Source organism: Papaver somniferum, chromosome 9 (assembly GCF_003573695.1).
Source record: "Papaver somniferum cultivar HN1 chromosome 9, ASM357369v1, whole genome shotgun sequence".
NCBI lineage: Eukaryota > Viridiplantae > Streptophyta > Magnoliopsida > Ranunculales > Papaveraceae > Papaver > Papaver somniferum.
Genome location: NC_039366.1, coordinates 439,312 through 511,400, shown reverse-complemented (window position 1 = coordinate 511,400; position 72,089 = coordinate 439,312). Strand labels below are relative to the sequence as shown.

Sequence of the window (72,089 nt, the reverse complement as noted above, 5' to 3'; positions counted from 1 at the left end):
TCGTTACCATTTTTGAATTTGCACCTTCTTCCTGCGAGATTTCGTCCCAAACCTTGCTGTCACATTCGCTCTCCTCTCATTCCGCCGTCCCTGCTTTCCTTTCTGACCGGCACCTTATCCGCCTTTTACTTTGACAAAGTGTTTTACTCGGCCTTTTCAGTATCCCATTCTTATCACCACTGCTTTCCTGCACTTCTCCTTGGTTCGTTTCCTCTTCCGTAATAGCCCCGGCTTTCACGATTCGAACAGGTTCTACCATAGATCCATCTGCTACGCTCAACTTTCCTTTACGTTGCCTTACGATTTCTCGTCTTTTATCTGTGACATCCTCCTCTCTCTTCTCTCCTTATTTCTGGGCTTCTAATCGTTTGCTCCTCCTTACTGCTGCTAGAGATTCCGCTCGTCTCGCCTTCCCTGCTATCATTTAATTCTTGTTTAATCTGGTTCTTCGTCAGTCACTTCACCAAGGTTTTCTTCCAGATTCTAAATCTCCGAACACGAATAAGTCACTAGATCTACAAGACTTTCTGTACACAACAACTCGCCTTTTAGCAACCTCTTAGATGAGGAAGAATCCCCGATCTAAGTTCCATGTTTCTGGACGCCAAAATATAACTACTGGAAACCCAGTAGTACACCTAAAAGGAAAGTAACAAGATCTACGACATGTATTGTAATATGAACTCCCAAGTCTTTATTGATAAATTATACGAAGTAATGAAAGTACAAGTTTTGAGCACAAGGAAACCCTAATCTCACCCTCTAATCTAATCTCTCTCCTTTTCTCAAAATTCGATCCCCTATACATTGCCCAAGCACCTCTATTTATAGGCCACCTAACCCTAATGGAGGACATCTCATTTTATCTCTTCACAATCTCGCGGAGGCGCTTTATACTTCGCCCATACCGTTTTCCATAAAGTTATCTCCTTCTTTAACTATCTTCACATGGGTTTGTCGGGACACCTGTCTCTTTACTTGTTCCCTAATTCACTTACTTCGCGCTTTGCCTTTTCATCCAAGTAAACGTACTTCTCCCTTTATGACTTCGTCCTTGATATCTTGTTTGACACTCCATCTTGGTTTGTCGCATCTTAGATTCTTCTTGTGAGTATCCCTGACTTCGGCGAGATAATGCTGACATCTGATTTGACAAGTCTCTGACTGGGATCTTGGAGTGAGATTTTTTACCTTTTTACTTCCGACACGTGGAGAACCTATTTCGTGTACCTTCATTTGGTCCTTTGTAAAACTCATTCCCCTAGGATATTACCTCGTGATAGGGTTCTATCTCACACAAAGATGATACTTCGTCAAATAGCCAATAATGGTGATTCTGACCTGATTTGACAAGTCATAGACGAGGATTTTCGTGGCACGATAAAGGATCTTTTGACCGGATTTTCGTGTCTTCCCTATGTCCACGTGGATATCGTATGTCCTAAATACAATATCTTGACTTTTTTATTTTTGCCCAACAATAAAACCCCCCTACAACTAAACAAAAAAAAACAAACCTAGGCAGCAAATCAAGTTTCCATCTCCATTTCCACCACCGTCGACCATTACCTCTCGCGACAATCAAAATTGTAAGAGACTTGAAGTCATCAACAGATGTTATATCAGTGACTATAGAGGAGAATGTTTGGTGGGCGTGTGTGAATTAAAAATGTGAGGAGGGGAACTAGGCCATCATATGACTTAAAATTAGTTGGACTTGTGATTATGATTAGATCACACACTAATCTTTTGTTAGGTAGAAATTCGGAAGCATGTACGTCCAGTCATACAGTACACACGTATGATGAGTTGGATAGTGGAACTGACGATTCTTCACTTTGGTTTACTGGTGATCTTGATTGCTATTCACTTGGAGAAATTTTTGGTTGTTGTTGTTCAAGCCGATGAAATTATAGAAGATCATAGTCAAGTTGAGATACGAAAAAATTCGACTATGGTCGTGGTGGCCTTGAATCTTCCAGATTTATTCGAGATCACCTCCACAATTGAATCTTCTAGTATAATGGTTCACCCACTAATCGCGGATTAATTCATCAAACAACAAATTAAATGACAAAAGTTAAAAAAAAAATGGTATATTATGATTATTAATTAGAATCTAACTTAGGATTTCTAACTTGATAGTTTCTTTTTGGTTTAACAAAAAAGAGGATCAACCAAGAAGAAGAAAAAAGAGGGATCAACCAAGAAGAAGATGACTAATAAAAGTGGTCGTAGTCAATTTGACCTTTATAGGTGGTACATACGGAAAACCAAAATTGAAAAGTAAGTTGATTTTAAATATTGTGAAGCTGATAAGAAATAGAAAAAATGGGGATACGAAATAGGGAAAACCAAAATTAATTTCATGGAATGCATGTTTAAAAGAGATACCAACATATATATACATAGTCTTCAATCTTCTGCATCTTCCCATAACGCGCCTCCGTAGCTTACAACTCATAAAAGCACTAACATCACTCTTAGAGTCAGACGCTACCACAATGCTATCTAACAACCATAAAACAGTTCATCCTAATCCTATGGCTATCGCTTCAATTTCAGCATCTCTTAGTTTGTCGCAATATCCAAATCTCCCAAACAAGCACTTTGTGTTGGAGTTCAGAGCCATCTACATGCTAATACTGCGGAAACAAAATAGTTAATAAGAAACACTTGATCTATCAGATTGATCCATGAACCTCACTATGATCTAGGATAAGAAGATGAGAAAGAGAACCACACATATGCAAGCCATAAACAAAGCAACAAGAAATAAAGTACTCACGGATTTAACGTGGTTCAACAATATACACAATGTGTGTAATATTGTCTACATCCACCAAACGTCTACGACCTCTTTATTCATTATAGAATCACCACTGAGAATCACACAAATGATTGATTAAATCAATCCATCGACTCACCACAACGTGACCGAACACAAGAACTCTCACAAGCACCCTATAAGATCCAAAGTAGTGTCTTCACCCATATGAGATAATATTTACCGTATTATCTACCACAACGAGATGATCTTCTCTGCACACCCTGACATAGATTACCATGGATGTGTTTAGCTCAACACCAATAATCTAATGCAGCACCACCAAGATGATCTTCTCCTCAACAAGATGTCTTACCAACATCTCCATATGAATACTCCATAATGACATATCTTCCAACATCGATAAGTATCCCATAAGCAACATAATGGTGTACTCGTTCCACCATTAGGTCTCTCACATAACCACCTCAATAGGTGGGATGAATCCCTCACATCTCTATGAGATTTACATTGAGGATTCCAACCTAAAACACTTAGCCTAGACCTCCTTATATAGGAGTCACAAACTTGGTTCCCAAGGAAACCATGGTCAATTAGGAAACCCATTTTATATATGGAAGTTGTCCTAAACTAGATACGTTTCCCTAATGGAGACTTTCCGGAACCTCCTAGAATTTAGCCATCTTCTTTGACCTAGACTAGGAAACCCACGTTTCCTTTCAATTCTCCACCTCGAATTATGCAATCATGCATGAGACTATCAACTTGTTATCCCTCCATCTTCTGAACATCGATTGCACCATCATTGGTTGCCTACATATCCTCAATAAGAATCAAACCGAAATGTAGTTCACCCAAATTGTTCCTTAGAACCTCCACCAGAAGAGAGCAAACCAAACTTGAACGTCACCAACTCAGACTTAATAATCCAACCTACTGGTGATTGTACAAATCTCCACCACGGTGAGAAATCTGACCATCTCAACAAATCAACATCATATGATCATCTGTGATGCAACATCTTGAGAAACACCTTACTCCTTTATGTTCATAACTCCACATTAATTGGCATAATTCTAGGTGTATTGCATGCCAAATCAATCATACCATACACTATTATTATCCATATGCTTACATCGAACTTAGTTACAATTATTATGCGTCCTTGATCCTTCGCCACCTCCGAACTTGCTCCATACTACGAACACAGATTCGTCTTGGCTTTCCTTGCTCCACCTGAGTCAATGTTCCGCTCTTGTAAGCCACTAACTCCAAGTTACGCACCACATCCGTTAGGATTGACATCCAGAACTACTCGATAAGAAAATGAAACTACCACAGTAGCCTCCATGCGTCTTCCTAAGTATTACCTTAGCAGAACCATAGTCTTCATCTTCGTCTCTAAACTCCAGCCGAGTCAATTTCTTACTTAAACAAGTGATCACATACTTTCTCTTGTCCATGAGCATGTCCTCCAAAGCGAGTTAACGAGAAACCTTGCGTTAGTTTTTCATAAACCAACCTTCATGTTAGCTCCCAAGAAACTAACCATATTGTATGTACCAAAGCATATTGAGCATGACTCTAACTGCGCACCAAATACAACCAATCGATGGATCATTGCCACTGTGTTCCAATCTCGAGCTCATCTCTTATGAATCTTGCTTTACGAGCCTATCTCCGATTAGATCATGATTCTACGATCATATTTCCCCAGTTGAGTTTTACTCCTTTAAAAATCTCATCATATCTTCAACCATTGCATACATAACAAACACACGTGTCCAGCTTCACAGAGACTTTGACAGCTGACACACTAAATTTCTCACTGTTTCAGCAACCTCAGCGGACTTTGACAACAATTTCTGTTTTACAGGCATACTTGTCAAGATAGTCTTTTATCAATTTCTTAAGCAAGCATGTAGTTTCGACTTCGCGATAATTAAACCACAACACAGTAAAACTTGGATAGCACTGTGACTAACGTCGAAGAATTCATTGTTACCGTTGTAACAATACATAATGTCACACATTCTTCCTTGCGCATATCCCTTTCCCAATCTTGCTCCAAAAACGTACACCAATGTTCGAAATCTGATAATCCGTCGTTCGCAAAAAGATCCAATCACACCCAACCATAATCTGAAACCTTTGGTAACTTCCTCAAGCTCCAAGAAATTCAAGACGTTGTTGTGTTTATCTTCTCAAACAATGTAGAGAAAATAATTTGACCGAAACTATATCGTTGTTGAACCAAATTTCTCAATAAAAATTTCTGCCTTTATCTCTACAGGCTCTGTCGTAACTGAAATTAATTCAATAACTGTAGCAGACGAGCAAACCCCCAAATATTATCATTGCTAATGTAGCTCTCTCCGACAGAAAGTGTCAAACTGATCTTCAAGAAATCAAATAGCCAATGGATAATAAAGGTTGTCGGAAAAACACGCCGAAAATTGTAGCCTTCTCAAATTCATGCACCGTGTTTTCTCCAAGTAGTATGTGCTAGCTTCCTTAGCCACACCACCACACACATTGTAGTATTGTATCTTCATTATTTAAGCTCTTGAAGCGTCCAAGCGATGCCCTTTTAATTCCTCATAACGGGTCTTCACCAAAGTAGGAACATATCTGTAACACAAATAGACCAACCTGTTTCTCACAAAGGTCTTGCACTTCAACCAGCTCCGATCGACTTCAAATGGTGTACAACCAAACAACTCTTCGACTGAACTGTCATCGAAAATAATCAAAAGATCACAAACTATCTAGCTTCTCCATCAGAAACAGTACGAAAGAAACTCCAGAAAACATCGTTCCACCCGACACAATGTCATACTCAACACAAACAAACAAACCCTACTAACTGTGTCGACCAACTGCTTCTTATACAATAATAAGAAACCATAGCTCCACCACAACCAATATCACATCTTCATCCAACGATCACTGTCCTTCAACTTATTTGTAGCCACATGCTTCAAATACTAAGACTGAAAGTCAAACTCTTCACTTCTGGAACATATCAAACCCTGGCCAACAAACAATACTTCCAAAACGAAACCTACTACGAGATTTTCCCAAATCCTTATTGCAACAAACAACTAAGGTAGAAAGAGTATGAATCCATCTTCACATTCTTCAACTTCATGTTAAAGACAACTCAGCAACATGATCCAACGAATGACGATTGATAACCAAACTATTGTTTCCCTTGGTTTGGAAAAATATTGATACTTTGACATGCTAATATTCCATCTTTACTTCCACAAACATAAAAACAAATACTTGTATCCCAACTACTATATTCTTGCCTTCTTATGTCTTGCTAAGCAAACACCGATTAATTGAAACCAACCTACGTAGGTCTTTCAAACAGTTCACAAGAATATGGTACGAAGTATAGAGAATAAATAAATTTACTTGAAGCCATGCATAGGGTTTATGCTCCAATAAAAATCAATGCCAAATTTCCAATGTAGAGCACCATAAACATCAAGACCATACATCTTGACCATATCGAATGCAAATCACATGATATAATATCATTCCTTCAAAAGTACGCTTTACTTTGGTTTGTTCTCAAAACTGATGAAATCAAATCCTACATATTCTTGATAACATCAAACTCTGCATCTTCGGAAGCTGTAACATCAAATCCTCACATACTTGATGAAACCAAATCCTTTGTTTTCAAAATTTTCTGCTAATGAAAACCCAAAACTTCTCTCTTCAAATCTTCTATCCAACCTAAAGCTCTGATACCAATTGTTGGGAAAAATGGATCGCTCTGATACCAATTGTTGGGACAATTGGATTGCTCTGATACCAATTTTTGGGGTTCAGAGCCATCTACATGCTAATACTGCGGAAATAAAATACCTAACAAGAAACACTTGATCTCTCAAATTTATCCATGAACCTCACTACGATCTAGGATAAGAAGATGAGAAAGAGAACCACACAGATGCAAGCCATAAACAAAGAAACAAGAAATAAAGTACTCACGGATTTAACGTGGTTCAACAATATACATAATGTGTGTAATATTGTCTACATCCACCAAACGGCTACGACCTCTTTATTCATTATAGAATCACCACTGAGAATTGCACAACAGATTGATTAAATCAATCCATCGACTCACCACAACGTGACCGAACACAAGAACTCTCACAAGCACCGTATAAGATCCAAAGTAGTGTCTTCACCCATATGAGATAATATTTACGGTATTATCTACCACAACGAGATGATCTTCTCTGCACACCCTGACATAGTTACCATGGATGTCGTTATCTCAACACCAATAATCTAATTCAGCACCACCAAGATGAACTTCTGCTCAATAAGATGTCTTACCAACATCTCCATATGAATACTCCATAACGACATATCTTCCAATATCGATAAGTATCCCATAAGCACCATAATGGTGTACTCCTTCCACCATTACGTCTCTCACATAACCACCTCAATAGGTAGGATGAATCCCTCACATCTCTATGAGATTTACATTGAGGACTCCACACCTAAAACACTTAGCCTAGACCTCCTTATATAGGAGTCACAAACTTGGTTCCCAAGGAAACCGTGGTCAATTAGGAACCCATCTTATATATGGAAGTTGTCCTAAACTAGCTATGTTTCCCTAACGGAGCCTTTCCAGAATCTCCTAGAATTTAGCCGTCTTCTTTGACCTAAACTAGGAAACCCACGTTTCCTTACACTTTGTGCATCTCAAAGGATACAACCAGCACCCGCAGGGCCGGGGTTAACATATATACAATAGCATCATAATTACTGGTGCTCTAACTAGTATAGTTCATATGCAAAAAAAAAAAAAGACAGCAAGGAAGAACGAGATAATGCAGCAGCAACTACTGGTGCTCTACCTAATAATATCTAACAAGCATCTGAAAGAGCTTGCTCTATGAGAGCCGTGGTGGAACTAGGATTTCAAGTTGGAGTACGGCCTGATGAATTTCATTTCTTCTCTTTTTAGGCTAAGATTATGACATCGATAATCAAGAGACATAACGAAAAGGGAAACACAAAAAATGTAAATAAATTTTAGGCTGAGGTAAAAATCATTGATTCACATTCATAAAATAAATTCCAAGATAAATCGAATAAAGAATCACATTTATACTCTTATTTGATTAAGGAATTCCTTATTACATCTAATTAATATGTAGTAGAAATGTGTTTAATTTGTACATTTCTTAGTGCAGTAAGAATTAACACAATGTTCAACTTGGTCTCCACGAGGATACTGAGGAGTGCTGTTCTTGATGCAGTTAGCCGTAGCACAACCAAGTTTGCAGTAGTGACCACCAAGAGACTCAATCTTGTTAGAAGGAGCCCCTCCGGATAAACATTTCTTCAAACAAGTAAATGGGCATTCAAGCATATGCAAGTCAGGATGAGTAACAGCACATGTCGTCAAACATCCTACAAAGCAGTCCTTGTTGAATGCAGAACTCCTCCCTACGAACATTCCCAACATCACTATCACCATCAAAGAAGTCATCTTAATATTTCTCCCTTCCATTGCTGCTATAAACTGTAGTTTGAATTCGCTCTTATCTTTTTTCCTCCCACTTTACTTAATTTCCTGAATTTTTGATGGAAGGAGTGTTCGTTTGAGAAGCAATTTATAGGGTATGATATGCCTAACCCATGACACATTATGGCTCATCATGGCTTCACAACGTCACTATACATCTCAAGTTATTATTACTAAAGGAATTTCACAAAGAATGATACCCTTTTGAGAGCCATAAAAATGGAAATAAATCTTTGGAATAAAAAGTGTCATCTTTTTTTTTGTTTTTTTCCTTTTTGGGGGGGAAATAAAAAGTATCATCATAATTTCTATGGATGGCATGCATAACCAATAAACCTGGTTCTTCTGTTCGGTTCTTTGCATATACCCAAATGATAGGCTGCATAAGGAAACATTTTCTAGATCTTATTCTTAATTTTGGCGTATTGAATTTTTCCACCTCATAAAAGAATCCGCAGTTTGCATTAATAATTTTACTTTATCACCAGTAACCCTTAGGTACATATATATTTAGCCAAATTGCTGCATGTGGGAGATGAGGTATAAAAATTATGTCATTCTTTACTGGTTACAGACCTTAAGTAGTTTGTTATGATGTTAATTCGTCTTCGTTCAACAATTCTGTTATTTCTTCTAGTTGTCATCCCTTTTTCAACAACAAATTCAATCCTTACCATTTCTAAATTTTTAAATCTCACTTTTTTCCTTAAAATCTATGATATACTATCAGGAATTATCATCCAGAGCTGTTTCTGACACCAAAAATGTAGTTGTCATAAATCTGACAATTACATTCCACTATCACTCAATGAGAATTCAGGTAATCATCTTCTTATTATGTGAAATGTAGATAGAATTACAAGAATTGATCTAATTATTACAATGATCTATTTGCCCTAGATTTACTTTCTCTCTCTCTCTTTCTTGACCAAGACTTACTCCAGAACCCCACAAGTAATGACCTCTCTCCTTTATATAGGATTTTACATAGTGGATGACAGCTAAGGAACCCATTATTTTCGTGATCACTATGCGACACATTCGCTCATATACAATCGTTCATCTTCGCAGAGTTCTTCACACTTTACTCGTGACTTTGCTAATATCATCTGGTGCGTCATCTCAACTTTGTTGTGTGTGATGCTCTTCGCTTAGGTTGTATTCGTTACTTCGATTCAAGGTTTTTAAATCTTGAATCGGAACGTGAATCGTTTTTTGAAATTTGTGAATCGAATCGTATGTTAAATCGTGAATCGTAAATTCATGGTTCATTTATAAATCGTAAATGTGTGCCTATAAATATCGATGAGAAACGGAAAATAGGTCCCAAAGTTTGAATTTTGATGTTTAATTCTTATAAATATAAAATATAATGAGTCTTAGCACCAACAACCGAGCTGGAATATTGGTTGGAGGCATGCGTGTGATGTTAGAAGTCATGTGTTCGAAACTCCACGCCCTCATTTTTCAAAAAAAATTTACTCGACCAACGAATTTAGTCAAGAATCGTAGTCAAACTGAGTTGACTAACGATTCTCAAGAAAAACGATTCAGACTTACGATTCGCAACGGTTTTGTTGGAAATGGAGCAAATCGTGCGATTCGAATCGTGAATCGCACGATTTTAAAAACCATGCTTCTCTTGATTACTGACATGTGCGATATTTTACTCCTACATTTTGCCTCTTCTAATTTCGCTTATTATTTAGAATGAGCGATATGAGAAACTTCCATCTTATGTCATCGCACATGTTAATCCTTTTATGTTTTATTTTACCGGCAATTTCCCTGATTTCAAGCTCTCTTTATGTACGCGTGTCCTTTTAACCACTCATCTTTCGACACGTCCTTTTAACCGTATATTTCTATTCGTTCAATTCTTCGCATTAATGAGAATAAATCTCGAAAAATGGGTCGCGCTTTCCTATATATTCTCTTCTACCTTTTTCCTTACTCCTTTTATTTATTTTATTCTTCTTCACCTTCTCTGCAAGTTTATACTCTTCATTCTCATTCTTCAATGGCTCCCGCTGGTAAAAAGATGGAGATTGAATTTAACAGATTGAAAATTGAATTCAATCAAAGGGGTTATGAACTTTCTCTTCCTCCATCATCTAATTTCGTATCAAAACTTAACATTGATCTAATCAACTTCAATTTCTACCAATTCCTCTATATAACCCTGAGATTCCTCTCTTCTATAGAATTCTTGCCGATGAAAGATTCGCACGAGGAATATTTCAGTTGAGAGGTGATGCTATTAGGATACCTTTAGAGTATGCTCATCGCGCAGATGGTCTTGGAAATTCTTACCCTGATGAAGTGCGAAAAGAGGATCATCGTGATAAACTTATAGATCCCGCTGAGTATACTCTCAATAATTTCTTTAATAACTATTACGTTGTTATTATGAAAAGTAACGTAACTAAATGGGTTGTTCGCATAAGAAGAGTATATGGTATCGCTGAAGACAAGAAAATTATTCGAGATGTTGATTGGAATTTAAATTATAACCGTGTTGCACGTAGATCCAGTGATTCTAGTTGGCTTAATTGCCCTGTCATCTTAGAAGGTTCCTTTGTATCTGGTAAAGCTGAGGATGGTTCTGACAATCTTCTTCCCAAAGATTTCCCTCTTTACAAACCTTGGGAGTTTAAATTACTCGAAAATGAAGAAAAGAAAGTAGCGGTATGTGATCCTCTTGATCCAATTTGTAACCTCTCATAACTTTCCTTTTTATCTCTTATTTCTTTTCCTTCGCAGGTTGCCAAAAAGGTCAGTACTTCGCGCAAGGTATCAACTTCGCAGAATAAGGAAGTAAGAAACACACTTTCTATTTTTAACAATATTGTTGCCTCTGTTTCTTATCTTGATTATTCGCGTAGGTGAATCCTTTGAATGACAAAACTTTAGGCAAGGGAAAGAATGCTCCTAAGAAATCCACATCAAAATTTGTATCCAAGATAACTTCATCAAAAGATGATGTCTCTAGGTAGCGTGCGAGATATGATTCTTCCTCAAGTTCGAAATCTTCATATGATGATACTTTTGTCTCTGAAGAAGAGGTGTCGATCGATTTGTATCGGAAGAAGTTGCCTGATTTTTTTTCTGGAGATGCTTTTGCTACTCTTGAGGATGATGAAATGGATCGTTCCTTCAAGATGGTTTCAAAGATCTGTACTGCTTCTGATTGGGAAGATCGATCTCTTCGTGGAGCTTCCTCTGCGATAAACCCAGATTTTCAATTTGCGATGAATGGCTTGGTAATATTTTGCAACATTTGTCTTTTATCCTTTCCTTAATATTTTTTCTTTTATTTATTATGCTTCTTTTATATTTTCACAGAATGCCCGCATATCTTATGCGATTTCTTTAGATAATGAAAGAAAACTTCACAAGTTGCAAGATAAGACTACCAAGTTGAGACATGAGAAGTCTAATATTTCGGATGCGAATGCGAATCTTACAAATGAGAATACAAAACTTAGAAATTAGAATTTAACTAATTCTCAATTGGTTCTCCAAACTCGGGAAAGAAACAAGGAACTCATTGGTATGTAACTTATATATTCTCACTCTTTTTCTCTTATGCGGTCGTTCGCACCTCTTACTTCGTTATCTTCGCAGACCTGTATGACCTTTCAGATGAAGCGGCTAACCTTCCCGATGCTGAAATTCTTTTAGAGCACCTCAATTCCTCTTTAAAAAATTATCCTACTCGAGGATTTGAAAACCTTAGCTTGGAAGAATTAAGATTAAAATATACTACTCTTAGAGAACGCCATAAAAGTGCATTATCCTCTACCAATAATTTTAAACGACGTTTTTATGAGGGGAGGGAAGCAATTCAAGTATTAGAGGCGAAGAAGAACAAACTTATTATTGAAAAAGATGAAATCGCTCTTAGGGGTGCGAAGGCACTAGAACATTTTCAAGAATCTATTATTGAAGTTAAAATAGAACGTGATTCAGCTTTTCGTGAGAGGGACACACTTATTGAGGAAATAAACTTAATTCGATCTCAACTCCTTATAAAAAGTGAAGCTGAGTTTAATTGGGATGCTAGAGTTTTGAACGATGCTAGAAATAATTTAGGTGTAAATGTTAGCCTTCACACTGAGCATTCCACACTGGTCGCAGACATTATTTCCAATTATGAAGGCCATTTGTTGTTCTTTCATCTTCACCCGTACTCTTAAGAATAATTGTTTGTTATATTAACTCATTTGTTGATACTTCGCAGAGAAAGAGAAGGAGTATCAAAAGAAAATTGCAGAGTTAGAAACTCGCTTAGCTGCTAAAGAAGAAGAATCATCCGCTCGTAATTCCAAGTATCAACAATTGAAGGAAAATTGGTTCAACTTAGTCCAAAATAACAGTAACGATGCTAATCGTTCTCGTGAGGCTGCTGTTAAAAGAGTTTGTCTGGAGAATGGTATTCCTTTGTCAAAGTACAGTTTTCCAGTGATTCCTGAAATGTACCCATTCCTGATATCCAAGTTACTGATGGAGAAGAAGATTCTGAAGAAGAAACTAGTGATTCTGAAACTGAGCGAAATGAGAAAGATGAAAAGTGATCGCTTCTTCTTGTTGTAATTTTTTGTTGTAAATTCTTGTAAATTCAGCTTTTTAATATAAATCTTCTTTTCTTCGTTTCGTATTTATGACCTCTTCATATGCATATAAGACTATCAAAATGAGGCAAATAACACTTCCTTTGCATTCCCATTCTTGCCTCTTGTTATTTGTCATATCTTGATAGACCAAGTATGATTTTTATCCTTTATCATAAACTTCTCTTGGTGCGAGCACATGTTGAACTTCATGAATAATTTCTTTTCTTGTATTATCTATGAGGTCTTATTTTTGCCTTCCTATGTAAAGGTCTTACGCTACCTCTGTTTATGTGCGACGAAATCGTAGGAAGTCTTTACACCATAGTGTATTGACCCATTGATCTCGTCTTATCATTTTCTTGTATTATTTCCTCTTCAAGTTAGTTTGCATAAATATCATAAGTCTTAATACTCGTATGAGTTAAAAGTCTTATGACATTTACGACTTTTGACACAATTCAGCTCCCTAATGGAGGGTGTCGTCCTTATCTTCCCCCTGGTTGCCCCTTCAAGGAAGCTTACCTCTATCGGGTTAAGATTATGGCTCTTCCCATCCAGTTTTTCAACAACTAGTTGATTTCACAGTCTTATAACCTTTCAGCTACAAGACTGCACCCTAAGTGGGGTTTCTTCGGACTGAGAGCATCATAGTCAGGACTTGTCAAGAGTGGCAAGGTACGCTCCAGACGCCTCGGGCACTCTGGACTCAACCGTGTACCTCGGATCCCTGATCGAGTTTCTGCACTCCTTGGGAGAGCCTTTCTCACCTTAGGCTCTCAATCTAAGATTACAATCTTAGACTGAAAATTTAAGGTATATCTCCCGAATGGGCATTATCGTTTTATTCTCACCCCAAATCTCCACAACTCAAGTTCCGGGGTCGGTGTAGCCTTCCCTTGAGTCATTCCTTCTATGTTTCTCCAATTATGACGTGCGATAGGTCTTACTATATTGCTTCTTGCATATAAGCGAACTAGGGTGCACGCCACATTCGGATTCCTAGCCAATCTGATAATAAATATCATTTTCTTTAGCCTTTTATAAAGGTCTTATTTTAAAGATTTCTCTTTTTGTTTTCTTATTATGGATTTACCATATGAAATTAAAATTTCTCATTCCAATATTTTAATTCGTACAACTCTTGTACATAAATGCTTTTATCGAATCATCTTGTTCAAAGAAAATCAGATACACTATCCATTCTACTCATTTGCCTTCTGCATTTTTTAAACCTTCTCTAGTTCGCGTATGTTTTCCAGAATATTCATTTACATAACCATTCAGTTGTATTTGTGCGAAAGTCATTGTACCCTCCAATTTTTGATATTTTTCCTCTACGCTTTTTCTTTCCATAGAAACTGTGTTGCTAATCTTGATTAACATTTTTTATTCGCAGAAGAATCTATTCCAGCACTTCGCATACTTGTTTCCCCTACTTCGTACACCGCATAAACCATTAGTCTCTCTGCTCTTTGACTATCTGCCGCATATTTTCTCCAATTCCTTCGCTTGAATTCTCTTTCTTCGCATTTGTCAACATCAATTTCTTGGCAATTTTTACTTTCAACTGTATCTCCTCTTATAATGCCGACACCCTGAGGTAAAGGAAACTTGATGCATTGATGAAATGTTGATGCAACAGCTAATATACCATGCAGTCATGGTCTTCCAATGAGAGCATTATAAGGCGACTCGACATCCACGACACAAAATGTAATATCTGTTGGTAAGTTTTGTAGAAGAATTCGCATAGTCACTTCTCCTTTTGGTTTATTTGCAGAACCATTAAAGCCATAGATTTTGTATGTTGAAGGGATTAACTCATCATCTCTTCCACCTATTGTTTTATATGTATGGTAAAACAGAATATCTACAGAACTTCCATTATCTATAAGTATCATATTTATCTCCCAAGTGTTTTTCTCATTTTCTTCTTCATCTTCTTCCAATGGCTTCGGATTAATTCCCAATCGCACCACCAGTGGACACTCATGCGATTCTCTTCCTTCTAGTATTTCATATGCATTGAACGAGATTTTCTGCTTTTTCCATTCCTTCAAGGGTGATATTTTTTCCAGGTTGAAAATTTCCCTTCCTTTAGCATCTCTCGCATATACTCGACTTAAGACATTATCATGAAAATCTTCTATATTTTTGAACGAGTGTATGATCGAGTTGAAATATAAATTCTTTCCCTTTTCGCCTACTTCAATAACAAATGTATTCCTGTCCTTCTCCTTTGCATATGTATTTCCTTGAGGTGGTGGTGGTGGTAAATTCCTTGGTTGTTTTAGTAAGAAATGGTCCAACTTTCCTTGCTCAATCATTCGCAATATAATCTTCCTCACATTCCTAGAGTTGCTTGTTGTGTGACCATGGAATCTATGGTTGACGAAAAATTCTTTACTCCTCCTCCCTGGTGGTGGCTCTTCGCCTACATTATGTGGTTCGGGAATATCATCCATTAGGAGAGCGGCTTCCCATACTTTATCCACTGTAGTATTCAACTTTGGTAAATTTATCTGTTCCCATACTATTCTTCCAGTTTTCTTGTTTTAATGTGTTTGTTGTCCTGCAGAATTTCCTGGTTGAACTGTATCAGTACCTCCACGATTTTGAAGTTGCTTGTCTCTGTACTCTTTATCAAACTCTGCTTAATCTGCACTTCCCATAGCCACTAACTTTTGTTCCATCTCTGCATTATTCCTTCCCTGATTTCCATGTGATGTACTCGCAACATCATTTGTCAGCCTTGGAAGTAAACTTGTATTTCCACCTTTCGAATCAGATATTGCGACTGGGTAAGATTCCATATCTCTTTGCTTTTCCTCAAGTGCTATGTATTCTTCTTGAAATTCGCGCAGCTCCGACATTTTTATTGTATCCTTTATTCTGAAGATTTGGATATATAATATATTTGTTGCAAAGAGAGCATTAATGAATGCAAGAATAAGATGTCGTTCATCCACCCGTTTTCCCATTTCACTACACATGGTTCTCCAACGTGTCGTTAGATGACACAAACTCCCATTTGTTCTTCTGCGAAGTCTGAATGTCGTCTCAATCCCTGGTCTGGATAGATTATTACTTATGTATTTCCACAAAAAGACATTTTGTAAATGATGAAACGGACTAATGAACTCCATAGGTAATCCTTCAAACCATTTCAAAGCTTCACCTGCTAAACTTGCAGCAAAATATTTGCACATTACTGCATCATGATTTTCCAACTGCAATAAAGATCTTGCATAAGCTTTCACATGTTGTATCGCACATGCACTCCCATCAAATATACTTGTAAATGACGGTAAACTGCACTTAGATGGTATCGGTTCTCTCTAAATTTCCTTTGTAAATGGATTTTTTCCAGCTTCGTCCACTGCTTCCTCTAGTTGTCTTCTTCCATCATTTCTTTTTGTAGTCATCATTTCTCTTAATTCTTCTATCTCCTTAAGAATTTCTTTGCTTAATGATTGATCCAAATCTTCACGCATGGGTCTTTTTAATCTTGCTTGTCTCAATCTATTCTCATGATTGTTTTGGAGTATTGCTTCTTGTATCTCATGTTGTTCAGTTTCTTCTCTTCTTCGCCTACGCCTTTTAGTATTTGCTTCAATTTGTACTCTATCATGTCTTTCTTCGTTGCCTGTGCGATCATATCGATGTCTTGATATTTCTCTTTCTTGTGGTGTAACTCGACCTTGTTCTGTATCATCCATGCGATGACGATCGCGTCTCCTAACTCGATTATCATAATCAATATGACGCAATCCGCTTTGTAATTCTCTTTCTTCTAATTCTTCCCTTCTACTCTGTCTATCTCTTGCACGTGCAGTCTCTCGTTCACGCTCATATTCGTCTCTTAATATTTCTCTGCCATGTAATATCATTTGTCCTTGCCTTGGATCCTCTTCTTCCCTTTCCAAATTAATATGTGCGCGACGAAGAAGTTCCCGTGGATATTCATACCGATTAGTTGCTAAGTCAACTATACGTCTCATTTCTCTTTGATCTTCCAAATTTTCATTTTCTTGCGAGTTTTCTTCAATGACCTCCATGTGTTGCCTTTGCCTATCATTTACTCGATTAGATTGACTCTGTCAGGAAGAACTTCTACTTGATCTTGACCTTGAACGTGTAGCACTCTTTGACCTTTGTTCTTGTAGTCTAAGATTGTCTTCTCGTAAATCATCATTTTGACGGATTAGATTTGCACGCTCTTCTTCTTCTCTCTTTCTTTCAATTAGTAATCTTTGCCTAAGCTCCAATCGTCACATTTCCTACACTCGCCGTAATTGGTCCTTCGTTCTCAATTCTTTGTACTTCGTCTGTAGAATCCTTCATTGCAGTATGGACACTCACCCTATTATAATCTATATCATTATTTTGTCCTTGTTCTCGCTGAAATCCAATTGGAATTATGTTCTTTGATGTTCGTCCACTCTTTCTTCTTGTTGCTCAAGATTTGTAATTCGTCTTCGTTCAGCAATTCTGTTACTTCTTCTAGTTGTCATCCCTTGTTCAACAACAGATTCAATCCTTACCATTTCTAAATTTTTAGATCTCACTTTTTTCCTTAAAATATATGATATACTATCAGGAATTATCATCTAGAGCTGTTTCTGGCGCCAAAAATGTAGTTGTCATAAATCTGACAATTACATTCCACTATCACTCAATGAGAATTCAAGTAATCATCTTCTTATTATGTGAAATGTAGATAGAATTACAAGAATTGATCTAATTATTACAATGATCTATTTGCCCTAGATTACTTTCTCTCTCTCTTTCTTGACCAAGACTTACTCCAGAATCCCCACAAGTAATGACCTCTCTCCTTCATATAGGATTTTACATAGTGGATGACAGCTAAGGAACCCATTATTTTACATAGTGGGTTTCCTCCTTGCTACGCAAAAGTAATAATTCCTCTTCTGAATTGAATCTGAACCTGAATCTGAATCCGAATACATCACTGGAGTTGGGTCGTTCTCACGATCCCCCTCCTCCTTGCTACGCCAAACAAATAATTCCTCAACTGAATCCATTACTGGAGTTCCAATGTCGTTCTCGCAAGGAGGAACCCAAGCAGCTAGAGATATGGTATTTTCTATACCTAGCATTAGCTCTTCGTGTGAAATTAGTGATCCCGACGATAATAACAGTGAAAACTCCTCTTCGACAAGAGCTAGAGATTTGGTGTCTTTCGTTAATGATTACCTGCACATGATTCCGACATACAACCTTCATGATTCCGAGAAACATATTTCTATGTTTATGTTCTCTGGTACTCCTAAAGCTTTGGTCTCATTAGTGTTAAACTCAGCAAACCAGTGTAATATAGAAGCAGCTGAGGAATCCATTAAGCTATTTCTCTATCCCAACATTCGATTCAAACCTAGACCCATTCGGAAACATTGTGTGCGACTAGTTTTTATGTTCTGCGATTTACTTTATAGTGACGAGAAACACGGTAACCAACATCCTTTATACTATACTTGTCATAAAACTTTGGTATCTTTATTGAAGTTAATGGGTTTTAGAAATACATCAAAATATATTTATGTGACGGAACCATCCGACACAATTCAGGAATTTTACCCTTTAGTCAACGAACTAGCAAATAGTTTGTGTCATGGTTTAGATACATGCAGGATTTCTCCCATGATGGAGCCGCTGCCTACATCTCTTATATTAAGCATTGAGAATGATGCTCGACTACTAGCTTTCTTTTCGCGCTATATGCTTAGGGCAATCGAGGATCATGTTAGATTGAAGGGTCAATCACTTCCACTAAATATAGATGATGATTTTTTCAAACAACCCTGTAATTTACTTGAAATCCACTTTTTGAGTACCTTGTACTTGAATTTGCGTTATGAATTCCTTATGTGCCTTGCAAACATCAGGCTGGACGTTTCGAGTGGCAAACTTTTTAATTATACTCCTCGGTGGCCTAGTTATCTATCTATTTTGAGAGAGTTGAAGAAATTTTCTAAAGTTTATTTAAGTTATGAAGAAGATCTTTTTTTTAAAGTACGAGTTTACCAGTATCAAGTGGATGTACTTGTCAGAATGTCAAAGAGAAGTGATGATCTACGATGGCTTCTTGCACATAAGAACTCGATTAGCTACAATACTAGAGACTATTTGCTTATGAAGATGTTCCCAGAAGTGAAATTTGATTTTGAAAAGCAGCATAAGATGCTCATTGACAGGTCACAGATATTGACCGAATCATTTAAGCACCTTTCTCTTGGAACCTCGTATTCGTTGTGCAGTGGCTTATCTGTAGAGTTCAGATATGAGGAAGCTGTAGGTTATGGTGTCTTGCGGGAGTGGTTTTTCATGATTTGCCAAGAAGTGTTTAATCCAAAAGGTTCTCTTTTTCTAGCATGTCCAAGCGACTGTCGAAGGTTCTTCCCCAATCCTGGTAAGTATCTACATGTTTCTGTTAGCAAATAAACCCAACACTATGTATTACTTTATATTCTGAACTACGTTCTCTGGGAGGTGTCTCTAAATATTTGCAAAGAAAATAACTGCTTGCGTTGTTTGACCTTTTTTTTTTTTTTTTGCTGCAGCGCCTGTGGAACGTCGGCACCATAACTACTTTGCATTTGCCGGAAGAGTGATTGCTTTGGCTTTGATGCATAAAGTGCAAGTAGGCATCTCATTTGATCGTGTCTTTTTCATGCAATTGGCTGGAAGGGTGATTTCCTTGGAAGATATTCGAGATGCAGATCCAGTCTTGTATAAGAGCTGTAAAACAATTTTGGAGATGGACGCTGACGTTGTGGACAAGGATGTTTTGGGATTGACATTCGTAAGGGAGTTTGAAGAGTTTGGATCAAGGAGAGTGGTGGAGCTGTGTCCTGGAGGTAACAGCATTATTGTGAACAGCAAAAATAGAGAAGAGTATATTGAACTTCTTATTCAGCACTGTTTCGTCAAATCTATAGCCAAGCAATTATCTTACTTCAACCGATGTTTTGGTGATATTCTCCGTGAACGAGGGCTCCAGAAAATCTTTTTCCAGAGTTTAGAGCTAAAAGATCTTGACCTGATACTGCTTGGAAGCGATGAAGCTATCTCTGTGGAAGACTGGAAAGCACACACTGTATACGAAGGCTATAAAGTTTTGTTGGTTTTGGGAGGTTGTTGAGAATATGTCTACGCAGCAGAGACGGGAGCTTCTCTTTTCTTGGACCTCTATAAAGTTCCTTCCTGCACGCGGTTTCTCTAATTTGTCGTCCCGTTTATACATCCACAAGTTAGAAAAGTCTGATCAACACCTGCCCTCATCTCGCACTTGCTTTTACAAGTTAGCTCTCCCACTGTACTCATCTCTAGCCGTCATGAAGCAGAATCTCTTGATTATTAACCAAGAACATGTGGACTGCAGCTTTGGGTTTTCGTAGTATCTTTCATACCCTGGGTTGTTCAATTGGTTGTAATGTAGTGTGCTTTGACGTCTTCTCATATCACATGGTCGTAGGTTTATGTATTTCGTCGTATGTTTTTCTGTTTGATACATTTATTCTTCTTTTGGTAAATTTGAAATGGGTTTCTTTTCTAGCCTAAGCGTACTTGTTTGGGAGTGAAGGCTTGGTTGTTTGGTTGTTGTTGTATACAACATAAAACTTCGATAAATCAACAATGTTGGGACCGCTAAATTTTATCAATTTAGCAAGTATTCATTTATCGATAAATTAATAAATTATTATTATATCGAAACATACAAAATCGAACTTGAAAATGAATGAATTTGTAAAATCAAATATTTGGTGATTTTTATATTCAAATTATTTTATTGGAAAAAGTAGGCTTATATTGGTTGGGTTAGTTAAGTCTAGATCTTTAGGAGGAGAAAGAGGTTCAGTGTTTGGTATTCCGCTGGATGTTGGACCTTATTTGAATGTGGAAACTTTTGCTTTGCCCAACTTAGTGAGCACGTGTATAAATACATACTCTTTCATGTTTGATTTTAAAATTAAAATAAAATTTGGAAAAACACAATAAAATCATTTGGGAACTTCCCAATAGACAGAAAAAAACTCTCTATTGGTATAAACTTATGGATGCCAAGTATCTAAGAGGAAGAAATGTTCTTAATATGAATACTAAAGCTAAGGATGGTGACTCCTGGATCTGGAAAGGTATTCTTGAAGGCATAAACAATATACAACAGCACTGCTTCTAGAGAATTGGCAATGGCAAAACTATCAACATATGGGAGGATATTTGGATCCCAAATACACTCTTTATCCTGCAAAAGTCATCTAACTGTCCCCAACATTTAGAGAAAATGGAATCTCTTCTCAAACCAGATGGAAACTGGAATGCAGCTCAGATCCATTCAATTTTTAACGACACTGAAGCTACCTTGATTCTAAGTCTGCAAACTCATCCAAGTGAAGAAGACAGAATAATTCGAACCTTACTGATAAAAGAGACTTTTCTGTCAAAGCTAGCTCTCTATCAGAAAAAAAAAACATCATCTCTACAGAAATGAAACTATGACCGGAAATTGGGAAGCCATTTGGAATTTGGAAGTGGCTTCAGTTACCAAAATCTTCATCTGGAAGTGTGCTCATGGAATCCTACCCACGAATGCAAAAATAACTAACATTCTCCATTACATCAATCCTATATGCATTGTTTGCAATAGTGGTGAAAATGAAACCTTGTCACACATGTTCTTAAATTGCCTAGCAACTACTTCTGTCTGGCAGGTAATACTTGGTTACTCTCATTCTTATTCTGACCATAACACCATTTTCATTGATTGGCTAAATCCATGGTTCTTAGATGGAATGTCAAGCAATGAACGAAACATCTTTGCTATAAGTTGCTGGTATATCTGGAAAGCCAGGTGTGATCTAGTATTCAGGAAAATCCTTCCTAATGAGAAAATAACTGCTATGCGCATAAGGCAGCATATGTGTAACTACAACAGACTACATTCCTTACAGTCTCATATCATGAATGATTTTACATTGCCCCTGAGGAAACTGATCTCTCTATGACTCAGGACATTACTCCATATGATAAAAACTTATCCTCAGAATTTGGGAACATAATTAACATATGTACCGATTCTGAGAATAATCTCTTTTATACTGCTTTAATTCTGACTGATTTTGCAGGAAGACTCTCCAGGATACTCAGGACCTTGGGGAGCAACAGGAGGAGCAGATCTAACTTTCCGTTGGGCTAAAGAATGGCAGCATACAAACGTCCAAATATCCGCTGAATCAATGGAGGTATTTATTCGGTTCAATTCTTTATATCATCAGGCTGTTCAAGAGAGATTTCAGCTAAAGCATCATGAAGAATTAAACAGCAAAGCCAATGCAGACAATGGGCACAACTTAATCAACCCATTCTCTTTTGTTCTTTTGAATCTTAATTTCATCCAACGTTCTGAAAACATGGATGCTTTTGATTTAGCAAATTTCTGTAAAAACAATGGTGATAGGTTGAGGATTCCTCCTCATGCCAATGCCAACAGTTATGATATCCAGTCAACTTAGGTGTCTGTCTAGGCCTAAGTTTTTCCTAAAAAAAAATAAGGGAACTTCCCGAGGGAGTACAAAAATGATGAAGTTTGATGTATCATAAATGTGAACATATATAAATAATCGAAGATGCCTATTTTAATAAACATTAAAATATCTTTGCTAATTTGGGGCCTAGGCCAATTATTTGGGGCATGTTACCAGATGACAAAAAGGTCATTAGAAATAAATTTCATACAACTCCTTATCCAACTATTCTCTTACTACCTATTTTATCCCTGATTAATTAGCATTAATTAATCATATCAGATGTTAATTATGTTTTAGATGTTGGATCAACCAATGTTAAATCGGTCTTCAAAACATAAAACAACTGAAAAATTTTATTTATTTTTTTCGAAAACACATCCCAGAGTCGGTTTACGTTCATGCACTCGTAAACTGATTGTGGGTTGGTGTTTTCGAAATTAACAGAGGACTTGGAGAATTGGTTGAAATATGCATACATAAAATTCGATTCCTATAATCAGAGTTTTTTTAGTCATATGTAAACTGATTGTTACCTTTCATTGATTTCATATCTACTCATTTTTGTAGGAATCACGAATGCATTTAGCACATGCATCAAGCCTTTAAACCCCTAGGAGAGTTATATCTCGTGGGGGTTTACATAGAAACTTCTAAAACCATCAATCTTCGTCGGAGGCTTGATAGAGATTATGAGCCTGACTAATACACTGGTGCATGATTATCTCGAATGGCTTGATAGAGATCATGAGCAGTCAAGGAATGGACTGCAACTTACCTCATCAAGTATGAAAGCAATCACCTCTTGCACCGGATCGTCGAGCCAGATGATATGAGTTACTATAATGTCCTAATCTTCTAAACATTAGATGATATGAGCGACAAGATGTTGGACCACTATTATGGCAACTCATTGCGGTTGCCTCGTACCCTCCTCCATATCTTGAAGGAATCAAACATTTACCGTAGTTCATCAAAATTATTATGGAGAAAAAAGGACACTCTCCAAAGAAAAAACTTAACCATGTCATTGTGTTACAGTGTTAAGCCATTGAGTTATAGATACGAGAGAGGGAACATTATTTAAATACCCCTCAAAATCTACCTCTTGAAATTTACCCTTATTCAATTTTTGAAAATACCCTTACCGTCTGAAAAGTTGAAGCATATAGCACAAGTTGCTTTCAGAAGTGGACGCAACTAACACAAGCTGCTTCTAGAAGTGGACGCAACTTTATACAAGTTTGTAGAAGCAACTTTCTCAAATTGACTCCAAAAAACTCAATTTTTACCCCTCGGGGATATTTGTGCAAGATCAACAAAAATGGAGGATATTTATAACATTCCCACTTGATACAAATTAAAACTTATTAAAATGTAATTTTTAGGCGAGCAAAATAATAAAATTTTGATAAAGTGGTCATAAGAAAAATGGCAAAGCATCCTTAAAAATTTACAAAACTCGATAAACCGCCTCAAATTAACTTTTGGAAAATTTTATGTGGCCAATTTAGTTATAATATTTTTGAATATGGTTTAGGTCCTCCTTTAACATCTTTAAGGACACTAGAATCCTTAAGAGCCCTCAAAACTCAAACCTTAGAGCCCTTATAATTGGGCCGACCGATCGGAGGGTCCGAAGGGAGGGAGTCGCTTTCATGGCCACTTTTTTGCAAATTGAAACCTCACATAAATTTGTAATTTCATAAAAAGATTTTGGCAGTGTGCACTTGATAATACCAAAATATCCCTCCCTTTTAGTCCAATTAGTATAACTACTTGTGTCTAATATTATTTAGGGGTATAATTGTCAACCAAACTTTAATAAAAAGTATCTAAAAATTCGTGCCTTAGAATTTTACAAATTTTATCTTGTTGGAAAGGTTATAAAAAAAATCTACGCGATGAGTACAAATTTAGAGTTTTTACGAAAAATTTGGAGGTCTTTATGCAAAGTATTTGTTTGTTTGTTTTGTTTTTCTTTAGTCGTCCCTCCCCATCATGGCAGCGGTGTTCTAGTAGGTTTTTTGTTAAAGGGGGAGAAAAAATGGATCCGAGGAGAGCGAAAATCGTAGTCGACTCACTGACTCGTACCTAGTTGATATATTATTTTGAATTAGACCAAACTACCCATACAAAAATACTATTACCACACTTATTCCACCACCGACGACCCAAAAAGAGAAAGAAAAATGACTTCTGTAATGACTTCTTCGTCATCGTACAAACTACATACAATAAAAACAGCCAAACCATGAAAATAATGAAAGAACAAAAAGGAAGACCCGCTTCACCGTCGCAGAGTAAAACGAAAACTAAGAACAACAAATAACAGTTCAGATTTATTTGCAAATAGATCTTAAATGCAAGCAAATAAGTAGAACAACCAACACGCTCAACTTTTTTTTTATCTAGACCTAATTCAAAACAACAACAAATGAGAAGAAGGAAGACTTTAACTGTAAAAAACAACACATATATGCATCAAATCATGTAAATTGCAACATCAAAGTCTTTCTTATGAAGAAAACCTTTAGCAACGAACCAAATCGATCCAGTAGGTCTAAAAAACTTGGAAGAGGAGACTTATCTTAAAATAGGGCATTCTCTGTCGCATATGTTCAGTATGGGTTGTTACGCGCGGAGTAGATGGTAGTAGACTGGTGGTGTTGAGTTAATTTTTCTTTTAGCCATAATCTATGATTCTGTATGGTCGCATGTGGAGTGTGGAGTAGATGATGGCGGACCGGTGGTGAATTTAGTTTTGTGTTGTGGGTGCACTAAATATGGGTCGATTGGTCTACTTTAGAACAATATACGAGCTAGGTCCGATTTAACGAGTTGATTACGATTTTCGCTCTTCTCGAATCCATAATTGTCCTCTCTTTAACAAAAATCTTCTACAAAAGGGGATTGAAAATTCAAAATTTTATAGAGAGCTAGGTGTGAATCTAGTGATCCTATCATTTGGCAATTGGCATTGATGTCGTCATCGTACTCCAAAACGTGAGAAAATTACTTTACCGCAGAAAGAAAAACACTCTTCAATTTTGACAAAAGTAGAAATTCGATAAAAGTAGTAATAAAGTACAAGTGATAATTCAGAAAGAAATAATAATGGGCCTTTGCCTATACATATTCTAACGTCCACCAGTTAAAAATAAAATATCAACAACAACCATAGATCTCAGACACCTGCGCACATTAGCATCACCATCATTATTATTCAGCAAAATAAAAATGAAAATCAAAATTCAAACAAATTATTTTTTTAGTCAAATTTCATTCAAGTATCTCTTCTCTCTTTCACTGTGTGAAAAGACAAATTGGGAAAAAAAAGAGACCAAAATCTAGGGTTATCATCTTCTTCCTCCCCAATTTCTCCATCTTCTTTCAAAATCTGGAGTTCAAGTTGAATCAATTGAAGCTGCTTTCAATCAAACAAAAAGATGATGAATTCCAGGAGTAATTAAGAGCAGAAAACAGTGGTAGGTCATTCATTCATTGACTCAACTTGTTGATTTTACTACTTGATATTCATTCTTGTTGATTAGACTTAGAAATTGAGATAGATTTGTTGAGAATGGATGATGATAGGAACAGTAGATATAATGAACATTTGGGGGTGAATAAATTGGGTAAAAACATCAGGAAATCTCCATTACATCAACCAAACTTTGCAAACAGCAACACCACCAACAATAAGCCACAACCGCCACAGCCACATGTTTATAACATCAGTAAGAATGATTTTAGAAACATAGTTCAGCAATTAACTGGTTCGCCGTCACAGAATCAACCACAACCACCACCACCTAGACCGACTAATAGTCTTCCGAAACAGGCAAGTAATCGTTTACAGAAGATACGTCCACCACCATTGAGTCCGATTAATCGACCACCACCACCTCAGATTCATAATCAGGCTCCACAACCACATCAGCTTCAGCCTCAGGGACAGGGTCCTCCATTTAATGGTGGTGGTGCTAATTTTGGTAGACCTGGTGGTGGGCAATTTGGTCAACAGCCTGCTGGGGATGCAAATTGGGGGGGGAATGTTGTTGCTGAGTCTCCAATTTCAGCTTATATGCGGTATTTACAGAATTCCATGCTTAGTCCTAGATTTCCACAACCTCCTCCTCCTCAACAACAACCTCAACCTCCTCAACAACAGCCACAACCTCCTCAACCACATACTCAACTTCAACCTGGTTTACTTCCTACACCACCACCTGTACCTCCTCCATTTCCATCTCCAACAGGGGCTGCTCCAGCGCTGTTGCCTGCTCCTCCTCCTTTTCCATCTCCAAGAGGAGGGTCTGGTCCTGCGCTTTTGCCGTCTCCAACTTCTCAATTCTTGTTGCCCTCGCCAACCTCACAATTCTTGTTGCCTTCACCAAGTGCATACATGAGCTTTTTGTCTCCGCGTTCTTCATTTCCTCCTGTATCACCTGGATTTCCTCCTCTAACTCCAACTTTCTTTTCACAATTTTCTCACCCGGGGGTTCTGGGTCCTGGGCCACAAACACCAAATTCTCCTGGTTTTTTTTTCCCACCGTCCCCTTCAGGATATTTCCCTATGAACAGTCCTAGATGGAGAGATCAATAGCCCCGCTTGATGTAGGGTGTGTGTGTGCTTGTATCTCTGCCTGTATCTTCTTGTTGTGGGTTTCTTTGGGTCATAAAAGAAGTCTTTGTCTGAAGCAAGCTGATGGTGAAAATTGAAGATCTTCACATTGGGTACAGCTGAAACAAGAGAAGTGGAAGATAGGATATTAGACATGTCAACTTAGTTTGTAGACTAAATCAGGTACATGAATTTGTTGTATTTCGTATTGGTAAGTAGTAATTTTCTTTTGTTAGATTGTGATTCAATTCTTTCTAAGTTTCCTGCTCACAGGGGAAGTCTTTGAGCTTTTGACCTTACATATGTACCATGTTATTCATAACAACAAAGAGTAAAGAAATTTAATCTCAATTCACTGTCAGAAGCTTTTTCTTGTTTGTTTCTTTTTATGGCTGCTGTTGTAAGTTACTATGTTCGTCAGAAAACCCATCAGGAATAATAATCTTTCCTTCTGTTTCTTCAAAATGGAAGTCTAGTATACTAGTGGGATATTTTGTTTGGAAAATTAGCAACAATCTCTTAAGATGAATCAGCATAGCAGGGAGCAGGCGAAACAGATGTTGAAGAGGATACTGATCTTGCAGCAGAGAGGAGTAAAAGGCAATGGTTGGGTATGTCGGGAACCATGGCTCAATCACTAACAGCAGTGCTGCAATATGCTCAGACGTGTGCCCAGTTGCAGACGTGTGCGCATTCAATTATTGAAGGATTGTGTCAAATATGTGGACCGGTAGCGGATGATGCTTTTGTTGTGGCACTTGGATATCATTACTTCTCTTTCAGCAGCAGGCTCTCATCTGGCTTCAACAGAGGATCCCTTTCAGAATTTAAGAGGGATGAGTGTGAGCCTGATGGTGCACTTGCAACCAATCTTATAGTTCTTAAGCGTATGGACCAGCAGTGTTTTAAGGGGGAGCCTGATGACAAGCTCATGGCTATGCAGAGATGTCAGACAGGTGCCCAACAGAAAGAAGGAACCAAGCACACAAGAGAAGAAAAATAAATTCTGAAGGCCAAGATGAATAGAGTACTGGATCACATTTTATAATCCAACAATGAATCCAACATTACATCCGATGAACTGATCTTTTTTTAGGACCTTAATTACCACCATGGAAATGGACACCGGTCTCCCCAAGGATCCCGAGTAGTGCTTATGTTAATGCATTTTAAGGCTGCACAGCCAACTTTACAACACTTGCTAAGTTCAAAAAAAAAATATGAAAAAATTGACAGCTGTGGGATTTGAACCCACGCCCTTTCGGACCAGAGCCTGATTCTGGCGCCTTAGACCACTCGGCCAAACTGTCTCAATTTGCTAATCGAGTAAAAGACAATTTACAAACCCAGCAAATTGAGAAAGAAATCTCTCTTAAAAGAGCCATGAATATTGACATGAGTACTTTTTCTTGCCAGAACATAGTACCTCTGCAAATTTGTGATTTCCGGCAAAGATGTGTAGAACCCATGAACAAAGCTCCGATGCCATACAATTCGTCTTCAATTTTGCTGGCCAGAGTACTGCAGCAGCATCTCCTAACACCCTGCATTCTTGTTTAATTTCACCTGTTCCTTTGCATAATATTAAACCGACGCCTGCTTCAGTTGACTCAGCACTGAACATGATACAACATTCCATGATAGTATTAGGTTAGTAGGATTTCAATGAATCCACAGACTGAGTGGTCAAGTAGATAGCCAGCAAAATCTAGGATTAAGATGATATCATCCACTTTCAGTGTATCCTTGGCTCTTAACAACATTGTGGTCTTCTAAATTCTAAGCATCCTAATACAGCAAAGAGAAAAGCAAGTTATTCATAAAGTGTGTAATAAGGAATCTAACCGGTATCAGATTCCTTGAAAGCATTGGTGAAATTACCCACCACACATACGGACACACTTCTCCTAAATACTTCCTTCTGTTTTACAACCATAACTTGGTCATCCCGTATAGATGTCCAAGATAATCGGAGTTGCTAAACACCAGAAAACTACTACCTATATTATGTATTCTTCTTCTTGTCAACACTATAAGGCGAGAGACTGGTACACACATAATTTTCATTTGGGAGATAAACAAACGAGCATACATACAACAAACATGCCAAGGAAAATCAGGAATAAACAATGTAATATAAGTCGTAACTGAATTCAGATAATCTACAGCAAATTTCATGTCTCTAACTGAATGTTCGAAAACTAAAACATACACTAGTCACTAAGTAGTTTTCTTGCTGTCAACATGTAAGTGGCAAGTGACAGGTAAACAAATAATTTTCATTCTGCAGACTATAAAAGATGCATCCATACAGCAAACACGTCAAGAAAAGCAGGAACAGATAAAACAGCCAACAGCATATTCATTGTTACTAACTGAATAAAGAAATACTAAGTAGTGAAAGATAGTATACCTGCAACAGCTCAGGGACTTCTACATCACACTTCATGGCAGCACTGCCCTGCACTTCATTAGCTTTTTTCTCTCGCTTTTTCAATGCCTACTGTATTTTTTTTAGCTTTCTTCGCCTCTTCCACCTCATCTAAGGAAACTTTACTCTTGAGCGCACTTGCTTGACTATCTTCTAACACTTATTCAACCATGGAAACAGTAGCAACCTCATCTTCTTCCTTGGACTTATCATGCTCTTTCTTCTTCGCACCAATACACTGCTCTTCCTTTACTTTTTTCTTTGACTTTTTCAAAAGTTTCTTAGCTTTTTTGACTTTCTTCGTTTCTTCCACGGTATCTAAAACAAGTTTCCTCTTAAGCACACTTGAATGATTATCCTTCAATATTTTCTTGATGATAGGGACAGCAACAACTACTTCACCAGACTTATCCTCCTCTTCCTTCTTCGCACCACTACCTTGCACAGCCTCCACTTTTTTCTTTGCCTTTTTCAAAACCTTCTTAAGTTTTTTGGCTTTCTTCGTTTCTTCTATCTTCTTCAACTCTTCCTCTTGTTCCACGAGATCACTCGATGAAGCTTTTTTCTTAGGTTTGCCGCCTTGACCTTTGTCAACCACTTTTGCCACCTTAGATAGGGCTGCTACACTCTCTGCATCCCTTTCTGGACAAAAAGCTACTACTTCACTTTGTGAGTCCTTCATGACACGGCTATCAGATTCCTGGTTACAAATCGAATATAGAAGAGACTACATATTTCAGACCAACTTGAAAGAAGATAAGGATCTAAAGTGAGATGAGGAGAATGCACACTTATTTATTAAGTGATAGAAAAATGTTTGATTAAGTAGTTAAGATAGAAAGGTAATCCATGAACACTATTATTCGAAACCTTTCTGGCAGAAAACTAAATACTCCAGTGGTGAAAAATCGATTTCTGACAAAAACAAGATTTTTTAAAACTCAAAATCTGTCATGCGATCGATAAGTAGCGAGTTGTCTATTAAAGTTATCCACTGGAAGTGAGCATAGTAGCTAATGCATCCGGCAACTAGAAATTCATGGATGAAACGTATAGGCCCTATACCACAGATTGATTGAATGTGGTTTTAAGTTTAGCTGCCAATTTCCTCCACTCCATGATTCACCTAGGAAACAAGCATATGAAGTTTCCAGCAGAAAAGAACACACAGGTATTCAAAATCTTGATTACCAGGTCCCATTTTAATTCTTGCCATTGCAAACAAAGAGAGCTTGATTGAAACCTACACACAGTAGTAAATTTCTTAAACCCGGACAGCAAACCACGCGCACTTTTTCTATACTGCACTTCCTTTTGGTTTCCTCCAATACACATGTTCTAAATAAACTACGTTACTAGATACCAGAAAACTACTACCTACACTATATATTCTTCTTCTTGACAAGTTATAAGAGGCAAGCGACCGTTACACATTTTTCGTAGTACAAAGAACAACAAGCGTACATACAGCTAAATGGCAAGGAGACGCAGGATAAAACAAAAGGGTCAAGTAAGGACTATGTAAGTTAAGTTCTAAATTCAGATAATCTACAACACATTTATTGTCACTAACTGAATAAAGGAATACCAAATAGTGAACTATGACATACCTGCAACAGCTCAGGAGCACTACCTGGAACCTCTTCCACTTTTTTCTTTATCTTCTTCAAAACCTTCTTATGTTTTTTGGCTTTCTTCGATACTACCTCCTTCAACAACTCTTCCTCTTGTTCCACAATATCACTTGATGAAGCTTTCTTGTTAAGTTTGCCAGGTTGACTTTTGACAACCACTTGTGCCACCTTTAGTAGGCCTGCTACACTCTCTGTAGCCCTTTCTGGACAAAAAGTTACTTCTTCATTTTGTGAGTCCTCCGTGAAAGGCCTATTAGATGCCTGCTTTTAGATTTAATAAAAAAGAGAGTACATATTTCAGACCAGCTTATGTAAACCATAACAATAAGAATTTTAATGTTACTGGAATGCATTGCTAGCTATGTGAGGGAAAAATTCTGCAGAATAACATGTTCACAATAATTCAGTACAGTTGGTGTGTGAAGTGAACTATCCACTGAAATGGTTACACATACATTCACCTGAGGTATACCCTAACTAATTAAAAAAGAATTTCAAATTTGAGAACTAAAAGAGATTGAAGTCATTTGAACAAAAATGTAAACAAAGTTAGTGCAAGCTCAGATAGGTAAAGAAAAAAAGAATCCAAGTGATCATACAATATGGCAAAATAAGTTACAGATCATATACGGCAAGGGTATATAAGTTACAGATCATTTGAACAAAACTTATTGTATATAAGTTACAATATACTTTCTTTTTAAAACCTTGAGCTAATGTATTCAGCAAAAGTTTATAGTTCTTAATTTACATTAGCTCAAGGTTTTAAAAAGCGAAAGCGCGGGGCGAAGCGCTCTCATACCAAAGCGTAAATCGCTGTGAAAGCGTAAAGCGAAAGCGAGCTTTTTGAAATATATAATAATATATATAAATAAGAAGTTATCAACCTAATAAAAAAAACTACGAAGTTCAGACATAATGAAAGGAACAATTAGACGAACTAAGCATATGGCATACTTATATTGCATATTCTACCCAAGAGCTATTTAAATATACTAGCCACGAATGTCTGCATCATTTATACATCATCATGTAGATAGTCATTGTCATCATGATCATCATGCTTTATAAATTAAGTTTATTAGTATTTAGTTAGAAAACCTGAAACAGGCCCTACTGGGCTTCAAAGGCCAACTTTTCACTTTCTAATATAAACCAATTCGTAAAGCGGCGCTCTAGAAGCGCCTAGGACCTGAAGCGCAAAAAAGCGCCCAAAAGCGCGCCCCACAAACGCCTTTTTAAACCATGCATTAGCTTTTAGTTTTTACCATAATTATCACGCATAAGGCTAGATTTTTTTTTCCCACAAACTACATGCAGCTGTTTCTGTTTTCACCACCTTCGGCTATCGAAAAATATATTTTATCTCGACTATTCATGACATATTTTAGTGTGGTTTGGGGTCTGATGAAGAATACACCCCAATTTATGTGAGCGATAGATAATTAAATTACAGCAGTAATCAATCAACAATGTTTCCTCGAAACACTTTCAGGCATAAATAAAAATAATCAAGTAGAGAACATTCAATTTTTGATACAACGAGACTTCTAAAAACACTAAATAATTCATACGGTGGATGTCATGTTTAGACTAATTGGCGAAGATGAGTCTGTGAATTGGAAAACATCTAACTTTATTACTAAGTCTCATATTGATTCTGGACACTGCAATCACAAATGACAAATAGAACTTAGCCTACAAATTATACTAAACTTGTTAAAACCAAACAACATACCACAAAACTAAAACATACACTAGTTACTTTTCCTGGTGTCAACATGTAAGTGGTAAGTGACGGGTACACACATAATTTTCATTTTGGAGAGCATAAAAGAAGCATACATAGAGCAAATATGCCAAGGAAAAGAAGGAACGGATAAAAGGTACAACAACACATTCTATCTTACTAACAGAAACAAAGGGAATAGTAAGCAGTAAAAGATGGTATACCTGCAACAGCTCAGGGACTTCTACGTCATACTCGATGGCGGCACCACCTTGCACTTCATTGGCTTTTTTCTCTCGCTTTTTCAATAACTGATTAACTTTTTTAGCTTTCTTCGACTCCTCCACCTCATCTAAAGAAACTTTACTCTTCAGGGCACTTGCTTGACTATCATCTAACACTTTCTCAACCATAGAAACAGCAGCAACCTCATCTTCTTCCTTAGACTTATCATGCTCTTCCTTCTTCGCAGAACTACATTGCTCTTCCACAACTTTTTTCTTTGACTTCTTCAGAAGTTTCTTAGCTCTTTTGACTTTCTTCGTTTCTTCCACGGTATCTAAAACAAGTTTCCTCTTAAGAACACTTGAATGACTATCCTCCAATATTTTCTCGATGATAGGGACGGCAACAACTACTTCCTCAGACTTATCCTCATCTTCCTTCTTCGCAACACTAGCATGCACATCCTCCACTTTCTTCTCTGCTTTTTTCGAAACCTTCTTAAGTTTTTTGGCTTTCTTCGTTTCTTCTATCTTCTTCAACTCTTCCTCTTGTTCCACAAGATTACTCCATGAAGCTTTTTTCTTAGGTTTGCCGCCTTGATTTTTGTCGACCACTTTTGCCACCTTAGGTAGAGCTGCTACACTCTCTGCATCCCTTTCTGGACAAAATGCTACTTCTTCACTTTGTGAGTCCTTCATGACACGGCTATCAGATTCCTGGTTACAAATCAAATATAGAAGAGTTTACATATTTCAGACCACCTTGAAAAAAGGTAAGATACAAATCAAATATATATATAATACATTAAATATTTCAGAAAACTTGAAAGAAGATAAGGATCTAAAGTGAGATGAGGAGAATGCACACTTATTTATTAAGTAATAGAAAAATATGTCTGACTAAGTAATTAAGATTCAAAGGTAATCTATGAACAGTATTATTCGAAACCTTTCTGGCAGAAAACTAAATACTCGAGTGGTGAATATTCAACTTCTGACTGGAACAGGACGTTTTAAAACTCAGAATCTGCCGTGAGGTCGATAAGTAGCGAGTTATCTATTAAAGTTATCCACTGGAAGCAAACATAGTAGATATACATCCAGCAACTAGAAATTCATGAATGAAACCTATACCACAGATTGATGCAATGTGGTTTTAAGTTAAGCTGCCAATTTCCTCCACAATATACCTAGGATACAAGCATATGAGATTTCCAGCAGGAAAAAACACAGAAGTATATAAATAAGCACCAAACTTAATTACTAGGTCCCATTTTCATTCCTGCCACTGCGAACAAAGAGAGCTTGATTGAAACCTACACACAGTAGTATATTTCTTAAAACCGAACAGCAAACCACGCGCACTTTTTCTATACTGTACTTGCTTTTGATTTCCTCCAACACACATGTTCTAGAACAGCAAACTACTACCTACAGTCCTACACTATATATTCTTCTTCTTGCCAAGATATAAGAGGCAAGCGACCGGCAGCACATATTTGTAGAAGGAACAAAACCAGCATATATACAGCTAACATGCCAAGGAGACGCAGGAATTAACAAAAGGGTCAAAGACTATGTAATCTAAGTTCTAAATTCAGATAATCCACAACACATTTTATGTCACTAACTGAATAAAGGAATACCAGATAATGAACTATGACATACCTGCAACAGCTCAAGAGCACTACCTTGCACCTCGTCCACTTTTTTCTTTATCTTCTTCAAATCCTTCTTACGTTTTTTGGCTTTCTTCGATACTTCCTCCTTCCACAACTCCTCCTCTTGTTTCACAAGATCACTTAATGAAGCTTTCTTGTTAAGTTTGCCAACTTGAGTTCTGACAACCACTTTTGCCTCCTTTAGTAGGCCTGCTGCACATTCCGTAGCCCTTTCTGGATAAAAAGTTGCTTCTTCATTTTGTGAGTCTCCCGTGACAGGCCTATTAGATGCCTGATTTCAGATTTGATACAAAAGAGAACACATATTTCAGCCCAGCTTATGTGAAGAATAACCATAAGAATTTTAATGCTAAAGGAATGCATCGCTAGGTATCTTAAAAATGAGTGAATACAGCTGCAGAATAGTATATAGTGGCCTATTATTCATGTTTACAATAATTCTGTACAGTTAGTAAGTGTACTATCCACTGAAATGGTACACATACATTCACCTAAAGTATACCCTAACTAAATAAAAAGGGTAAGGCTTAAAATTTGAGAACGAAATGTAGATAAAGTAAGTGCAAGCTCATAATTTATAAAGTAAAATAGCATTCAAGTAGAAGGACATGATCTTACAATATAGAAAGAAAAATAAGTAACAGATCATACAAGGCAAGGGAATGATCAGAAATTCAAGTATTTAGCATCAGTTTATAGTTCTTGAAAATAACATCAGTTTTTAGTTTTTACTATAACCATCATGCGTAAGGCTAGATGTTGTTTTCCACAAACTAGATGCAGCTGTTTCTGTTTTCACCACCTTCGGTACAGAAAAATATATTTTATCTCAACTATTTATAAAATATTTTAGCGTAGTTTGGGGTCTGAAGAAAAATACACCCCAATTTATGTGAGCAATAGATAATTAAATCAGACTAGTAAACTATCAACAGTGTTCCCTCGAAACCCTTTCTGGCATAAAATTAAAATAATCAAGTGGGGAGCATTCAATTTCTGATACAGTGAGACTTCTTAAACTCAATATCATTCATACGATGGATGTCATGTTTAAACTAATTGGCAAAGAGGAGTCTGTGAAATGGAAAAAATCCATGCCAGACCTTAGACGTCCACAGCAAGTTTGAATAAATAATAGGTAATATCCATTAAAGTTATCCGTGAATAAATTACTGTACCACAAAGAATATTTAATTTTATGTCATCCTACCAATTTTCTCCACAAATTATCAGGTGGAAACACACATAAGAGCTTTACAAACACTAAAAACAAAAAACAAGCACCTAACTTTGCTACAAGGTCTCATATTGATTCTCGCCATTGCAGACACAAATGGAACTATATTGCTGCCTGCATATTATACTAAACTTCTTAAAACCAAACCACAAAACTAAAACATACACCAAACAGTTTTCCTGCTGTCATCATGTAAGAGGCAAGTCACGGATACACACATAATTTTCATTTTGGAGAGCATAAAAGAAGCATACACACAGCAAACATGCCAAGGAAACGAAGGAACAACAACAAATAAAGGAATACTAAGCATTAAAAGATGGTATACCTGCAACAGCTCAGGGACTTCTACATCATACTTGATGGCAGCACTATCTTGCACTTCAGTAGCCTTTTTCTCTTGCTTTTTCGATGCCTTCTTAATATTTTTAGCTTTCTTCGATTCGTCCACCTCATCTAAAGAAACTTTACACTCGAGCACACTTGCTTGACTATCCTCTAACACTTCCTCAACCATAGAAACAGCAACAACCTCGTCTTGTTCCTTAGACTTTTCATGCTCTTCTTTCTTCGCACCACTACATTGCTCTTCCTCTACTTTATTCTTTGACTTTTCATGCTAATGAAGCAGGAATAACAAACGCGCCAAGTAAAGACTACGCGAATAAACAACATTTCATGTCACAAATCAAGTGGAAAACATTCAATCAAGTGGAAAACATTCAATTCCTGATAAAACAAGAATTTATAAAACTCAAAATATCTCATAAGATGGATAATTGGCGGGTTATCGATTACAAAATTTATCCATGGATGCAAACATAGCAGCTACAATATCCAGCAACTAGAAATTCATGGATGAAATTTGTACCGCAGAGAATGATCCAATGTAGTTTTAAGTTAAACTGCCAATTAACTCAACGATTCACCCAGTCAAAACAATGAATATAAGCTTCCAAGAACAAAAAAGACAAGAGTACTCAAACAAGCACCTATCTTGATTACTCGATCCCATCATGATTCTTGCAACCTATCACTTCTTAAAACCGAACAGCAAACCACACACTTTTCCTAAATTGTACTTCCTTTTGTTTTATAACCAAATTTGTGATCCGATACACATGTTCTAGATAAACTGAATTGCTAGATACCAGAAAACTACTACCTATGCTAAGTAATCTTCTTCTCCTTGACAACATTTATGAAGCAAGTGACTGAAACACGCAAATTTTTCAATTTGGAGTGAAGAAACCAAGCATACAAACAGCTAATATGCCAAGAAGAAGCAGAAATAAACAGAAGGGCCAAATAAAGACTATGTGAACTAAGTTGTAAATTCAGAAATCTACAGAACATTTCATGTCACTAACTGAATGAAGGAATAATAAGAAGTGAAAAATGCTACCTGCAACAGCCCAGGAGCTTCTGCGACATACTTGATCGCTCCATTATCTTGCACTTCTGCTACTTTTTTCTTTAACTTTTTTTTTAAAAGCCTCCTTAGGCCCTTTGGCTTTCTTTGACACTTCCACCTTATCTATACCAACTTCCCTCTTGAGCACACTTAAGTCACTATCTTCTAACTCTTTCCCAACCATACAGACAACAGCCATCTCTTCTTCTTTGTTTTTATCCTTATCCTTCTCTTTCTTCTTTGCACTAAATTGGTCGTCCTCTAATTCTTCTACTTTTTTCTTTACCTTTTTCATAACCTTCTTTTTCTTTGACTCTTTCATAACCTTCTTAGGCCATATAGCTTTCATCGATTCTTCTACCGCATCTAAACCAACTTTCTTCTGGAGCACACTCACTTGACTATTATCTAATACCTTCTCATCCAAGGGGACGACAGCAATCTCTTCTTCCTCCTCGGACTTATCCTCCTCTTCATTCTTCAGAACACTACCTTGCACGCCTTCATCCATGACACGCCTATTTAATGCTTGCTTATAAATCTAAATACAAAGGCCAATTTGAAAGAAGATAAGAGCCAATAAGTGAGAAAAGGAGAATACACCCTCGTTTATGGAAGTAATAGAAAATGCATAATACTTTGATTAAGTAATTAAGATGCAATGGTGATCTCAAATAAGTGAAGAACATTCGATTTCTGATAAATAAGAGTAACTAAATCTGTTATAATGGTTAGACTAAAACGAGGTGCGCGGTCCACATCCCTTGTTTATGTGAGTAACTGAATACGACAGCTAATACGGATAAGAGAAACAAAAGTATGGAAACACAATGTACACCACATAACTAAAAACTATCAAGAGATTCTGATAAAGGTATACCTTCATTAGCTCTGGAGCTTTTTCCTGATACTTGATCACAATCTTATCCAAAAACGACTCCTCGGTCATGCGTAAAACTGAACGTAAGGGAACTTGACCCTCATTAATGAGACCCTTAAAGACCAAACTTTGATAAACAGAACACCTAGGTATAATCCTCTTCTCCAAGCTAAAAACCAAAATCTGAGGACAGCCAGCAATAAGCAATGAACTATAACCAACTTGGTTTACAAGGTAATCCACATTCTCTGATATCTTCTTCTCAGATACCGTCATACATGTAGGATGGATCTTAAATGCATGTTGAATTTGTTCTTCTGACCAACCCCATTTCCTGAAAGCATTCAATTTTGTTTCCCAGGTTGATTTAGTCATCGACCTGATTGCATGAATAGCAGAAAAAAATGAAGTTTTGGAAGGATCAAAACCCATACCCTTGATCTCTTTTACAATCTCCTTAAATTAAATTTAAGGATGCTTGTGGCAAGGGATACGGGTTTGTTGATTAGAAACTTGACAATATTTGATTGAGGGACACCTTCATCTATCAAAACCTCTATGTTGTGCATCAAATTCTTAATTACAAGATGTAAGATGTGAGCATAGAGAAACGGGTTCCGGATCTCCTCCACTGCATACAGAACGAGACATTGTTGAACAAATTCAGTCCAAGATTAGAGAAATTAGGGTTTTAGAGTTTATGGATTTGTGGAAATGGCGAATCAGAGATAAAATAGAAGGAGCAGAGAAACTAGGGTTTTGGAAACTAAGGATAATAGAAACTTGGGTTTTGGAAATTAGGGTTTTAGAGTTTATGGATTTGGGGAAATGGCCACCTTATTCTGAAAGTGGTGTAAACATTTGGTATCCCATCTACCTCCCTAAGTTCGAGGTCAGGGATTCGACCCCTTCGCTAAAAAAACACGGAAGTGCTGGACTCACCGATTTTATGTCCCGTAAAAATGAGCCCATAGGGAATCAATGGACGAGATAAAAACTTCTCTACATTTTAATGGTATATATGGGTCCCACTTGTTATTAGCCGCGGGACTGGGATTTTTATGTGGTACCTTTGGCATTTCCAGAAAAGACATACATTAAAGAGAACATTGAAACTTCCAACAAAAATCATCACTAGAGTCAAGTTATTAATTTATCGAAATTAAAAAGAAAAAAAAAAAAAGCATCTGGAGAGCGTAATGTGTGTGCACATTTTTTTCTTTTTCTCTTTGAAGGATAACCTGTTGATGACGTCTTCCAAATTTAGGATTTCCTTTCTGAATAAAAGAATAATTGGTAATTACATGACATATGAGGTGATGTAGTTTTGAAAGTGGTAGTAAAGTTCGTTCAACTCGGATTGTGTAAAGGTTTGTTTTAAGAACTAAGAATAAAAATACTAAAAATATATTCACAAGGTTGTCATGAATATCGAGAGAGACTGAGACTCAGGATTCCACCAAATTCCATTCATGAGATTCAAATAATAATTCCAATCAATTATAGATCAAATATTAAAAATATGGACTCTTATTCTTTGCCAAAAAGTAGATTTTTGAAAAGTAATGATTGTAAATCAAAAGCATGATGTATCAAAAATACATAGACCAAGCATACACCATCAAACGAAATCACACCCATTCAATAAAAATCATAAATCGATTAAAAATCAATGCAAATAGTCATAAAAGAATTATTAGAATTACCACATGCGTGAAATAGGGCTTCCTCCGTCATCCCAGTGTTTGGGTTTAGCTCCTCATATTAATCACTTGCTCAAAATACATGTTTATAGCCCAAAAGTTGATTAAAAGAAAGAAAAAGTAATAAGTAGACAGTTTGCAACGTTTATAAGCGTTACAGACTGACTGTTTCTGTTACAAGCGGAACTGTTACAGAACGATAGAAGCTAAGTGTTGTAGATGAACGACAGTTTTCTGCGACAGTTAGGTGAGGGTCGATGTTCCTCGTGTTCTTCCTTCTACACCAGCAGAAACGAATGTCTGTAACTCTGATTTTTGTTTCCTATGGTTCTCTAAATTACCCAAAACTGTTCGTCCCCCTTCTTGGCACCCTAAGAAACCTATTTATACATCAAAGGACGATTAAATCTCTCCCAAATCGCTTCGAAATCTCTTCTTTCCTTCCTTGACAGTCACGGCAATAATCTCTTCCCTAATTCGTTTCACGCGTTTCGGAGCTCTCCAAATTATACCAAACTCTTCCTTAGATAGAATATGTATCTTTGGAACGAATTTCTTGCCTTTAATCTCTCTGAATATCCAAAAACAAACCCAACAAGACCGTGTTTCCTTATTCACCTCTGTTTCCCTTTTCCGGCCATTCCAGCCCAATTAGATCGATCCAATTGCTTCTATTAAACTTTTCTAGCCATGAGAAGTCCAACCCAATCGATTCCCAGTGTTGAATCTCCCTGAAACAGCTCCAAATATCGAGTCCAAATTTGCCAGGCGTGAACTCATTTTTTCCCGCCAATTTTCTAATTTGAAACGTGAAGAAGGAATTCCCCCTATCCAATTCAGGTGTCCCTTTAGCACATGCCTAGAAATGGGTTACCCCTTATCCAAAGCGAGAGTCCGAATAGCAAAAGTCATCTCAGGTGCATTTAACAACTTTTCGAGCCAATTTCGCCGGAAAAGCTTATTTCTCCAAAAACACCTAAAAAGAGATAAAATACCAAAATAAGTACAAAAATGGGTACTAACAATATACACAATAGACATGAAAATAGACAGCAAGCAAGTAACAAGCTACGCCGCATAATTGGAACCACAGAACTTTTTTATTTTTCCAAAATTATTAAATTTTCACATATTAATTTATTTGAAATTTTAGGCCGGATTTGCTAATGTTTTTTTTTTCCAAAAGCACTTTCAAAACCTATATATGTCAATATTTTTGAAATTAGTGTTTGGTAAAAAAAAACAAAAAAAAGTGTTTCTCACCCAAAGCACTTCCCAAATTCCTTAATTTTTAGAGGCCTAGTATAATTTAATTGGGCCTATACAAACTTTTCTTCCAACTAGAAGAAGGATAGGGGGTGTCTAAATTTGACGAAACTACCAATTCACGCTCTATTAATTATCAATACTACCAATTTACCCCTATTAAATCCTTTTTTTTTGTAGATTAAAATGCACTAAAAAAACTAACTTAGGGAGTTAGTAACCCTTAGAACGTCCACAGTGGGAGAGTAAACCCAAATATTTGGTCTTTTGAACAGACGTAGTGGAACGTACTATCGATCAAATTTTGATCAACGACTAAAACCCAGAGTATATTTGGTCTGGGACCAAGACTAAACCCAGATATAGTCGAGCGTTGATATACTTCACGCCCCACCACCAGGTGGACATATAGTGCACGTCCCACATCAGGCGTTGGTATAGTCTACGCCCCACACCAGGCGTTGGTATAGTTTACGCTCCACATGGGGCGTACGTAAAGTCTACGCCCCATTTTTTTTTTTAATTATTTTGTATGGGGCGGGCATTATACCCCCGCCCCATTCTTTGTTTTGAAAATCAATTTAGTGGGGCGGGCATTATACCCCCGCCCCATTCTTTGTTTTGAAAATAAATTTAGTGGGGCGGGCTTTATACCTCCGCCCCACTTCTTTCATTTTTTTTTTTTAGTGCACGTCCCAATCAGGCGTTGGTATAGTCTACGCCCCACACCAGGCGAACGTATAATGTACGTTTGACCAAATTTAGTCTTTCCACCGTAGCGTCACACACCATACTAAACCCAAAATTTGATCTTTTTTTCCCTCTTTGGTCTTTGGTTATACTCGCACCACTGCAGTTGCTCTTACATCACAAAGAGTAGAGCCATCTAGTGCTAGGCCTACGTCAGAGGCCCTGGCATTAGATTTATCTACTTATAAATCATAAAGAATATAAGAAGGAGGGTTGATGCTCCAGTCAATAGCAGTTTTGTAATTCTTAGCCTCTTTAGCTAGAGTATCAGCTACATTGTTTGTTGTTTTAGGGGTAAAGTGAAAACCTTTAAAGTTGTTGCAAAAGGAAAATTCATGCCGAACTTCATGCATAATGGTTTGGTTCTGACAGGTAATTTGAGATGGCTCTCCATTCAGGTAATCAAAAAGATTCTTGCAGTCTCCCTCCACGCTAAAGTCCGACAGATTCATTGCTCTATCCGATTTTGCAGCTTGAAGAAATCCTAGAGCTTCCGCTTCTTCTGGTGCATTTGCTGAGATTGGTCCTGCTTTTCCTTGCTTGAAGTCACATGCATAATTTCTAAAGATTATAGCATAACTTGCTGGGACACTACTTGAGATCCAAGCAGCATCCAAGTTTAGTTTATTATGCATTAGTTCTGGGAATTTCCAGCTACTATTTCCTCCGTTTCCTATTACTAAGTCTTTTTTGTTGACTAGGTACTTTTCCTTGTGCCAGAAAGGCAAATGTCTCTGTATTTCTAAGGCCACTTGCTGATGTATTTGATGTTGACTATCAAAAGCTCTGTTACATCTTTCCTTCCATATAAACCATATTTTGGTCAAAATGATTTCTATATTGATAAGTTCACTGTCTTTTTCTAACCATTCGTTAAAAACATCCAGAAAAGTGGTACTACCATCAAAGTGTATGTCTACAGGGCAAGGATCAGTATCCCAAACTGCTTTTGCAAATTTACAATGTAGGAAAAGGTGTTCAACAGTTTCAGACTCACTACAACCGAAAGAACAAGAGGGGGAGGTATCACTTTGGAATCTGGCTAATTTACTATTAGTCGAAACGGCATTCTGCAGACATTTCCTGGCAAAGATTTTTATTCTTTGAGTGATGTTAAGAGTCCGTAGTTTCTTCCAGAAATTGTCTGACTGACCTAAATTGTAATTATTTATGGTTTTTTTATTTAGCTTATTGTATATGGATTTAACAGTGAAGCTTCTCGATTTGGAAAGTAACCATTTCAGTGTGTCTTCTTTTCCTAGCCTTATTTTACAGATTTTCTGAGCTATATGTTTAGGGAACAATGAGTGGATTAGAAATTCATTCCATCTTTTAGTATTGGTATCTATTAGATCATTCACCAGGCTTAAGTATGTATTTTGATTTGTCTTGTAATTTTTAAGGCTTTCTGTCAAATCAGGGATCCAATTATCCTCCCATATATTTACTTTCCTTCCGTCTCCAATATCCCAAATCTGTTTTGCTCCACCAGTTTTATCCCTTTGTAAATTCACTTCCACATCCAGGAGCTAGAGGTTGGAATATTTGCTTTAAAAGCCGAAGTTTTCCTGAAGTATCTTGGTTTAAGTTGAGATACCCAAAGATCATTTGGTTCTTTCAGAATTCTCCAAGTAAGTTTAGCTATAAGGGCTAAGTTGAATCTATGGGCATTCCTAAATCCAAGCCCCCCTTTATTTGTAGGTTTACACAGACAAGAGTAAGATATTGGGTAATAACCTTTATAATTTGTTTCTTTTACCCACCAGAAGTCTCTCTGCAGAGCATCTATTTGTTGGTTATTTTCCCCCACCCCTATTAAATCCTAATAATAAAAGAACAACAACTTAAATCAAAATCAAATTTATTTCCATTTCATCTTCACCGATTTTTCTTCTTTTTTTCTCCTTTTTTTTTTTTAATTTTCAAAAGCAAACATCCCAATTATCGACGATTCAAAGAACGATTAATCGTTTTTTTTTTCTTTTATAAAATGTCAAAACCAACAAGATTCAATCAACCAACTAACAAGAATTATCCTAGTTCGCAAGATCCCGGAATTGGTAAATCGATTTGAAACAAACCGAAAAAAAAAACGGGTGAGGAAGACGAATCAACTTTGATCGCACTATACAAGCAGAAGAAAAGGCTCGAATAAGTTACTTTTCTATCAATCCAATCCCCTAAATTAGGTTTCAATAACATGCAATCACTCAAAAATCAAATTTTTTGAAAACAACTTTTCTGGGTACCATAATCGGTTTACGTTAATGTACTCGTAACTTGATTGCTTTCAGAATCAGTCTATGTTCATGCCCAAAAATACTAGTCCTTGATATTTTTCGTGAATTGAAAAACTCAACCTAAAATCGGTCTATGTGGGCATGAACAAAACCCGATTGTTTGAGGAAAGTTAACCAGAATTAGTCTATGTTCATACCCGCATAGCTCGATTCCTATATGAAAGAGTAACCGTTTTTCTGTAAGTTTTTTTTTGTTAGAATAGGATTGCATTAATGTCCACATTTACCGATTGTACATCCTTTGTTTTCTTAACTCCGATGCCCAGAGTCAGGTTATTTAAGTGTTCAAATAAACCGTTTCTTGTTGCAAAAAATGATCACTTTTTCCGTGTATATTTTTTGGACAAGAATCAGATTATATTAGCACCTATAAAAACTAATTTCTTTTTTCAATGTCACGAATCGGTCTTTATACGTGTATCGTGTAAACCGATTGTATACCTGGAAATTCATAAAGTTGTTTTGAACTGATCGTTGTTCATCGTTTATCCCCGTACTCATCAGGGACACCAAGGAGAAGCAAAGTCAAGCCGAAAAGATATATAAGAAGAAACATTATCTTGTTTTTCCTCGGAGTTTGGAACCTCGTCGAAAGGACTGTAAAATTTTGGTTGCTTCCCACCGTAAGGGCTTGGCGAGTAAAGCCAAAGCGCTCACCATCGATAAACCACAACCTCAAGCGGATCAACCAACACAAAATCAATTTGACTCTGATACGCCTACTGAAGAAGAAGATAATGAAGAACCAACTAGTGACAAGGAAGTTGATGAAGAAGGAAGTGGCAAGGAAGCTGATAAAGAATAAGAAGGAGGAGAAATTTAAGAACAAGGTGAACAACATCAAGTTCAAGAATAACCTCAACAACAAGCTCAAGAAGTTCCAAAAAATAAGAGAGGGGACCACATGCCTGACCCCAAGGATATGCTCCCTCACTTCCCTAATAATCCCTTTTATGGGTTACCTGGTGATGGAGGACAAATGTTATGGGGGGGACAAAGAGAGTTGGGCTGGTGGCTTGCAATAACATAGTAATTATCTCAACCTCATGTTATTTTATGTCAAATTTATTAATCAGTATTGTTTTGATTATTGTCTGTTGGTTTTGTTTTGTTTTTTAGGACCACTATGATTACATTCATCGTATGAAGCCAGGAACGGCAGTGAGTTCCATGAACTTATGGCCGCTGGTATCACATGAATATATCGTAGAAGAAGTATCGGAAGTAATTGAACTAAACACTTCTACGGGGTTGATTCATGTAGTCAACAATATGGTTGTTGGTTATGACAAATCTCTTGTTTCCACCTTTGTCGAGAGATTTTACGGAGAAACTGATACCTTCCATCTTCATGATGGCGAGATGACGATAACTCCAAATGATGCGCAGTTCATTAACGACCTAAGCATAGAAGGTAAAGTCGTGAGGCACAAAGACTACGCCAATGATCTTAAGTGGCAAAAGATTTACGAGTTCACCAAGAACGTGTTTGACTGGGATGAGAAGAAGACCAAGTCATAGATGCTAGTAGGTAAATCAAATCAGAGGATATTCCATCTCAAGGGCTTGAGGAATAACTTCATGGGAACAAAGAAGCTTCATGCACAGAGAAAAGAGTTGACCCAACAACGTATCTTCGCTATGGACAATGCATATTTACCCTATACATTTTGGGAGTTGTTATCTTCCCCGACGTATCTGATTCCCGTGTGAAGGCCAACTATATCCAGTTGTTGCAACCATTTGACAAAATTTGAGAGTACTCTTAGGGCTCTGTCATCCTTACACACTCGTTGTACGAGCTGAGAAAGACTTCTAGGGCTCAAAGGAACCAAACCGGAGGGAGTATGGCTCTTCTGCAGGCGTGGATATTCGCACTTCCAAGAGTTTTCTAAATGGGCTTCTGTGAACAAGGATTGAAGCGAACAATGTTATGGAGACAAGTAAGACTTCAACGGTAAGCCGAAAGACCAAGATGACGAATATTTGAAGATGAGATGCCGATTGGACAAGTTGATGACGAAAAATGTAGTATTTAACCCTTACAAGTAGGATGTGGCTAAAAGTACAAAGGTTGGATGCAAAATCCAACAATATTTTGGCCTTTTGTTTCACCAAAAAGGTTATATATGTAATGTACAACCCGACGAGAGTCGCAAGACAATGCGGATACATACAAAAAATCCTACGTGAGCACAAGGAGTTTGAATTGGATGAGACCGAAAGCAAGTCCTATGAAAATGATATTGAGGTTCACAACCTTTTGACATCAGTTGATTACTGGGAAGATAAAAAGTACAAAATCAAAGGGATAGATGGTCATTCGGAAACAGACGATGCGGTAGCTCCGGACTACATGCCAAGGCACCTCAACGTTTCTCACATTCTAGTGATACGAGTCGACGAGAGGCCCCAAATCAAGGACAAATAAATAGCCCTCTAATACCTGGTGCGTATCATTACTCAATTATCGTTTTTTAATGGTTTCGTCACAATTTGTTGAATGTTAGTTGTTCAAAATGGAAACAAAGAAGACAAGTCGGGCGCATGATAAAGTTTGCATGGAACTGTATTGGGGAAGGCACAAATATTGTGGAGAATAAAAAACTGATTGATCAATTGAACAACCTAGAAGATGTTGATGTTGGCGCGAAGTTTGGGGAAGAGGAAGCGGTGGAGAAGACAAAGACAAAGAGGAAGAAAAGACTTGCGAGTAAGAACTGTCGAGGTGAATCGAGCACCTCCCAACATGATGTCGGCGAAGAAAGACCTGCTAAACGAGGACGAGGTGGTCGTGGACTGGTGGAGATATTGACGTTGAATGATAGAACTTATGAAATACTGAACTTTATGTGTGTTTAATTATGGATAATTACGGAGTCAAAAAATTATGTATTGAACTTATGTTTGTTGGCCAAATTATGTTAGGTCATGCTTGTCAGTTTATGAATTAATGAATCATGTTAGTTTATGTATTTTGCCTAAGATGTGACGAAAGCACCACAGTTGAGGCAAAAAAATATAGGATTCTGGCAGTTTATTCAGTTAGAATCGATTTTTATAGACTATTTTAAAGATCGATTCTAAATAAATCAAAAATCCATATTTTAACAACCCTCAGAGTTTATTTAATTAAACATAGAATCCGATTGTTGACAAAAAAAAATGGCACGTTTTTGTATTTTTTTTTTTTTACAAGAATTGGATCACATATGGATAATTAAAGACCAATTCTTGAATTGGAAAAAATCGAAAATTTTGATAACCTTAAGAATCGGTTTATACATGTATAATCTGATTCTTTTAAGAAAACACGGGACCTTTTCAATATCCTTTTTTGATAAGAACCGGATTACAATGGCTTCATTAGAAATCGATTGTGGCAAGCTAGATTTTACATGATTTTGCAAGGCCTTAATCGGTCTATGTGGTGATTTCTAAAAACCGATTGTGTAAATTGATTTCGGAAAAAATAGTCATTGAGCCTTCATCTATATAAGGACAACCTCTTTCCCATGCACATTTTGCCCCAAACTTGCAACTTTGAGCTTGAAGGATTGGGAACCGGAAGAATATACGCAACTCGTGAAATCGTTCATTTCCGCCTTCCACGAGCGCCCAACGAAGTATATTCAATGTTTTGGAAGAGAGTCAAAGAGTTGTATTATGAGTGCACCACGAATACAAACAACCATAGATGGAGAGATTTAGTGCATCGATTCGGATACATAAAAAGAGCAATTCGAGAGTATATTAAAGGTAGCAAAATGGTGAACGACCATCATCCACAAGTTCCTCTTAGTGAGAAAGTGAGTAATCCGATGTTTTTCTACATGTCATCCTTTAATGTTCGCATACTAACATTTAATAATTCATTTCATTTCAGGTGGAACGATCCAACGGCTTGCAGCGAGTTCGTAATGGGGAAAGAAAATTCAAACGCCAAAAGGAATATTAGGTGTTGTACCGTCGTGCTCGGAGGTTCATTGACGACGTATTGATATGCGAGATTATAGAATTTGCTTACTAAATTGCCATATGTAGTGTGCAAATTAACTATGTAATATGCCAATGAATGAATATTTTGCTCGACTAAAAACATTCATAATCGGTCTACGTGTGCATTTATAATTTCCGCTTATGATAATTAGTTTATGGTTGCGTTAGGAAAAACCGATTCTCGGTGTTCTTCGTGAATTGAAAAACTAAACCTAGAATCGGTTTATGTGGGGCATGAACATAAACCTATTCTAGGTTGATTTTTTCAAAAGAAATTCCGATATTTTCATGTTTTGAAGATGATTTCAAGTATAATTGATTTCTAATTTAATTTGATTAATCATCAATTAGTCACCCGATTAACACTAATTAATCAGGGGTAAATTAGTTATTATGTAAAATAATTGGATAAGGGGTTTTTCCTTTTACTTCTAAATGTCTGTTCTTGTCTTTTAGTAAGAGATGACAAATAATCACACTAGGCCCGATTAGGAAGATAAAGTTCATGTTTGATTTTTTTTATCCTTATTTTACTTTATAAATGACAAAAGTTACCCTTAAATTTATATACAACCAATTTATTATTTCTTAGATTTTATTTTTTAATATTGATTTACTATTCGGTCCGCGAGTTATAACCCCAAAAGTGTCACTATCCATAGACAAAAACTCCAACAAAACAAAATGTTCACAAAAATACCCATTTAACATAAACTGTCTATATTACCCTTCTAATTTAAATTACCCCAACAAAAACAAAAATCAACCCCAACTTTAATTTTTATTATATTATCACCAACAACAACAGCCCATCACCATCACCAGCAACTACCAACACCAGCGACCACCATCTGCCGCCAACCACCACCACCGATCGCCACCGACCACCACCATCACCGACCACCACCACCGCCACCAACCACTGTCGCCGCCACCGTCCACCACCACCGCCGACGACCACCACCACCGTCCACCACCACCACAGACCATCATCGTCGACGACCACCGCCGCTGACGACCAACACCACAGACCATCGTCGTCGACGACCACCGCCGCCGCTGAGCAACACCACCATTATCACCGGCCACCACCACCAACCAGCCTCCACCTCTACAAAAAATGAATTTCATTGATCAGTATTCAACAAAATGAGAAAAAAATGATGAAACCAAACAGAAAAAATTATGAAACCAAAAATTGGTTTCACCGAAAAAGAAAGGAGAAGGAAGAAAGAAAAAAATGAAACACAATAAGATGAAACCTACCATCACCGTCAACTGCACCACCCCCATCGCCGCCTCAACCACCAGCACCACAACCACCACTGCCATTACCTCCTCAGCTAAAACTAGTTTCAACAAAAAAAATCCACCTATGTCTCACCATCAAAATTCATAGAGATCAATATTCAACAAAATGAAAAAAATACGATGAAACCAATTTAACAAAATTCATAATTCAATATTCTATAAAATTCATAGACATCAAATTAGGTTTCGTCATTTTTCCAAATATTGTCATTTCACCAATACAACTTCAATGATGAAACCAAACATGTTTATTTCCAAATCATGCCGAATAAATTAGGAAAAAAAATCAGGTGAAAGCCTCATGGGTATTCTTTAATATATTATTATTTTTTATTTTCAAACCATTTGGTATACCATTTTATTTAATTTGTCATTAATAAAAATAAAAATAAATATTAAATAATTACTTGCAACCAATCTAGCAGTTTTTTGAGTGGGAGCCTGATGACAATCTCATGGTTGGCAGAGATGTCAGACAGGTGCCGAAAACAGAAAGAAGGAACCAAGCAGAAGAAAAAAAATTATGAAGGCCAAGATAAATAGATTAGTGGATCACATTTTATTTTTATAATCCATCATTATTACATTGTGAGAGGAGATCTTGTTTGAAACTGGAGCTACCATGTTTACAACCGGACCAACCCCATACTTCTTTGCTACAATTATAGGATCAGCTCAATTAGCATCCAACACTGGCAAGTTATTGTAAAAAATAAAACGAAAAATTGAAAAAATTGACAGCTGTGGGATTTGAACCCACGCCCTTTCGGACCAGAGCCTGATTCTGGCGCCTTAGACCACTCGGCCAAACTGTCTCAATTTGCTAATCAAGTAGTACACAATTAACAAAACTAAACAAATTGAGAAAGTTATATATGGTAATGGGTCCTTGTAATGACGTCGTTCTTTCCGTTCAGGCCCAGTGACTGCGTAAGGTAACTTTGGCTTCTGCTTGCCAGAACATATGTAAATTTGTGCTTTCCAGGAAAAAGGTGTAAAACCCATGGAATAACAAGAGCTCCGATGCCATGCAATTCGTCTTCAATTTTGCTGGCCAGAGTATTGCAGCAACATCTCCTAGCACACGGAATTCGTGTGAGCTTGATGCCTTGCATTGGAATCCTCCTTTTTGTTTAATTTCGCCTGTTCAGTTGCACAATATCGAACCAATGCCTGCATTATTGCATCAATTATACACGATGTAAAATGGGTTAGTTGACCCAGCACTGAACATGATACAACATTCCATAATAGTATTAGGTTTTGGCTATGAAGAAAAGAACGTTTGATATCCAGCAAAATCCCTAGTAGAGTTTCTATAAATCCACATACTGAGTGGTCAAGTAGATAGCCAGCAAAATCTAGATGATCCATTTATGCACAACCAAAAAGAAAAAAACTAACTCGAGTAATAGCATCCACCTTCAGGGTATCCTTGGCTCTCAACAACATTGCGGTCTTCTGAATTCTAACACAGCAATGAGAAAAGCAAGTTACTCATACAGTGTGTAACAAGGAATCTAACACTATATCATCATCAATAGCATATAGAGATAATTCAGATCTTTGACCATTTCAAAGAGCCAGAATGGCATTGCCATGATCTGTTCATGCTCTTTATTCTATGTTATAGGAATTGAGAAGATACTTTTCACAAGATCAAATTAAGCAAGAAAGGAATATACCAGTCAGGACCGGTATCAGATTCCTTGAAAGCATTGGTGAAATTAACCACCACACGTACGGACACACTTCTCCTAAATTCTACTTCCTTCTGTTTTACAACCATAACTTGGTCATCCCGTGTAGATGTCCAAGATAATCGGAGTTGCTAAACACCAGAAAACTACTGCCTATATTACGTATTTTTCTTCTTGTCAACATGTATGAGACGAGAGACTGGTACACACATAAATTTTCATTTGGGAGATAAGAAAACGAGCATACATGCAACAAACATGCCAAGGGAAATCAGGAATAAACAATGTAATATAAGTCGTAACTGAATTCAGATAATCTACACAACACATTTCATGTCTCTAACTGAATGTAAGAAAACTAAAACATACACTAAGTAGTTTTCTTGCTGTCAACATGTAAGTGGCAAGTACACAAATAATTTTCATTTTGCAGACCGTAAAAGATGCATCCATACAGCAAACACGCCAAGAAAAAGCAGGAACGGATAAAAGGGCCAACAAAACATTCATTGTTACTAACTGAATAAAGAAATACTAAGTAGTGAAAGATGGTATACCTGCAACAGCTCAGGGACTTCTACATCACACTTGATGGCAGCTACCCTGCACTTCATTAGCTTTTTTCTCTCGCTTTTTCAATGCCTTCTGTATTTTTTTAGCTTTCTTCGACTCTTCCACCTCATCTAAGGAAACTTTACTCTTGAGCACACTTGCTTGACTATCTTCTAACACTTTTTCAACCATGGAAACAGCAGCAACCTCATCTTCTTCCTTGGACTTATCATGCTCTTTCTTCTTCGCACCACTACACTGCTCTTCCGTTTTTCTTAGGTTTTTTGACTTTATTCGTTTCTTCCACGGTATCTAAAACAAGTTTCCTCTTAAGCACACTTGAATGACTATCCTACAATATTTTCCTGATGATAGGGGCAGCAACAACTACTTCATCAGACTTATCCTCATCTTCCTTCTTCGCAACACTACCTTGCACAGCCTCCACTTTTTTCTTTGCCTTTTTCAAAACCTTCTTAAGTTTTTTGGATTTCTTCGTTTCTTCTATCTTCTTCAACTCTTTCTCTTGTTCCACAAGATCACTGCTTTTTTCTTAGATTTGCCGCCTTGACTTTTGTCAACCACTTTTGCCACCTTAGATAGGGCTGCTACACTCTCTGCACCCCTTTCCGGACAAAAAGCTACTTCCTCACTTTGTGAGTCCTTCATGACACGGCTATCAGATTCCTGGTTACAAATCAAATATAGAAGAGATTACACATTTCAGACCAACTTGAAAGGAGGTAAGGACCAAATATATAATAGTTTAATATTTCAGACAACTTGAAAGAAGATAAGGATCTAAAGTGAGATGAGGAGAATGCACACTTATTTATCAAGTAATACAACAATGTTTGATTAAGTAATTAAGATAGAAAGGTAATCCATGAACAGTATTATTCGAAACCTTTCTGGCAGAAAACTAAATACTTGAGTGGTGAAATTTAAATTTCACACAAAAACAAGACTTTTTAAAACTCAAAATCTGTCATGAGATCGATAAGTAGCGAGTTATCCATTAAAGTTATCCATTGGAAGCAAGCATAGTAGGCTAGCTAATGCATCCAGCAACTAGAAATTCATGGATGAAACCTATACCACAGATTGATCCAATGTGGTTTTAAGCTAAGCTGCCAATTTCGTCCACGATTCACCTAGGAAACAAGCATATGAGGTTTCCAGCAGGAAAAAACACGCAAGTATTCAAATAAGAACCAATCTTGATTACCAGGTCCCATTCTAATTCCTGTCATTGCAAACAAAGAGAGCTTGATTGAAACCTGCACACAGTAGTAAATTTCTTAAACCCGGACAGCAAACTGTGCGCACTTTTTCTATACTGTACTTCCTTTTGGTTTTCTCTAAAACACATTTTCTAAATAAACTAAGTTACTAGATACCACAAAAGTACTACCTACACTATATATTCTCTTCCTGCCAAGATATAAGAGGCCAGTGACCGGTACATATTTTTTGTTGTAGAAAGAACAAAACCAGCATACATACAGCTAAATGCCAAGGAGACGCAGGATTAAACAAAAGGGTCAAGTAAGGACTATGTAATTTAGGTTCTAAATTCAGATAATCTACAACACATTTCATGTCGCTAACTGAATAAAGGAATACCAAATAGTGAACTATGACATACCTGCGACAGCCCAGGAACACTACCTGGAACCTCCTCCACTTTTTTCTTTATCTTCTTCAAAACCTTCTTATGTTTTTTGGCTTTCTTCGATACTTCCTCCTTCAACAACTCTTCGTCTTGTTCCACAATATGACTTGATGAAGCTTTCTTGTTAGGTTTGCCAGCTTGACTTTCGACAACCACTTTTTCCACCTTTAGTAGGCCTGCTACACTCTCTGTAGCCCTTTCTGGACAAAAAGTTACTTCTTCATTTGTGAGACATCCGTGAAAGGCCTATTAGATGCCTGGTTTTAGATTTAATACAAAAGAGAGTACATATTTCAGACCAGCTTATGTGAACCATAACAATAAGAATTTTAATGTGAGGGAAAATTCTGCAGAATAATATATAATGGCCTACTTTCATGTTCACAATAATTCAGTACAGTTAGTGTGTGAACTATCCAGTATCCACAGAAATGGTACACATACATTCACCTAAGGTATACCCTAACTAATTAAAAAAGGGTTTCAAATTTGAGAACTAAAAGAGATTTGAGTCATTTGAACAGAAATGTAGATAAAGTAAGTGCAAGCTCAGATGCGTAAAGAAAAATAGAATCCAAGTACAAGGACATGATCGTGCAATATGGCAAAATAAGTTACAGATCATATACGGCAAGGGAATAATGCATTCAGCAAAAGTTTATAGTTCTTGATTTATATTTATCAAGAAAATGACATCAGTTTTGAGTTTTTACCATAAACATCATAAGGCTAGATTTTTTTTCCACAAACTACACGCAGCTATTTCTGTTTTCATCACCTTCAGCTATCGAAAAATATATTTCATCTCGACTATTCATGACATATTTTAGTGTAGTTTGGGGTCTGATGAAGATACACCCCAATTTATGTGAGCAATAGATAATTAATTTACAGCAGTAATCAATCAACAGTATTTCCACGAAACATTCTCTGGGATAAACCATAATAATCAAGTGGAGAACATTCAATTTCTGATACAATGAGACTTCTAAAAACTCTAAATAATTCATACGATGGATGTCATGTTTAGACTAATTGGCGAAGATGAGTCTGTGAAATGGCAAATGGAACTTAATTGCAGCCTACAAATTGTACTAAACTTCTTAAAACCAAACAACAAACCACAAAACTAAAACATATACTAAGTACTTTTTCTGCTGTCAACATGTAAGTGGCAAGTGATGGGTACACACATAATTTTCGTTTTCGAGAGCATAAAAGAAGCATACAGAGAGCAAAAATATGCCAAGGAAAATATAAAAGGGCCAACAAAACATTCCATCTTACTAACAGAAACAAAGGAATAGTAAGCAGTAAAAGATGGTATACCAGCAACAGCTCAGGGACTTCTGCGTCATACTTGATGGCGGCACCACCTTGCACTTCATGAGCGTTTTTCTCTCGCTTTTTCAGTAACTTCTTAACTTTTATAGCTTTCTTCGACTCCTCCACCTCATCTAAAGAAACTTTACTCTTCAGGGCACTTGCTTGACTATCTTCTAACACTTTCTCAACCATAGAAACAGCAGCAACCTCATCTTCTTCCTTAGACTTGTCATGCTCTTCCTTCTTCGCAGCACTACATTGCTCTTCCACAACTTTTTTCTTTGACGTCTTCAGAAGTTTCTTAGCTCTTTTGACTTTCTTAGTTTCTTCCACAGTATCTAAAACAAGTTTCCTCTTAAGCACAGTTGAATGACTATCCTCCAATATTTTCTCGATGATAGGGACGGCAAAAACTATTTCCTCAGATTTATCCTCCTCTTCCTTCTTCGCAACACTAGCATGCACATCCTCCACTTTTTTCTTTGCCTTTTTCGAAACCTTCTTAAGTTTTTTGGCTTTCTTTGTTTCTTCTATCTTCTTCAACTCTTCCTCTTGTTCCACAAGATGACTCGATGAAGCTTTTTTCTTAGGTTTGCCGCCTTGACTTTTGTCAACCACTTTTGACATCTTAAGCAGGGCAGCTACACTCTCTGCATCCCTTTCTGGACAAAATGCTACTTCTTCAATTTGTGAGTTCTTCATGGCACGGCTACCAGATTCCTGGTTACAAATCAAATATAGAAGAGATTACATATTTCAGACCAACTTGAAAGAAGGTAAGAACCAAATCGAATATAGATAAAATATTTCAGACAACTTGAAAGAAGATAATGATCTAAAGTGAGATGAGGAGAATGCACACTTATTTATTAAGTAATAGAAAAATGTTTGATTAAATAATTAAGAAAAAGGTAATCCATGAACACTATTATTCGAAACCTTTCTGGAAAAAAAAACTAAATACTCAAGTGGTGAAAATTCAATTTCAGACAAAACCAAGAATTTTACTTGGAATCTGCCATGAGATCGATGAGTAGCGGGTTATCTATTAAAGTTATCCACTGGAAGCAAACATAGTACTATGCATCCAGCAACTAGAATTTCATGGATCAAACCTATACCACAGATTGATCCAATGTGGTTTTAAGTTAAGCTGCCAATTTCCACCACAATACACCTAGAAAACAGGCATATGAGGTTTCCAGCAGAAAAAAACACAGAAGTATACAAATAAGCACCAAACTTAATTACTAGGTCCCGTTTTGATTCTTGCCATTGCAAACAAAAAGAGCTTGATTAAAACCTACACACAATAGTAAATTTCTTAAAACCGAACAGCAAACCACGCGCAATTTTATACTGTACTTCCTTTTGATTTCCTCCGATACACATGTTCTAGATAAACTGAGTTACTAGAGACCAGAAAACTACTACCTACAGTCCTACACTATATATTCTTCTTCTTGCCAAGATATAAGAGGCAAGCGACTGGCACATATTTGTAGAAAGAACAAAAAAAAGCATGCATACAGCTAACATGCCAAGGAGACGCAGGAATTAACAAAAGGGTCAGGGACTATTAAATTCAGATAATCCACAACACATTTAATGTCACTTACTGAATAAAGGAATACCAAATAGTGAACTATGACATACCTGCAACAGCTCAAGAGCACTACCTTGCACCTCGTCCACTTTTTTCTTTATCTTCTTCAAATCCTTCTTACGTTTTTTGGCTTTCTTCGATACTTCCTCCAACTCTTCCTCTTGTTTCACAAGATCACTTGATGAAGCTTTCTTATGGTTTGCCAGCTTGAGTTTTGACAACCACTTTTGCCCCCTTTAGTAGGCCTGCTACACATCCCGTAGCCCTTTCTGGATAAAAAGTTGCTTCTTCATTTTGTGAGTCTCCCGTGACAGGCCTATTAGATGCCTGGTTTCAGATTTGATACAAAAGAGAGTACATATTTCAGACCAGCTTATATGAACAATAACCATAAGAATTTTAATGCTAAAGGAATGCATCACTAGGTATCTTAAAAAGGAGTGAGTACAGCTGCAGAACAGTATATACTGGCCTACTATTCATGTTTACAATAATTTTGTACAGTTAGTATGTGAACTATCCACTGAAATGGTACACACATACATTCACCTAAAGTAGACCCTAACTAATTAAAAAGGGTAAGGCTTCAAATTTGAGAACTATAAATAGAACCGAAATGCAGATAAAGTAAGTGCAGGCTTAGAGTTTATAAAGTAAAATAGCATCCAAGTAGAAGGACATGAGCTTATAATATAGAAAAATAAGAAACAGATCATACAAGGCAAGGGAATGATTAGAAATTCAAGTATTTAGCATCAGTTTATAGCTCTTGATTTATATTTGTCAAGAAAATAACATCTGTTTTTAGTTTTACTATAACCATCATGTGTAAGGCTAGATGTTGTTTTCCACAAACTACACGCAGCTGTTTCTGTTTTCACCACCTTCGGTCATAGAAAAATATATTTCATCTCGATATTCATGAAATATTTTAGTGTAGTTTGGGGTCTGAAGAAAAATACACCCCAATAATAGATGATTAAATTAGACTAGCAAACTATCAACAGTGTTCCCTCGAAACCCTTTCTGGCATAAAACTAAAATAATCAAGTGGAGGGCATTCAATTTCTGGTACAGTGAGACTTCTTAAAACTCAAAATCATTCATACGATGGATGTCATGTTTAGACTAATTGGCAAAGAGGGGTCTGTGAAATGGAAAAAATCCACGCCAGACCTTAGACGTCCACAGCCCTCATTTAAATAAGTTTGAATAATGAGTAGGTAATATCCATTAAAGTTATCCATGAATAAATTACTGTACCACAAAGAATGATTTAATTTGAAGTCATCCTGCCTTTCTCTACAAATTACCAGGTGGAAACACACATAAGAGCTTTCCAAACACTACAAACAAGAAATAAGCACATAATTTTACTACAAGGTCTCATATTGATTCTTGCCATTGCAAACACAAATGGAACTATATTGCTTCCTACATATTATACTAAACTTCTTAAAACCAAACCACAAGACTAAGACATACACTAAGTAGTTTTCCTGCTGTCATCATGTAAGAGGAAAGTCACGGATACACACATAATTTTCATTTTGGAGAGCATAAAAGTAGCACACAGTCACAGCAAACATGCCAAGGAAAAGAAGGAACAACAACAAATTCCTTGTTACTGACAGAAATAAAGGAATACTGAGCATTAAACGATGGTATACCTGCAACAGCTCAGGGACTTCTGCATCATACTTGATGGCAGCACTACCTTGCACTTCATTAGCCTTTTGCTCTTGCTTTTTCAATGCCGTCTTCTTTTTAGCTTTTTTCGACTCGTCCACCCCATCTAAAGAAACTTTACACTCGAGCACACTTGCTTGACTATCTTCTAACACTTTCTCAACCATAGAAGCAGCAACAACCTCATCTCGTTCCTTAGACATTTCATGCTCTTCCTTCTTCGCACCACTACACTGCTCTTCCTCGACTTTTTTCTTTGACTTTTTCAAAAGTTTCTCATCTCTTTTTACTTTCTTTAATTCTTCCACGGTGTCTAAAACAAGTTTCTTCTGGAGCACACTGGAATGACTATCCTCCAATATTATCCCGATGATAGGGACAGTAACAATTTCTTCTTCTTCCTTAGACTCATCCTCCTCTTCTTTTTTCGCAACACTACCTTGCACATCCTCCACTTCTTTCTTTCGCTTTTTTAAAACCTTCTTAGGCTTTTTGGCTTTCTTCATCTCTTCTATCTTCTTCAACTCTTCCTCTTGTTCCACGAGAGCACTCAATGAAGTTTTCTTCTTAGGTTTGAATCATTCGTAAGATGGATTTACATGTATTGGTTAGACGAATCCGCAAACAGAAGTCTGTGCTATGAAAAAGTCCACATCAGAAGTCTGTGCTATGATAATAGAAGACTAAGTTTGAATAAGCAGTGGGTTATCAATTAAAGGTGTCCATGAATGTAAACATAGAGAATGAGTTGTATATTATGCTGCCAATTTCCTCAACAATTACCAAGCGGTAAGAGCATAAGATTTTCCCAGCAAAAACAAACATAAGTATTCAAAGTTCAAACTAGCACCTATCGTGATAATTACGTTTCATCTTGTTTGGTCATCCCATACACGAGTTGTAGATAAACTCAATTATTTAAAACCTAATCAGATAACTACTACCTATATGCATTCTTCTTCTAGTCAACATGTATAAGGCAAGTGACCATACGGTCATACTTTTCATTTTTGGAGAGAATTAAACAAACATACGTACAGCTAGCATGCTAAGGAAGCAGGAATAAAGACTGTGTGAACTAAGTTGTAACTTCAGATAATCTACAGCACATTTCATGTCACAAATCAAGTGGAAAACATTCAATTCCTGATAAAACAAGAATTTATAAAACTCAAAATATCTCATAAGATGGATAATTAGCGGGTTATCGATTACAAAAGTTATCCATGGAAGCAAACATAGCAGCTACAATATTTAGCAAATAAAAATTCATGGATGGAATTTGTACCCCAGAGAATGATCTAATGTAGTTTTAAGTTAAGCTGCCAATTACCTCAACGATTCACCCAGTCAAAACATGAATATAAGCTTCCAAGCCAAAAAAGACATGAGTATTCAAACAAGCACCTATCTAGATTACTCGATCCCACTTGATTCTTGCAAACTATCATTTCTTAAAAGCAAACAGCAAACCACACACTTTTCCTAAATTGTACTTCTTTTTGTTTTATAACCAAATTTTGTCATCCGATACACATGTTCTAGATAAACTGAATTGCTGGATACCAGAAAACTACTATCTACACTATGTAATCTTCTGCTCCTTGTCAACATGTATGAAGCAAGTGACCAGAACACGCAAACTTTTCATTTTGGAGTGAAGAAACCAAGCATACAAACAGCTAATATGCCAAGGAGAAGCAGTAATAAACAAAAGGCCCAAGTAAACACTATGTGAACTAAGTCGTAAATTCGGAGATCTACAGCACATTTCATGTCACTAACTGAATAAAGGAATAATAAGAAGTGAAAAATGCTACCTGCAACATCCCAGGAGCTTCTGCGACATACTTGATCGCTCCACTATCTTGCACTTCTGCTACTTTTTTCTTTAACTTTTTTTTAAAAGCCTCCTTAGGCCCTTTGGCTTTCTTCAACACTTCCACCTTATCTATACCAACTTCCCTCTTGGGCACACTAGATTCACTATCTTCTAACTCATTCCCAGCCATACAGACAACAGTCATCTCTTCTTCTTCTTTGTTTTTATCCTTATCCTTCTCTTTCTTCTTTGCACTAAATTGGTCGTCCTCACATTCTTCTAATTTTTTCTTTGTCTTTTTCATAACCTTCTTAGGCCTTTTGGCTTTCTTTGATTCTTCCACCACATCTAAACCAACTTTCTTCTGGAGCACACTTGCTTGACTATCATCTAATATTTTCTCATCCAAGGGGGCGGCAGAAATCTCTTCTTCCTCCTCAGACTGATCCTCCTCTTCATGCTTCACAGGACTACCTTGCACGCCTTCATCCATGACATGCCTATTAAATGCTTGCTTATAAATCTAAATACAAAAAAGATTATATATTTCAGACCAATTTGAAAGAAGATAAGAGCCAATAAGTGAGAAAAGGAGAACACACCCTCATTTATGTAAGTAATAGAAACTTGTGTATAGTACTTTGACAAAGTAATTAAGAGCAATGGTGATCTATAAATAGGTGGAGCACATTCAATTCTGATAAATAAGATTTACTAAAACTCTTGGACATTCATAATGGTTAGACTAATCTGCAAACACAAGTCTGAGAAATGAAAGAGTCCACATCAGAGCTGAGCGGTCCAGATACCTCGTTTATGTGAGTAATAGAATACTACAGCTAGCCAGAAACACAATGTAAACTAAAAAATTTCAAGAAATTCTGACAATCAACATCCCGTTGATCATTTATCACTAAATGTTTACAATACAGTAAAAAGGAAACAATGGTATACCTTCTTTAGTTCCGGAGATTCTTCCTCATACTTGATCACATACTTATCAAAGAAGGATTCATCGGTCATGGCTAGAAATGGATATATGTGAAATTGACCATCAATTGTGAGACCCTTAGAGACTAAACTTCGATAGACAGAACATCTAGGTATGATCCTCTTCTCCAAGCTATGAGTCAAAACAGTTGGGACTTCGGAAATATGCGACGAGCTAATACCCATTCGATTCACAAGATAATCCATGGTGGAGCTTATCTTATTCACAGAGTGCATCATACAAAAAGGACTCAACATAAATGCATGCTGAATTTGTTCTTCTGACAAACCCCATTTCCTGTAAGCATTCAATTTTGTTTCCCAGGTTGATTTAGTCATAGCTGTGATTGCATGAATAGCACGCATAAATGCATATTTGGAAGGATCAAAACCCATACCTTTAATCTCTTGTAGGATCTCCTTAAATATAACAGTGCTAAAGCCAAGTGACCTGGGTTGGTTGATTAGAAACTTGACAATATTTGATTTAGGGACACCTTCATCTCTCAAAACCTGTATGTTGAGCATCGCTCTCTCAACTAATTCTACAGAATTCTTTGAGCGTCTGAAAACCGGAAACACGTATTTGTCAGCACCCACAATCTTCTTGACGAAATCGAAAAAAGGAATGATATGGTTTTCTAAATCTCTAGTTAGGAGTACTGGGTTATTGGACAAAGTCTTGACAAGTTCAAGTCGAATTGAAATAATCGAATTTGGGTTTAAGGGTTTTATGAGGGTTACACATTAGAAGTAGTGGATTCTTACTGATGATTTTGGAGATGTCTGATTTAGTGAACCCGTAATCTTGAAAGATGGTAAGAACAGCGTCTGGATTTGATGTGGTTTCCAAATTGAGTCTCTTAGAAGCAATGAGAGCTTGTTTTTCAGTTAACCCACATGAATTCATCAGGTAAGAAACCACAAATGAAGAAGAAGAAGAAGAAGAAGAAGAAGAAGAAGAAGAAGAAGAAGAAGAAGAAGAAGAAGAAGAAGAAGAAGAAGAAGAAGAAGAAGAAGAAGAAGAAGAAGAAGAAGAAGAAGAAGAAGAAGAAGAAGAAGAAGAAGAAGAAGAAGAAGAAGAAGAAGAAGAAGAAGAAGAAGAAGAAGAAGAAGAAGAAGAAGAAGAAGAAGAAGAAGAAGAAGAAGAAGAAGAAGAAGAAGAAGAAGAAGAAGAAGAAGAAGAAGAAGAAGAAGAAGAAGAAGAACTACACAATAGTGTGATTAATTATTTATAGCTCTAATTCATTCATCAGGTAAGCATTCAACTTCTTTTCCCATAGCTCTAATTCATTCAAATGAGCAATTGCACTATGTGCAATTTGTAAAAGAAGCACTACACAATAGTGTGATTAATTATTTATAGCACATATTCGATTTCCTAAGCTCTCATTGTCCTTATCATTTGGGTTACCTTGCATTTACTTGAAATATTGTGGAACAATTTGATCACAATATTTGGTTTTGTCTTGACTCACACTAACACTACCACTACCATCCCCCGTAATTGCCATATGTGTTCTCTGTGTTGAAGTAGTTGGTGTTGATGTCGAAGAAGACATGGAGATGATATTGAATCAAAAACAAGAAAAAAAACTTTATCGTAAGAAAGAAAAAACAGGGAAGGAATAAAATTTGTGTAGAGAACCACTAAGAGGACGGTTTCCAGTTGGTGTTTCCTGTTTAGGGTGTCAGGTGAAAAGAGCGTGGGATTCGTCCTCTTTCTAGATAGTTCTTTTGATTGGTCCGTAGAGAACCATTGTTCTTATTCATAAACTCTGAACGGGCCGTTAAAAAAACTACTTCAAAACTGTTGTCTCACAGTTTTCTCATGATGGGACCTACACTAGTCCCATGCTAATCTCCAAATAGGATGAAATCCGTCTTTATATATGAGGGCGGCTTTTAGATAGTTCTCTTTTTTTTTCTTTTTTTTTTTTTGACAGGAAAATAAAATTCATTGATTAATGAGAGATTACTACATTTTGGAGAAAATAGGGAAAATTGGTTTCATCCCATGCTCCTGTTACATTCAGAATTCTACTGTGTTTTGCAGCTAAATCTGCTATGCCATTTAAATCTCTCTTAAGATGTAGGAATCTAATAGCGTGAATATCTTTTAAAAGAAATAAGCAGCCATTTAAAACAGAGCACGAGGTCCAACTAGTTTGGCCTTTGCTATTCTTAAGATAATCCATTACATTCTTGGCATCACTTATTAGATAAAAGTCATGAAAGTTCTTATTTTTAACCCAATTTATAGCCTCCAGAATTGCCGCACTTTCAGCTCCTTCAGAACATCCATTCCTTCCTGAAACTAATTTGCATCCCTGGAATTCACCTGAAGATTTTATAGCCGCAATACCAACACCAGAACTTTTAGATAGTTCTCTTGAGTGGTTCATGGAGAATCACTATTCTCTTTCAGAAACTCTGAACGGATAGCTAAAAAACAGAGCTTAATTGGGGGCCCCGAAAAATAATTAGGGGGCTCACACTAGAGGATAAAAAGGGTCACTAAAACCTAATTTGAGTCACCCCTTATCCATTTTTTTAAAATGGCTAAGTTGCCCTTAAATGATTAGTGTTTATAGATAATTAAGTTAAGTTAATAGTATGATTAGACTAAAATCAGACTTTAGAATTAAAATTTGGGGAAGAAAAATAATTTTGTGTTTTTTTGAGTTGAGAAGAAGAAGAAAATGAGGTTTTAGACGGATCATATACACTATGTCACAATTCAGAGAAAGAGTCGTTAATGTCGGGGATCTATTCCCTGCCGACTCCGTAATGTCGTCACTATATTGTCACAAAAGTTGACGACCCAAACCTGCAATTTTTACAGATTATGAAAAATCGTCAAGGTATTATTTTATACCATGACGACTTTAATTATCATTTTGTCATTCTGACAAAAGAGTGCCGTTATCATTTTCATCATTTAGTGGAGAAATAAATAAGAGTCGTTAACATTTTGATTTATACATGAACGACTCCTAATCATTTTTGTCATTTAACGGAAGAATAAATCAGAGTCGTTAACATGTAGATGTATACATGAACGACTCCTTATCATTTTTGTCATTTAGTGAACAAATAAGAAAGAGTCGTTGACATTTTTCTTTATACATCAACGACTACTTATCATTTTTGTCATTTAGTGAACAAATAAGAAAGAGTCGTTAACATTTTTCTTTATACATCAACGACTCAACCAAATATCCGTTATCATTAGTGTTGATTCTATGGAATTAAGATGTCGACCCTTCCATTTATTTGGTCGGAGAAGTAGTTTTTAGTCATATAGGGTCGTTAGTGTATAAAAAAGGGTCGTTAGTGTATAAAAAAGGGTCGTCATAATAGGGTCGTCAATTGGTTCTATAATATATTGACGACTCTATTCTGGGAAAAAAATCTTAAATCCAGATAAAGGATCGTTATCTCTTACACCTAAGACATCAACGATTTTTCATACAAAAATAACAGGCAGATGAAAAATCTTTAGGGTATATAATTATAGAGGTTGACGACCCTTATTCTGTAACTGCTATTTTTCAGTTTAAAACCGAGTTTTGCAAACAAAACATCAAATAAAGGAAGTAGATTCGTAAGTGTTAGTTCACTTATTTTTTAATTGGGTCATATCTTCTTCCGATTCGTGCTGAGTTGTTAATGGAATTGTGATGGAGAGTCGATAGGGAGGGAGGAGAACACAGGTTACTCCTTCGGGTTTAAAAATGAAAATAAGTTTAAAGTTAAGGGTTAATAGAATTTTAAGTTTTAACTTTTAAGTTTAGTGAAGGGTAAAACAGTATTTTCACTATACTTTGGGGGTGGGAATAAAATGACTGAGGCCCCTAATTATTTCTTGGGCCCCAATTAATCCCTGCTAAAAAAGAACTACTTACAAACCGTTGTCTCACAGTTTTTACATGGTGGGGTCCTAAAGTGGCCCTTGCTAGTCTCCAAATACGAAAGAACTATTTTTTGGGGACCATGGTTTTTTTTGGGGGACCATGGTCCTATTAGGCCACCTACCCTATAGTTATAAGGGATGTCCTAAAGCATTGAAATGACTAACCTACCCTTAACCTAATTTAATTTAAAACCAACCCAATAACCACCTATATATATATATAACCACCGCCCACCATCGCCGATTACCACCACCACCACCTCCGATTATCACCACCACCAACCACCGATTACCACCACCACCAACCACCACCACCACTATATATATATATAGCTTAATTTAAAACATTAACAGGGATATTCTCACAAACTCATTACTTGTTATTCGTTTTTGGTTGAATAAATGAGAAGTAATCATTAAAATGAGTTGAAAATGGAAGTTGCAGAGAGGTTTAATGGAGGGTTTTTTTTCAGAGAAAAGTTCGGTTATCAAGAATTAATTTTTTCTTAACCAAACTCAAAGTTCAGTTGATTCGCAAAAAATACTTTTAACCGAACTCCTTGTATTAGAACAACACAAGTCCATAAGTTCGGTTCCTTCGCAAAATAAGGATATCACCAAACTTTAGTTTACGAAAATAATGAGAAGTCCACAAGTTCGGTTCGTTCGCAAAAATGTTAAGTTTTCTTTGTAACCGAACTCTACCTTTGAAACTTCGTAACCGAACTCTACCTAATACGCCAAGAAATAAATTTCGTAGTAACCGAACGTTTGCCTAATTGCATATATGCATATATAAGCCCAGTTCGGTTGATTTGCAAAATATGTTGAAGTTTGTGAACCAACCGAACTCCTAACACTAGGTTACTTTTAACCTGCAGTTCAGTTGGAAACTTGGTTGCGTTGAAGTTTGCGAACTAACCGAACACACAAGATGTACCCAAATAAATTGTTAAGTTCAAAGTTCTGTTACCTACCATTTTATCCTAGGTAACCGAACATTACACTGTAAGACCAAAACCTCCATTAACGAGCGAGTTCGGTAACCTGCGTGTTTGGAAAAAGTAACCGAACTACACTTTCAGATGAGTTCGGTAACCTGTTCTTCACATAAGGTAACCGAACAAGCCCAAATCTACTCTAAAAATTTACTGTTTTTTGAAAATTTGGAGCAATTCTACCAACATTATCTAAGTTTGAAGCCTACCTGGGTACCCAAATACCCTTCCTCCGGTTGTGATTGGTAAAATCCATCGTTTTTCATGTTTTCCTTCTTCATCTTCTCTAACTTTACTCTCTCAATAATTCTACTTCTTTAAAAAAAAACATCTGATTTTCTAATCTCACTAATTATCTTTAACTTAATCATCTCACTAATCATTACACTAACTATTATTAACACTAACTAATCATCACCCAAAATTAATCAGGAGGGTAATTTAGGTACTAATATAAATTTCTAGATAAGGGGTGACCTAGATTTACTTCTAATGTCTTTACCCAAAATAAAATCATGGTCCCCAAAAGAACCATGATCCCAAAAAATCGTTCATACGAAAAAACTGAACGTACCGTGAGAAAAAAGAACCATAATATTGGGCATACCAAAAACTTTATAGGCATACAAAGTCATTTTCCTAACCAGGGTGTATTGATAAGGGGTGTCTAATGGGTATGAATGACCTATATACCCTTAAACACTTCGAAAATATTGATTTATAGGCTTTAGGTTCGGCTGACTCGTGTTGATGAGTTATCAGCCGAACTTCCCGCTGTAGACTGAATTCTTTCGATCTTGTTTTGATCATAACTTCTTCGTCCAATGTCGGAATGTCCTCATTCTTTTTGCGTTATCTTCGTATGTTCATTCTCTTGAAGATGAAGATAAAATCTACTTGATTTTAATGGGTTAAAATCTACGATTTTCATTATATAAGCTGAACCATTAACATTTTTTATTCCTGAACTCTCAGGAATAGGTTCGGCTTACATCTATGAGCCGAACCAACCCATTGATGAACAGTTCGGCTTACATCTATGAGCCGAACCTCACATAATTTTTCTTCCAGATCACACAGGACTAGGTTCGGCTCATTATGATATTTTTAAACAAGCCGAACTAGTTGGTTCGGCTCATAACAATAACAATTTCAGCTTGCCGAACTGTTCATTAGTTGTCAATATCCAGGTTTCAGATCAAGGTTCGGCGCATAATTTAGGTGAGTTGTGAGCCGAACCTAGGTTCGGCGCATAATTTAGTTGCGTTGTGAGCCTGAAAGTGTATATGAACAGTTCGGCTGATACGATTTTCATTATATAAGCCGAACCATTAACATTTTTTATTCCAGAACTCTCAGGAATAGGTTCGGCTTTCTAGGAAAATTTTATACAAGCCGAACTAGTGTCTAGCAAATGTTCGGCACATACCTAAACAGTTTCAGCTAGCCGAACTATTCATAAAGGGATCGGTTCGGCTCATAAATGTAAGCCGAACCTTTTCATCCCCCAGTGAATCATTCTCGTAATCTAGGAAATCAACCATTTGGGAATCATTGTTGTAGTTGATGTGTATTTTCCTAGGTTTTTTAGATGATATATGACACTCCTCATCCTCCATTGAATCAAGAATTAGAATTTTCTCACTTTCTCCTTCTCTTTCTCTCCTTCTTAACCAAACCAAAACTTTGATTTTTTTTTCCCCAAATTTTTCATCTAAACAACTCTTATAATTCTGAAAATTATTTTAATCACTAATCAAAATATTTAATCACTAATCAAGATTAATAACACTAATAAGTAAAGGGCAGATTTTCCATTAAAAAATTTTTGGGTTAAGGGGTTATCTGATTTTGCTATTTCACAACCCTTTTTGTCTTCATTCAGTATGCCTTGGAAGATTTTGGTATGCCCAACATTATGGTTCAAAAAAAAAACAAGATAAAAACCGGGCTCTCACATTTCTTTTGGTGGTGGGGCCCATAAGTGGCCCCCCTGCTAATCTCCCCAGGGCATGGCCCAGCTGAAATGTGAGAGAGCTGTTTTGCTTCTGTTTATTTGGGGGGTACGTTTAGAAGCACTGCTCCAAATAATAAGCTTCTGTTTATTTGGGCGGTATGTTTAGAAGCACTGCTCCAAATAATAAGATCCATGGAGAACCACTGTTTCTTTTTCTTTTTTTTCTTTTTGAAGCAAATATTTTCTTTTTTTCTGCTCATTATGCAGACCTGAAATTTTCTAGTACATATTCAGCAAGATTGTACATTTTACAATTCTGGACTTAGACACCAGTTATAGATCACTGGATATGAATCCAGGAGGTTTGACGGAATAAATAAAATGACAGGCTACCCCAGTCTGGCAGAGGGGAACAAGAGAAGGGTATGGCCATCATCATCATTTTCTTTGCGGCAATTGAATGAAACACTTCATGCTTATTATGCTTGAGCAGGACTGGGCATGATAAGGAAGCACTATTAACACCAACATTGTGGACATAACCATTACCAGACGTGAAAATCACTAAAATAATCATCATTGGTCTTCTCTTGGGAGAAAAAAAGACTAGTTCTCGCTCTCTTACTGATAATCAATGACATAACAAATCGCAAGGTCTCAACAAAAATATAAATCAGAACCGCAGATTGAATCTCAAAATCAGGCAGAGATTTGGGAAAAGTGTTTTGTCTTTTGATGGTTCACCAGTTCCTTCAGCTTTGGAAGCAAGATTCAACACTACTGCAATGCCTGTTTATAAAAAACACCAACATAACAGAATCAGATTATTAATCTACTGGTCCTGCTAGTGTTGCCATACAAAGAAAGGACAGAAACGTGTGAGAGTTCATGTGTATCAGAACATTGTGATAAACATACTGGAATGCAGACTTCTGCAACATCAGACCTAGTAATTGCCCTTATGACAGTCTCAAGAAGCTCATCATCTTTGACAACAACAAGATCTCTTACACCCCCAGTCTGTCTTACCAGCCTCCAGCTCTGTTACAGTTAAGAGCATCACAAATTAAATGGAATTTCAACGAGTCGTCTACTTCAGTCAATTTTGTTTCCGATGGGCAATAGATATGACAATAATACATGAACATGGTCGTATCATCAAAGAGAATTTTGTTTTGGGTTCCAGATCTGGCATTCCTACCGTTTCTTTCTGAAGATGAGAAATGGTGTGCACAATCTTATGCAGTTTAACCAGAATTCTATACAGAATATAAAACATTGTTTTAAACCTACAATATCAGCATGTGTAGCAGGCTCAACAGATAAAAGTAGGCAGGAAGGGTTTACCTGATAATTGTGTACGGTATACCAGAGTCAGCCAGGTACATCTCTGCCTTTCTCTTCCAAACTTGCATTGATGAATTTCATTAAACTAAGTATGACCTCCAGGGAAAAACAAGTCAGCAACATAAAATGAATTATCCACAAATATGTTTCCATTTCAAAAGTTGTTTGTGGGATGATTGAGGTGTGTTCCAACCATAGACCAAAACGATCTGTTTCACTCCCGCAGCTTTAGCTGTAAAACAAAATTCAACTGATTACAGATCACAACCTTCTTAAGTCTTGAGAACAAACAAAGAGAAAAAATTCAACAAACAACGTGTCTTAACAGAAACAATTTGATTCTTCTGCCCAATCCAATCATACTAAAAACACCGGATGTCAATAACTAAACAGGAAAAAAAAAAAAACAAACCCCTTAAGGATTAGCCCCATCTTCAAAAAAGAACTCGTTCCTTCTAGACTTCCACCTTTAGTAGGATCAAACCCGAATTTGAATTTGGGCACAGCATTAGTGTCAACTCGTTGAATTGCAATAGAGAACTCTCACCATTCCTAATTTCCGAAACAAATACATCGTCAGCTTGTCCAATTTTCTCTTAGCTTTATTCTGCTCCCATGAAACCTCTAGCTACAAAGTCGTCTATCTCTATTTCAGTTTTCACACACAATTTGCCCAGCGAAACCCATCAAAAGAAAAAAACTCGCATTGCATTTATTAGGGTACCACTACGTACCATTACTACAATGCATGTCAAATCTTCAACAAGAAACTCGAGTAAGAGATTTCAGAACTCAACGAACTTGCACCAGTTTGAAAATATGAAGGACATTTACTAGTATGTGAATATTCGGATGTAGTTTAAATGCACAATGTGCGACTGCACACCACCAACAGATACTATTGTGCAAAACTAGTGATTTAGAAAACAGCTCTCGTGCTATAGAATGCTTCTAAGCAGAGAAAATGCAATGCAAGGCAAGCAAAAGCTGGAAACACAGTGTAAACTAAAAACTGCCAAGAGAATCTGACACTCCACATCACGTTGATCATGTCTTCATGAATGATTACCAAATAGTAAAATTAGCTCTTGAGCTTCTTCCTCATATTTGATCACAACCTAATCTAAGAACGACTCCTCTGACATGCAGAAACTTGTTCAAGAAAGACTCTTTGCACATGCATATAAACAGTTAATATCTGACCAATAGTAGCCTAATAGGATTTCTATGAATCTGCAAGCTTAGCAGTAATGTAGATAGCAAGCTGTATCTAGAATTACAAAGATTTTTTGCTTATGCATAACAAATACAAACCTACTCGAGTAATATCATCCACCACTAATTCGTATCCTTGACTCTTAGCAACATTGTGGTCTTCTAACCATCCTAACACAGCAAAGGAAAGTAACCTATTAATACAGTGTGCAAATTGGAATCCAGCATTATATCGTTCACATCTTTTACTATTTCAAAGAGACAGATTGGCATTGCCATGAACTGTTAACATGTTCTTTATTCTATGTTACAAGAATTGAGCAGATTCTTTAAAGAATTAAAACAAAACCAAATTAAGAAAGAAAGAAACATAGCAGTCGGGACAGGGTATCAGATGCAGCACTGGTGATATTATTCAGTATCTTATACATCCACAATAGCAGCCAAATCCTTCCATACAAACAAATATTCATTGTTAGAGAGTAAACCATGGACAAAAAACATTGGATTTCGGCCTTACCAGTGCCTCTACACTACAGTACATGTCAAATTTTCAACGAGATATTTGGATGAGAACGTTCTGTAAAAGGTTTTAGAACTCAATGGAGCACCAGCTTGAAAATATGAAGGGAAAACAGGTCTCGTCAGAAAGCTCCTAAGCAGGGCAAATGCAATGCCAATTTGTTATCCTCTTGTTAGTAATTAGCATACAGATAAAGGCTACAGCTAATCATTTCAAAGAGAAGTTAAAGTAGCAAACATAATGCAAACTTAAACTGTCAAGAGATTCTGATAATCTACATAATGCTGATCCTCACTAAATAATTATGAAATAGTAAATAGCTCACAACGATATACCTTTGTTAGCTCCGGTTCCAAATACTCGAGCACAAACTTGTTCAAGAAAGACTCCTCTGACATGGCTAAAAGCGAAGATATGCGAATTTCATCCTTATTAATGAGACCCTTAGAGAGTAAACTTCGATAAACAGAAAACCTAGGTATAATCCTCTTCTCCAAGCTGTAACTCAAATTCATTGGGCATCTGGCAATAAGCGATGAACTGATACCCATATGATTCACAAGGTAATCCATAGTCCCCAATATCTTCTTCTCTGAATGCCTCATACAGATAGGATAAATCTTAAATGCATTTTCAATTTGTTCTTCTGACCAACCCCATTTCCTATAAGCATTCAACTTCTTTTCCCACGTCGATTTACTCATTGCTGAGGTGACATGAATAGCAATAAGAAATGCATATTTCTTGGGATCAAAACCCATACCCTTAACCTCTTGTACAATGCCCTTAAATTTTTCAGTCCCCATCATAAATGTCCTCGGTTGGTTGATTAAATACTTGACAATTTGTGATTGAGCAACACCTTCATCTCTCAAAACCTGTATGTTGATCATCAATTTATCGTATACGTCCGCGGGAATACATGTTCGTTGCAGAATGCGGAATACATGTCTGTCAGTACCTACAATCTCCTTGGTGAATTTGAAAAATGGAATGAAATGCCTTTCAATACTTCTGTTTAGAATCAGTGGGTTTGTAGATAAGACATTTGCAAGTTCAATAGCA

At 36.8% G+C, this 72,089-nt stretch overlaps 5 protein-coding genes, 2 non-coding genes and 1 pseudogene across 13 annotated transcripts in view; 2 read left to right on the top strand and 6 right to left on the bottom strand.

Annotated features, from left to right (window-relative positions):
• Window positions 1–7,997: 7,997 nt before the first annotated feature.
• LOC113309873 (thionin-like protein 2) lies at window positions 7,998–8,342 on the bottom strand. Its single transcript, XM_026558394.1, has one exon. It carries the CDS (start codon window positions 8,340–8,342, stop codon window positions 7,998–8,000), a length of 345 nt encoding a protein of 114 aa, XP_026414179.1.
• A 9,692-nt stretch (window positions 8,343–18,034) lies between these two features.
• Window positions 18,035–20,394, top strand: LOC113309872 (annotated as a pseudogene).
• A 5,383-nt stretch (window positions 20,395–25,777) lies between these two features.
• On the top strand, window positions 25,778–27,509 carry LOC113307691 (protein HAIKU1-like). The gene has a single exon (XM_026556140.1). The coding sequence runs from the start codon at window positions 26,105–26,107 to the stop codon at window positions 27,128–27,130; it is 1,026 nt and encodes a 341-aa protein (XP_026411925.1). The 5' UTR covers window positions 25,778–26,104; the 3' UTR covers window positions 27,131–27,509.
• Window positions 27,510–28,378: 869 nt separating this feature from the next.
• Window positions 28,379–28,458, bottom strand: TRNAL-CAG. The gene has a single exon. It is a non-coding gene; the product is annotated as a tRNA-Leu (tRNA).
• Window positions 28,459–29,636: 1,178 nt separating this feature from the next.
• On the bottom strand, window positions 29,637–39,279 carry LOC113310799 (titin homolog). Of its 3 annotated transcripts, none has more exons than XM_026559586.1 (7): window positions 38,380–39,279; window positions 37,491–38,040; window positions 36,414–36,741; window positions 34,835–35,119; window positions 33,167–33,883; window positions 31,190–31,477; window positions 29,637–30,279 (listed from the first exon to the last, which is right to left on the bottom strand). In XM_026559586.1, exons 3-7 carry the CDS (start codon window positions 36,600–36,602, stop codon window positions 29,740–29,742), a joined length of 2,019 nt encoding a protein of 672 aa, XP_026415371.1. In that variant the 5' UTR covers window positions 36,603–36,741; window positions 37,491–38,040; window positions 38,380–39,279; the 3' UTR covers window positions 29,637–29,739. The 3 variants fall into 3 exon arrangements, with proteins under 3 accessions (XP_026415371.1, XP_026415374.1, XP_026415373.1); XM_026559589.1 differs by having other exon boundaries at window positions 31,190–31,474; XM_026559588.1 differs by having other exon boundaries at window positions 36,414–36,704.
• Window positions 39,280–50,260: 10,981 nt separating this feature from the next.
• Window positions 50,261–56,802, bottom strand: LOC113308253 (titin homolog). The gene is made up of 6 exons (XM_026556741.1): window positions 56,618–56,802; window positions 54,965–55,681; window positions 53,609–53,892; window positions 51,966–52,647; window positions 51,131–51,176; window positions 50,261–50,881 (listed from the first exon to the last, which is right to left on the bottom strand). The coding sequence occupies exons 2-3, from the start codon at window positions 55,661–55,663 to the stop codon at window positions 53,848–53,850; spliced, it is 744 nt and encodes a 247-aa protein (XP_026412526.1). The 5' UTR covers window positions 55,664–55,681; window positions 56,618–56,802; the 3' UTR covers window positions 50,261–50,881; window positions 51,131–51,176; window positions 51,966–52,647; window positions 53,609–53,847.
• On the bottom strand, window positions 50,444–50,523 carry TRNAL-CAG. Its single transcript has one exon. It is a non-coding gene; the product is annotated as a tRNA-Leu (tRNA).
• Window positions 56,803–68,101: 11,299 nt separating the features above from the next.
• The window catches only part of LOC113307812 (transcription termination factor MTERF8, chloroplastic-like), a 4,386-nt gene continuing 398 nt past the window's right edge, over window positions 68,102–72,089 (bottom strand). Inside the window, exons 1-5 of one of the 5 annotated variants that reach the window (XM_026556268.1) lie at window positions 71,360–72,089; window positions 70,601–70,672; window positions 69,287–69,518; window positions 68,886–68,980; window positions 68,104–68,728 (exon numbers count right to left, since the gene is read on the bottom strand). The exon at window positions 71,360–72,089 is cut by the window's right edge and continues 398 nt beyond it. In XM_026556268.1, the coding sequence (XP_026412053.1) occupies window positions 70,664–70,672; window positions 71,360–72,089 (739 nt within the window). In that variant the 3' untranslated portion in view covers window positions 68,104–68,728; window positions 68,886–68,980; window positions 69,287–69,518; window positions 70,601–70,663. Of the gene's footprint in view, window positions 68,729–68,857; window positions 68,981–69,286; window positions 69,519–70,600; window positions 70,673–71,359 lie in introns of all 5 variants that reach the window. The other 4 variants (XM_026556269.1, XM_026556266.1, XM_026556265.1 and 1 more) reach the window with 4 other exon arrangements.

Coding starts and splice junctions, on each gene's coding strand:
- LOC113309873 (XM_026558394.1), bottom strand. CDS start 8,342: ATGGAAGGGAGAAATATTAAGATGACTTCTTTGATGGTGATAGTGATG.
- LOC113307691 (XM_026556140.1), top strand. CDS start 26,105: ATGGATGATGATAGGAACAGTAGATATAATGAACATTTGGGGGTGAAT.
- LOC113310799 (XM_026559586.1), bottom strand. CDS start 36,602: ATGGTTGAGGAAGTGTTAGAGGATAGTCAAGCAAGTGTGCTCGAGTGT. Junction 35,120..36,413: donor AAGTCCCTGAGCTGTTGCAG/GTATACCATCTT, acceptor ATCTGAAATCAG/GCATCTAATAGGCCTGTCAC. Junction 31,478..33,166: donor AAGTCCCTGAGCTGTTGCAG/GTATACCATCTT, acceptor TAAATCTAAAAG/CAGGCATCTAATAGGCCTTT.
- LOC113308253 (XM_026556741.1), bottom strand. CDS start 55,663: ATGAAGAACTCACAAATTGAAGAAGTAGCATTTTGTCCAGAAAGGGAT. Junction 53,893..54,964: donor AAGTCCCTGAGCTGTTGCTG/GTATACCATCTT, acceptor ATCTAAAACCAG/GCATCTAATAGGCCTTTCAC.